General features: G+C 48.5%; 2 protein-coding genes across 6 annotated transcripts; both read right to left on the bottom strand.

The window, feature by feature from the left end:
* Positions 1-7,507: 7,507 nt before the first annotated feature.
* Positions 7,508-18,542, bottom strand: Scarf2 (scavenger receptor class F member 2). Of its 3 annotated transcripts, none has more exons than XM_085832211.1 (11): positions 18,250-18,542; positions 13,419-13,477; positions 13,227-13,328; positions 12,546-13,065; positions 12,245-12,463; positions 11,977-12,105; positions 11,432-11,535; positions 11,238-11,355; positions 10,917-11,047; positions 9,299-9,451; positions 7,508-9,048 (listed from the first exon to the last, which is right to left on the bottom strand). In XM_085832211.1, exons 1-11 carry the CDS (start codon positions 18,396-18,398, stop codon positions 8,213-8,215), a joined length of 2,520 nt encoding a protein of 839 aa, XP_085688337.1. In that variant the 5' UTR covers positions 18,399-18,542; the 3' UTR covers positions 7,508-8,212. The 3 variants fall into 3 exon arrangements, with proteins under 3 accessions (XP_085688337.1, XP_085688338.1, XP_021040713.1); XM_085832212.1 differs by having other exon boundaries at positions 7,508-8,979; XM_021185054.2 differs by having other exon boundaries at positions 10,917-11,032.
* A 4,040-nt stretch (positions 18,543-22,582) lies between these two features.
* Klhl22 (kelch like family member 22) lies at positions 22,583-57,263 on the bottom strand. Of its 3 annotated transcripts, none has more exons than XM_021184725.3 (7): positions 57,194-57,263; positions 52,230-52,492; positions 44,898-45,063; positions 39,818-40,536; positions 32,515-32,707; positions 26,500-26,733; positions 22,583-23,536 (listed from the first exon to the last, which is right to left on the bottom strand). In XM_021184725.3, the coding sequence occupies exons 2-7, from the start codon at positions 52,454-52,456 to the stop codon at positions 23,171-23,173; spliced, it is 1,905 nt and encodes a 634-aa protein (XP_021040384.1). In that variant the 5' UTR covers positions 52,457-52,492; positions 57,194-57,263; the 3' UTR covers positions 22,583-23,170. The 3 variants fall into 3 exon arrangements, with proteins under 3 accessions (XP_021040384.1, XP_021040385.1, XP_029326510.1); XM_021184726.2 differs by having other exon boundaries at positions 57,182-57,250; XM_029470650.2 differs by lacking the exon at positions 57,194-57,263 and adding an exon at positions 56,634-57,114.
* Between the last annotated feature and the right edge of the window lie 1,175 nt (positions 57,264-58,438).

Raw genomic sequence — 58,438 nt, 5'->3', positions numbered from 1 at the left:
GTGTGGGTGTGTCTGTCTGTCTGAGGATGGGTGTGTATGTCTATGTGTGAGGGTGCACCTGTGTGTGTGTGTGTGTGTGTCTATGTGTGAGGATGTACTTGTATTTGTCTATGTGTGAGAGTGCACCTGTGTGTGTCTATGTGTGAGGGTTCACATGTGTGTATGTGTCTATGTGTGAGGATGCATACATATGTATGTGTAGATGTGAGGGTGCACCTGAGTGTGTCTATGTGTGATCATGTGTGCTTGCATCTATGGTAGATAGTTGGCTTTCAATGTCTTTTTCACTTGATCTCTACCTTAGTTTTGGAGACAGGTCTTTCACTGAGCCTGGAGCACATTTGTTGGCTCCCTTGCAAGCTCTCGACTCTTCCTGTCTCCTCTACCCTGGCACTGGGAACACAGGCAAGCACTATAATGCTTGGCTTTTTTGTTTTGTTTTGCTTCATTTGGTTTTGTTTTTTAAAGACAGGATTCTTTGTGTGGTCTTGGCTGTCCTGGAACTCCCTTGGTAGATCAAGCTGGCCTCAAACTCACAGACATCTGCCTGCCCCTGCCTCCCCGAGTGCGGGGATTAGAGAGAGGCACCACCATGCCTTGCCAAGGCTTTTCTTTTTAATTACGTGTATGTGTGTGTGTGCTTCTATGTTTGTGCACACACGTGGCTGTGAGTACAGGCAGCTGTAGAGGTCATCAGAGGGAGCTGGCCCTGCAGCTGGGCGTGAAGTGCCCAGCGTGGATGCTTCTCAAGACCAGCAAGCATTCTAGCCATGGAGGGATCCCCCAGACTCGGGGGTTATTTTTATCACACTTCTTTTTTGAAAATTGTTTGGATCTGCCTCTTGTTCCTTTGTCCTGTGAAGTCTTCCTGTATTCTTAAATCTGTTTTTAACCAGTCCCTCCTCCCACACTGAAGAAAAAAATATGTATACTGAAGAAATTTAAGAAAAAAAAATCAAAATTATAAGAACAAAAAATAGTGCTCAGCATCAGCTCCTGGGTCAATGGCTGAAGATTTGGGGTGGTGAACATCCACATAATTTAATTCCCTTCTAGCTTTTTTTTTTTTTTTTTTTTTTTTTGCAACTAGACACAGGCATTTTTTCTTCTCTCTCTCTCTCTCTCTCTCTCTCTCTCTCTCTCTCTCTCTCTCTCTCTCTCTCTCTCTCCCTCTCTCCTCTCTCTCTTCCTTCCTTCCTTCCTTCCTTTCTTTCTTTTTAAAAATTGTTTTATTTATTTATTTATTTGTTTGTTTGTTTGTTTGTTTATGAAATAGAGTTTCTCTGGGTAGCCCTGGTTATCCTGGAACTCTTTCCACAGATCAGGCTGGCCTTGGGCTACCAAGCGCTGGAATTAAAGGTGTGCATCACCTCCTCCCAGCTGGCATTTTCTTTTAAAAGAAAATAAGGGCTGTGCAGATGTGTAAGCGGGTAAAATACTTTTTGCCATGCAAGTACAAAGGCCTGAGTTTGCAGATCCATAACCTGTGTAAAGCCAGGTGTAGTGGGCAGGTGGAAGCCCACCTCTGAGCAGAGCAGGAAACAGCAGGCTCTTGAAGCTTTCCGGCCAGTCAGTCTAGCTGAACTAGTGAGACCCTGACATTTTCCCATGAATTTTTAATTGTTATGTATGTGTTTAGGTATATGTATGCTAGTGCATTGCCTGGGTGCCTGGTACCCACAGAGGCCAGAAAAGTAGATTAGATCCCCTAGGACTGGAGTAAACCCATATCCTCTGGAAGAGCAGAGCACTTTCTACCAAGCCATCTCTCCATCCACAGAAACCTGGCTTGAAAAAAAAAAAAAGTAGATCCACATGCCTTTAATATCAGCACTTGGGAGGCAGAGGCAGGAGAATCTCTGTGAGTTTGATGCCAGACTGGTCTACAGAGAGAGAGAGTTCTGGGCCAGCCAGAGCTCTAGAGTGAGACCATCTCAAAATAAACAACTAATGTAGAAAGCCATAAAGGAAGGCACCTGGTGTCTCCCCACAAGCATGCACACACAGATACACACACAAATTAAAAGCTCTGGAGAAATGTCACAGAGGTGCCAACATAAAAACCTGAGTTCTAATCCCCAGAGCACACATACCCTCCCAATACTGAATCAAGGAGGGACAGGAGGATCTCTGAGCTTTGTTGGCTGCCATCCTAGCTCCTGTCTTGAAGGAAAAAGTCAGAGAGTGATAGAACAAGACACTGGATGTCCTCTTCTGGCCTCTGCAAATGAACACATGGGTGCACACACTCATGCATACACATATGCCAAACACACGCAGCAAAACCGACTAGAAGTTAAGATTAGTGGCACATGCCTATGTTCAGATCCCAAGCACCTACATGGGAAGCCAGGATTGGTAACATGCTTTTAATCCCAGGGCTGGGGAAGCAGAGACAGAAGGACTCCTAGGGCTAGCTGAATTAGGAAGCGAAGGGATCTTTCTTCAAGAACCATTTGTCAGCATCTTTCTCTAGGATCTAGGGCTCAGTGATGAAGCTATGCTGAGTGGTAAATCCCAGGACTCTGCCTGTCCCCCACCTCGTCAGTGCTGGAATCTCAAGCATGCCTATTACAAGCATCCTTGTGTGTGTGCACTGAGCATGAAGCACAGGCCTTCTTTTTGATACAGTAAGTGATTTACCAACTGGCCTATTTCCTCAACTCCTAAAGCTGGATAAACAAGCAGAGGGCAAAGACAGTGGGCAAAGATGATCTACATCTTAGAGTTCCTCATGTTTTACTTCCTCCTGGTCCCAGGTCACAGGAGTAGAAATTTGGAAACTCACTTGATGAAGCCAAGAAATTATCCCAAGCCCAATTCTGATGCTGGGAAGAGTTCCAGAAAGGTCCTCAAAGGGTCACTGGTTTCCAGGTCACTGTCAGGAGCCCCAGGCTCTCAGTAGAAATTTCTCTCAACTTTCCAGAAGTGTAAACCTTGAAAAACCAGGAGTTGTGTGTATACAGGTGGATCTCTAAATTGAGGCAAAGCCTGGTCTACATAGCTAGTTCCAGGACAGTCAGGGCTACAGAGTAAGAAAACCTTGATGGATGGGTGGCCTGGGACGTGCTCCAGCAGTATCAAGCCACTCTGGCTCACCAGGCAGATACAATTACTTCCTAAGCCTGACTGGTTCTCTCCACACTGAAAGGAAAGTGCTGCCTCTCCAAAGCTGCCTCTGACTGCCACAGCACACGATGGCATCTTGTGCCTGAACTGAGATGTGCACACACATCACATAACACTATAATTATCTTTAAGTTTAAAAATCATAGATAGGCCTAGCAGAAGGTCTGGGAGTCTGGGAGGTGCCCTCAAAGTGGGCAGTGCAATCCTCACCCCAGCTCACCTCTCTTGCCTCACTTCCCTGTGTCTTCCTGTTCTTTCCACTCTCGTATCCCATCAGACCATCAGCATCATGTTACAGCGTTCTTCGAGCTTCTCCTCTAGCTGGCTGTAGCCAACTTTGGTGAAAAACCTGAACCTGGGGCCCCCACCTCAGTGTCCTCTCCTAGCAATACAAACTGCTGGGTTATTTTTCTGCTAGGACTGTTGCACACTCCTTTCTGCTCCAGATGTTTCTGCGGTTCACCACTAGATGGCAACATCAGAATACATCTACCTTGCTAACAATGAATGGACTTCAATGTTTTCAAAAAGGTCCCATCTCTAGCCCTAAAATAGCAATGGTGTCCTGTCACACAAGGGACAGCAGTGTGATTGGAATGCCAAATGTCGTGCCTCTAGAATGGATGCTTTAAACACTTGTGTTTTGAAGTGTACAGAAAAGCAGTAATAAAAAGCTACTATAAACTGGATGTTGTGGTACACACTTTTAATCCCAGGAGGCAGAGGCAGGTGAAGCTCTGTGAGTTCAAGACAAGCCTAGACTACACAGAGTTCCAGGACAGTCAGGGCTACATAGTAAGACCCTGTCTTTAAAAATACTGGGGGGTGCTGGGCGTTGGTGGCGCACGCCTTTAATCCCAGCACTTGGGAGGCAGAGGCAGAGGCAGGCGGATTTCTGAGTTTGAGGCCAGCCTGGGCTACAGAGTGAATTTCAGGCCAGCCAGGGCTATACAGGGAAAGCCCTGTCTTGAAAAACAAAAAATAAAAATAAAATGGGAATTATAAAGCCACTGAACACAGCTTAGGGATATGTTCCTTAGGAACATGGCTTAGTTGGTAGAGTGCTTGCCTGGCTTGAACAAAGTCCTGAGTTCAATCCCTAATAACTGTATAAACCAGGCATGGTAAATGCCATGAATCTTAGCAGCTTGAGGGGTAGGGTATCAGAGGCACAAGTTATCTTCAGCTACAAAGCTAGTTCAAGGCTATCCTGGGCTATGTGAAACACCATCTTGGGGGAGGGGGGGAGCCACTGGGGTCCCGTGTTGCTGTGTGCAGTAAGCAGCTCTGGACCACTGTGTTCACTGATCCTTCTGTACCCACCCACTCCTAGTCACCACACTCCAGAGGTTTCTGGAGCTTCGATGGCTAAGAAGCAGCAAGTCGTCAGCAAATCTTTGCAAAGATTCAGCCCAAGTCTTTGCAAAGATAAGAAGACCTGTTACCTTATCCTGATCAACTTTCTCTTCCCTCTGTCCCCCTTGTTTTGTCACTGTTGCTTGCTTTGTTGGTTCTGGGTGATGCTGGGGATTGAACCAGGACACCGTGCATGCTACACTCCCTGCTCTTCTGGATCACAGAACTCAGATAACTTCCAACACATTTGGCTGTGTTTCAGGGGTGTGCACACCTCCAGGCTCAGCTGGGTACTGTGTGGCCGTGCTGCACATGTGTGTTTATTATGGACTGAATATGCTTTTCTGAGCCTTTTCCGTGTGTTTGCATATCAGGCGTGTGTTAGTGTCTTCGTATCAAGTTGGCTTTGGTAGAAGGTGTCCCTGTTACAGGTCATGTCACTGTGTCTTTGTCAGCTGTGAGTGTGTTTCACTAACGGAGCTGTAATGGTGGCAGAGGGGTGTCTCTCAATGTTTTTGTCGGGTGACAGTGGTGTGGATGTTGCAAGTTTAGACACAGTCTCCTGAGCGTGGTGAAGTGCTGGGTGTGTGCTGGCATTTTGTCTAGTACAATGGTATGTGTTACAGAGGACATGTTTGTCTCGTGTTTCTATGTGTAATGGCTGTGTGTGGGATCAGAACTTGCCTCTTTTTTCATTGCACCATGAATTGTGTGTATGCATGCTTCAAGGGATTTGGTTTCCATGTGCCAGGTAGCACATGTGATTCATATGATATGATATGACATATGATTCTTTCACCATGCCTGAAGTGCATGTGTTGTAGGGTGTGTTAGGTTTGCTGTGTATCCCCTGCCCTTCGTTTATGTGTTCTGAGGGCTGAAAGTCCTCTTTGCATTGCAGTGACTGTCTCGACATGTGTGTGGCAGGGTATATGTCCCTTGGTTTCCATGTGCAGTGCCGTAGTACATCTGTGTTAGACATGAAGGCCCATTTCTATCTAGCAGATGGTGTGTCCAGGCGCCTCTGTGTGTCCCAGGGAATTATGGAGCCATATGAGTATTTGACCCTTTTAATTTGGATGCAGTTATATGTAGGGTGTTTGTTCTGTGTTTCTGGGCCACTCTGATTTGTCACACGTGTGTGTTTTGCATTGTGTTGTATTTCTGTGCATCTAGTGGCAAAGGTATGTGTGCCACAAGACAGCAACTGCTGGTGTGTGCACATGTATAAGCTGTCTGGCACAGCCTGGCCTCTCTGAGTGATGTGTGCTACATCCTGCTGGAAACCAGACGGAGCCCAGGCCCCTCTCCAGTCCCCACATTCCTTTGTGCTCTGTGTTACAAAAAAATATTTGCGTTTTCCACGACTCATAATTTTTCCTCCTCAATCACTACCAGATGTGAGCTCTGTGGTCCCCGTCCCCATGGCAACAGAGGTTCCAGCAGTCGTGGTTCTCTTTTGTGGCGCCTGCCCTGGGAGCTGGCATTAGTGCAAGCCCAGAGGGGGTGGGGAATACTGGGTGGTGAAAGACATTTAAGGGGAACTCTCCTGGGGGACAGGCGGCAGGGCTGGTTGATGATGAGCAACACTGGTCTCTGTCCAGGAGGGGTCTACAGAGAGGCTCCTGCAGGTCAAGCTTCCTAGACAGTGGGAGGAGAGGCCCCAGGCCAGCACTGAGATATTCCTGAACTGCCCAGATCATACCAATCTAGACTAGGGAGATGGAGGACTAGCGTAAGGAATTGAGTGAGCGGCCATTGGGGCAGGATGGCTTGGTAGGGGCACAGAGTGGGCAAGAGTGGGGCCTAACAATGTTCAGTGTCTACACTGATTGTCCTGCCTTGGCCTCTGTCGCTTTCTGCCTGACACTGAGCCTGACTTCCACCCCAGCAGCTAGTATGACTTGGTGCCTCAATGGATCAGAGGCCAATCAAACCACAAGACCACAGCAGGATGGTGCCTTGCTGGCCAAGGGAAAGCATCTGGCACAGAGACAACAGGGCTGCCAACCACATGTTGCCCAGCCAGGCCAGCTTGAGGCACTGTGTCCATCAGCTGCTCCGGATGCCAACACCACTCTGGTGGCTGAATCCCTGTATGGGACCAAAGCTGTCCTCGAAGTAGTACTTGTCCAGAGAATAAGACCCTGGGCTGCCAACACTGGAGATACTTGAAGCTAGGAGGATGTTGACAGAGTGAAATTTTAAGCTGGGCATAAGCAGATAGGAGAAAGAGCTGGAGAGCTGGCTCTGCAGCTAACAGCATATATATATATATATATATATATATATATATATATATATATATATATATATGATATCCAGCATCCTCATGGCTTCACACATGGAAAACCAGGGCAGAAGTTCAAGATCATACCAGGCTGCAATATGAAGCCCTGTCTCAACAACCAAAAGAGACTAGAGACAGGAAGAGAGTCTGCTAGAGGCAGGGAACTAGAAGGAACCAAAACAGATGGCTTTCAAAAACTAAGGTCAGTAGGAACCCTAAGGTTCAGGCTCAGAAGGGTCAGTTAGGAGCCTTCCAGGAGAGGTGAAGGTGCTAGGATGGGGTGGGACAGACACAAATGGCTCCAGAGAAGGCCAGGCAGGCTGTCTTCCCTCTGTTCCCCTCCTGCAGCATGTGGAGATGAGATAGGAAGGGTTTCATTCAGGACATGGTACCTAAGGGAGCAAGCAGGCTCTGTGCAGTGACAGGCTGCTTTGTGAGGCCTGGCTGGAGTCTGGGCCCATTGACCGGTGTCCCTTGCCCTCACCTCTGTCTCACCAGAAACAGTTCTGACCTCTGGGTCCCCCCCCCCCCCAGCTCAGATCCCCACTTCTTACAAGTGATAGTTCAGGACTGGTGGGTTAGGCACACTTTTTACTTCGTTCCTGGAAACCCACACCGGGAACTTCAAGGTTCCATTTAGCTGGAGGAGCCCAGAGGATGTTGCATATAGGTTCCATAAGAGGTCATCTTTGCTCCACAACCTCCTGCAGGAAGTAATTAGAGCGCTGGAAGTGGGGAGAAGCATTTTATTAAAGAAAGCTTTGGCCTGCTATGAGGAGCCCATCCAGAAGGTCCCAGATGGGATGAGAGAAGCCCTGCCCAGGGCCTATAAATACATCTAAGGCCACCAGAGTAGGCCCTGGGGTTCCCTCGTGGAGTGATAGGAGGCCATCAAAACCAGCTTGATGGCTGAGGGACCAGGGCTGGCGTGGGTGGGAAGGGGACAAGCCAACATTGGCTGAGCCCCCTGCGAAGTAGAGACCAGCTCTTCTCCCCAGGTTCGGGCCAACCAGATACTCAGGAGAGCCCAGTTTATGGACGCAACCTCTTTTTGTCTTCAGAGAAAAAGACCCTTCAGCCATAGGCACCAGGCCTTGGCAAATGAGAGGCAGCCAAGAGGCAGAAGCGCTGCTGGCATCGGCCAGTGACAAGGTAGCCCAGCCAAGAACACTCTTCTTGGCCAGTAAGAAGTCTGTAGGCTCTCCAAGCCATGGCCAATGAGACAGAGATTACTAGAAAAGCTCCACTGCTAGTGGGAGCGGGTAGCCAGCTAAGTGTCTGCGAGGCCCGAGAGCAGATCCAACCAGGCCGCGGCTGCTTGAGCCTGGGCCAACCAGACACGGACTCGGGCGGGCGCTGGGTTTTGGGGCCAATGAAATGCCTTCGCTGCGGCCGCGCGGGGAAACGGTGGTGAGAAAGCCTCCCGGGGCTGCTAGCTTAGGAAGCTCCGGGGGCCGTGCCTGCCCTACTCGGCTCCCCGGCTGCCTCCCTGCTCTTCTTCCGAGGCGGTTTCTGGATGGGGGTCTTCTTCCGAGGGGTCTCGGGCGCAGGTGCGCTGGCCGCCGCCTTCTCGGACCCCGAGGCCTCGGACGCCGAGGCCGCGCGGACCGTCGAGGCGGGGAGCACGGAGCGCTTGGCCTTCTGCGGCGGTGGCGGTTTCTCGGCGCGGCCTAGGCTGCGAGTCTTGTCGCGCAGCTCGGCTGCCAGCATAGAGGCGGCCTCAGGCGCGCTGCGCGGGGGACCTCCCGCGTCCGTTGGCTCCGAGAGCCCCAGGCCGCGGCCGCGCGCTCGGGCGCGGGGCGGCGTGGGTGAAGCCGGGCCGGGGGCCTCCTCGGTCAGGCCCGGGGGCTGCACCGACGACGAATTGCTGGGGGTCCGTTTCCTCCCGCTAGGGCTCGGCGCAGCCTTGCGGCCTGCGGGCGGCGGCGACGGTGCAGCGGCAGCGGCGCTGTGCTTGCCATGGATCCAGGACACCTTAGGCTTGGTGGCAGGGTCTGGTGGTGGCGGCTTCCTGCGCTCGGGCGATGGGGACAGTGACAAGCCCCCAGCCTCATTTCGGGTCCGGGCCGGCCGGGCCTCACGCCGGGCCACACGCGCGTACAGCGCCCCGCTCGGCCCCTCCACGCTTGACGCCGAGCGCTCGCTGTCCGAGGATGCAGGGAGGCCCGCTGCCTCCTCCCCGGGCGTCGAGGTGCCCGTGGGCGCTAAGGACACAGCGGCCACCTCAGTGAGAGCGGCAGTCGCTTCCAGGTCTCGGCTGTCGGCAGTCGCCTCTAACAAGGGAATGACAAGCTAATCACAGCATTCAATAGCGCTGGAGGAGCCATCCCCCACGAGTGACCCCATCTCCTCTGCCAGAGGACCAGCTGTCTCTGTACAGAACCTCAGCTTTGTAGCTGCAGGACTGTGGCCAACAAATCCTAGTTCTCAGCTTCTTGGTGCCCTCATCCCCATGGACCTCCAACATAGATAGCAAGGGCATTTCATTGTGCTAGAGGGCCGTCCATGCAGGGCCACACTCACCCTCGTGGGGCACACAGTACACAGGGCCTTCATCTGTGGTGTCGAATGATGAGAAGGAGGCCCTGGAGGACCATGATGGAGAGGGCTGCTCCAGCCCTGAGGGTGGGTCCAGAAAACTGCAGTTGAGTGTGTTGTCTAGGTCATGATGGGCCACTGGGGGTGGGGGGAGAAAGTGAGGCAGGGTGCCAGGAACCCCCTCCTCTTCCCAGTCTGTACCCTTAATTAGCTAACCATGAACCAAGCGGTCATGACACGCCCCTACAAAAAAACTGCAGGGGGGACATGACATTCAGCAGAGTCACATTAGATCAGAGCAGAAGAATGAGTAGCAGGCAAACACAAGAAAGGGAACCGTGAAGAAAGCTGGAGACAGAAGTTTATTCCTGTATCCAAGCGCTTGAAAGCCTAAGGAAGGAGCCTCACTGTGAGCTTGAGGCTAGCCTAGGCTACTCAGCTGAGTTCATGACAACCTGGCTTACAGTATGAGATCCTGGCTCAAAAACAAACAAAATTGGGCTGGGGAAATGGCTAAGGGCACTGGCTGTTCTTCCAGAAGTTCTGGATTTGATTCCCAGAACCCTCATGGTAGCTCACAACTATCTGTAACTCTAATTCCAGAGGATCTCATGCCTTCTTCTGACCTCCACAGACACCAGGCATACAAGTGGTGCACACATACATGAAGGCAGCCTTCTTCTGACCTCCACAAACCCAGGCATACAAGTGGTGCACACATACGTGAAGGCAAAACACCCACACACTCAAAACGAGTAAATGGGGTTGTAAAGATATTTTTAAAACAAGGAAAAAGTGCAAGCCAAATGCGGTCAGCTAGGGAGCAGAAAGAGTAGACTACGTGTTAAGGAAAGACATAAACTCTAGCACACGTGGCCTGGGAAGGCCACCATGTTCTCCAGCCAACTCTGGCCTCTGCCTGGTGGGACTTGGGGAACCCTGGAGCACTTCTGAATTCAAATGTTCAGGGGAGGACTGCTGCTGGGCTCAGGCTCTCCCAGCAGCCTTTGCACCAAGGTTCAGCCCTGACACTTATGCTCCTAGGAGTCATGCGGCTTATATGGACCAGAGCTTTTCCAGCTGTCTCCTTTACCTCCTGAGACTGAACGGACCCCACCAATCTTCAGAAAGAACTTACCTAAAGGGAGGGACCGCCCCCTTGCCTGTCATCACATTGAACGTCTACTAGAGACTCTGAAGTGGGATGGGGACCATCCTGCCCTTTTCTAGGAAGGGCTCTAGTAACAGCTGGGAACCAATCAAACTGCTGGTGTGCTACACACACACACTAGTTCCCCTCAGGATCTGCATCGCAATGTAGAGAGATCTACAGGTCAGGTGACCTGCCAGGCAAATGACTCGTGTGTCCCTACGTCTCCTGCATACACCTAACATCTTCCCGCACCTAGGACTCCTTCCTTTCCCTACAGCCTCACCCCTAGCAACAGCCTCCCTTTCTTCTTCCAGGCGCACCTCTCCACTCCCACACACATTAAAACTCTAAGTCCCCTACTTCTGCATTGAGCCTTTGCACCCCGTTATACCATTTTCTAGAAGCCTCTTGTAGTGTGTTTTCCCTGAGTCCCAGGGCCTACATTCTTACCTACGACTTTGGGCAGCTTCTGCCTGCGAAGCGGGATTCGGGGCAGCTTCATGCTGATGCGGCTGAAGCTTCCACAAAAGCGTTGAGGCGCCTTCTTCCTTCCAAGGGTGAGCTCCCTGCAGGGGCGGGGCCTGAGCGAAGGGGCGGGGCGGGACTGGGAGGGACGGTTCAAATTCGATGGGAACAGAAGGGGGAGGCCCTGAGGAAATAAAGGGCTGGGCCCTGCCTCAGGAGTGGGGTCTGGGTTCGAGAAGCACAGTCGGTCACACAAAGCGGGCTACCTAAACCAAGCGGTGGGTGGGGGCTGGCTTAGGGCCTCACCGGCGCGCCGAGTCCTTGCCCCGGCAGGCGCAGCAACAACCGAGCAGCGAGAGCAGCAGGCCGAGGAGCAGCGTGAGCAGCGCGCCCGCGCCCATCACACCTTTGCGCTGATTGGTCTCTGTGGGGAGCAGCGGCTCAGCGCAGGATCACGCACCCCACTCCATTCCCTGGCCCGACGTTCTTCACCCACTCACCCAGGTGGCAGGCACCGGTGACCGGGTCGCATGATTCCTCGTGACAGCTGCAGGCCTGGGCGCAGTCCACGCCGTGGAGCCCGGCCGGGCAAGTTATATTACAGCTGCAAAGTTTGGGAGTCCAGAATGCCTCCTTTCCTTGCACGGGCCGCCATTGCCGGCTGGTCCCGGGCGCCTTAACCAAGGCACTGACTCCATCCTCTAGAGACTGAAGCCCACCCCCACCTGCGGGCGGGCACTTACTTGATAATCACAGTTAAGAAGTGAATGTGTGTGATTTCTACAGGAGGGGTCTGAAGGAATGAAGCGTGATTACTAGGGGCTGATTATTGAATGAGTGGAAAACGGAGAGCCCAGTCCAAACTACTGACTCGCTCTGTACACATAAGGATGCCACGTGATTAGATTACAGTCCAATGGCAGGCTCCAAATCAGATACCGCTCCAAAGTGCTTGCTGAACTCCCTACTGCAGTGTCCCTGAGGTCTATATGGAGGCCCCAGTGTCAGGTATATATTCCCTGTCCCGCTCCAGGTCCCCACTCACTGAGGTCCGTGAACACCAGGGCTGCAAAGGCAGCGCCCGGACTGGAAGTCACAGTGGCCGCTGCCGCAGTCAGAGCACACGAAGGCACAGTCCTCACCGTAAGTGCCGTTACTGCACTTAGTCTCGCACCTTGGTATCAAGAGAGGAGTCATGAACTGAAATGTAAGCCAAAGACCACGAGGCCTACAGAGCCCACCGTGCAGAGATTGCAAAGGAGCCAGGCCTAGAGAGGCGGCGGCCTAGGCCGAAGCAGGCACGGGCTGCTCACCGGTCGCCGATCCAGCCCGCATTGCAGTGCGTACACTTGCCGGTGACATGGTTGCAGGCATGCCCGTCGCGGCAGGGTGGACAGCGGTGGCCACAACCTTCGCCGTAGAAACCGGTGGCGCAGGGTTGGTCACATTTGGTTCCGTTCCAGCCGGGCTCGCACGTCAGACAGCGGCCTTCGACTACTGTGCACGGCTGCTGGCCTTTGCATTGGCCACACCTATGGAAGGGTCAGGAAGCTGGGCCGGATGGAGCTCCACTTCACCCTTCCGCCTTCCCGCCACCAGGCCCGCAACACTTACCGACGGCGACAGCCCGGGCCGTAGAATCCAGCGGGGCATGGCTCACGACAATACTTGCCCCGGTAGCCAGGATCGCAGGCACACGTGCCGTCCACCGGATGGCAGCGACCGTGAGAGCACTGGCAATAGCGATCACAGCGGGCGCCGAACATGCGCTCGCGACACTGGCAGCGGCCACTCTGCTGCTCGCAGGGCGATGAGTTGCAGGCGCACTGGTTGTTGCAGCTGCGGCCCCACCAGCCTACGTGGCACAGGCAGGCGCCTGTCTGTGGATCGCACCGCGAAGTAGCGCTGCAGTAGCAAGCGCTAGCGCATTGCGCACCCCACCAGCCCGGCTCGCACCGGCACGCGCCGCTCCGCGGGTGGCACGTGCCATGCTGGCACTGGCAAGCATGCTCGCAGCGCGCACCCCAGCGGCGCGCGTGACACGTACACTGTCCGGTCACGTCCTCGCACTGTCCGTGCGGGTGGCAACTGCACCTCTCCTTGCAGTCAGGGCCCCAGAACTGGCGCGGGCACTCTGCAAGAACCAGGTTGAGTCGTTAGCCTGATACACCCCATCCTCAGCTCCACCATACCCAGTTCCCAAGCCTACCCAGTCCAATCTGCCTCCCTGCCTAATTTCTCTATTTCTTCCCGCCAAACTGTCCAACACCCAACCTCAACTCGCCCCACGCTCACTAGTGTCGCAGTTGGCACCGAAGTAACCATGTCGGCAGCGGCATTCGCCTGGCCGCACGCACACCTCGTTTTCTGAGCACGTGGAATTGCCTTCGCACACCGCTGTAAAGGAGATGGGCTGAGCTGCAGCACATGATCTTCCCACCTCTGAACTGGACCCGCCTGCCCAGGACCCCAAAATGCCCCACTCACCTATCCCACACTCATCCCCCAGCTGCCTCCAGCCAGCGCAACACGTGAGCACCTGGGAACTTCAAACAGAGGAGGGATGTCTGAGCCTGACGCCCTCCCCCCACCCGATTCCTTCCCCAGCCTTCAGGGTGTCCAGCCTGAGGGAGGTGGAGGTGGTGGATACCCAAGCCTGAAGCCTGCCAGACAAAGTGAGGGGCCTAACTGTGAGTGAGAAAGGCTCCGGTCTCTGCCGCCAGAAGTGCATACCTCCTGGTCTGCATACCTGGCAAAGAGCCAGCCTCCAAGAATTGTCATCTACAGGGACTCCAGCTCCCCGATCCCATCAGCCACAGGTTAAGAAATAGGAAGGGGCAACAGTGAACCCGGAGCATGGAGCCACATGACTCTCATGACCTCTGAGATAGGTCTAACACGTCTTTTAGGACTAGCAGCCTAGCAAGGGTGTCAGGGATCCAAATGTGACATAGCTGTGACAGCACCACTGCCAGGCAGTCCCAAGGGGCACCTGGATACCCATGGTGGGAGTGTCTAAAACCCAGGGTGGAAGAGCATCTGAGAGGGATGGGATGGAGCCAAGTGTAGACCCTGCATAGTTCCTCTGGAGGCAGGCACCTGGGACCCTTGTTGTAGGCTAGCGGAACCACATATGGGAGCCTTCCCGGGACATAAAGAAAATAAACTGAGGCCCAGTGCTTTCCAGGGGCAGGGAGGGTGGAGTACCTACTGGTATTTAATGTTTTACTTATGTTTCTTTGACCTTACAATATACATGAAATGTCAGTTTTTTCAGAGGACTCTGCTGGGGAGGAAACCTGGACTGGACTTCAGGGGTAATTTCTCACTGCAGCATCTCAGAGGGCAGATACAGCTTGAGAAGTCCTTGGGTGTGAAGCCTGGGGATTGAGGGAGAGTGGGCAGCAGGGGTGGGGTGGGGTGGGGTGTGTGTGCAGTGTCCATGGTGAAGGCAGACGAAGCTGAAAGGGGACAAGTCACAGAAGCTTCATAAGGCCCAAATTTTTGCCTCAGTGCTACAGGGATGTAGCATCTATTTACATTTTAGAGGAAATGAGTGTGCTTTTTCTGAGGCTTCTGAACTTAGAACCCAGAGAGGGGTGGGAGGCAGGCTGAACCCAGACCAGTTTGGGGTGATGGTCATACTGTATGCATAGGAGCCAGTGCCTCCCCAGCCCAAGAGTTTGGTTCTCCCTCAGACCACAGTTGGGACCTGGTGTACAGAGCCCATACAACTTTATAAACTAAGGGAACAGGCTTTGCATATTTTCCACAATTAAAACTAGAAACCACCGGGCGTGGTGGCGCACACCTTTAATCCCAGCACTCGGAAGGCAGAGGCAGGTGGATTTCTGAGTTCGACCAGAGGCAGCCTGGTCTACAAAGTGAGCTCCAGGACAGCCAGGGCTATACAGAGAAACCCTGCCTCGGAAAACAAAAAAACCAAAAACCAAACAACAACAACAAAACAAAACAAAACAAACAAAAACAAACAAAAAAAAAACTAGAAACCACAGAAAGAAAGAAAGGTCTGTTTTTGCTGCCGCCACTGACCCACCCACCTTGTCCCAGGGATACCTTCTGAGAGACCTAAGTTCATCCCGCCCACCTCCCATGGTCTGGACTCTTTCATAGCTGCTTTCCTTGCCTGGTGGCCTGCTGAGAGCCCCAGGACACCGGTTCTGGGCTCCCTGGCTGCCCTAGGACAAGGGTTCTGAGGTTGGGTGTCTGATCCTAGGGCCACACTCAACCGTGTTTGATAGGTGGGTCAGCAGAGGTTGGGAAGCCAACTGTGCAGAAATCGTGTGCACCTTAGCTCTTTGCCCATTCTTTAAACAAGCAAACACGTATTTATCGCCCCCCCCGTGTGTGTGTGTGTGTGTGTGTGTGTGTGTGTGTGTGTGTGTGTGTGTGTGAGAGAGAGAGAGAGAGAGAGAGAGAGAGAGAGAGAAACAAGCCACTCTATGCAAGTGGAGTTCAGCCCTCCTCTTCTGCCATGAGGGCTCTGGCAATTGAACGCAGATCTTCAGGTTCTGTGGCAAGTTCCTTGATCCACTGAGTCAGCTCAGCAGCCTCAGGTCCTACTCTTTAGCGAAGGAACCTGCTGCTCAGAGAAGTTAAGATCCTTGCCTGTACAGGGCGATTTACAGCAAGGGAGCAAGCTACAGGATGCCTCTGAGAGCAGCTGACACTACAAGCAGATGCAAGCCCATTTGGGTTCACTGAGAACAAGTCTTGCAGTCTTTCAAGGACTGATCACCCAATCATGGCAAGCCAGGAAGGCCTGGTGAACTCATTTAAGATATTACAAAACAAACACAAAAACAAAACAAAAACTTAAAAAGTTACAAAGGCAGGTCCTTGCTCTCTGAGTGAGTGCTACCTTGGGTAATCAGACTCCAACCATCAGTGTGTGCTGCTATAGCTTGATGCTCTGGGAGCCACAATCACTGCTGTGTGGCAAGCAGTTCATTTTTTTCCATCTTAGAGCCCAATCACTAGATCTATGTGTCCCTGGTCACTATCCCCAGTCACCCTCAGATCCAACCAAGGAGGCTTCTGTGCCTTGTGGGTCCCCATCCATCTCTCCTCTTGCCCCCAGACATGGTTCTTCTCTACCCTAACCATGCCAGTTTCTTCACCATGCCCCACCAGGTAAACAATGCCATCTGACTTGTTCCTTCACTACTAGACTTGCTACAGCAGCTGCCCCCTGGATGACATCACAACTCTGAATGCTCAGGAGTGTCAAAAAACCAACCTTTGTATTCCTCCTCAGGCTGCCCCTGTCCTTCCATGCTGGGAAGCTGAGACCATGCTCACACTACATTTACTGAGAAAAAGAACTGCTTTCTCTTCCAGAGTCTATTAAATTTGGGCTCCAGCCTCCAGAGGCCACTTTCCACCTCCTAGCTATTCCATCTTCTGCAGGTGTCCGTCCCCTCTATGAAAAACAGCCTCATTTTCAGAGCAGTAGGCACATCTCTTGTGGCCCTGGCATCTCTTCAGTATGCCCTCAACCCCACACCTGCAGGGCTTCCAAGATATCCTCTAGAAGGGGGGAGGGGTGTAGGATGAGCTGTGCCCCAATACCTGCAGATCTATCTCCTTTTCTCCTGTAGGTCTGTGTTCACCATGGCATGTGACCCCTAAAGGAAAAGGCATTTCCAATTCCATAACTACTTGTGAGACAGGGCACTGGTCTCTGCAGCAGAGACCTTGCACTAACAGGCCTGGAGGCAGTGGGTGCATGGCCTCGTAAACGGGTTGAGCTGGCACCTCTCTCTGCTGGACCTCTCATGCATTGTAACCAAAAGGATGGCCCAGACTTCGGGTGAGCACAGTCCAGAGATCTTTCTTCTCACAAACTCTCCACCCACAGTCAGGGCATCCACCCTCATCTCCAGCACCAAGAGCTGAGGTCCATTGCAACCCCATTTTACAGAGATAGAGACAGACCCGAAAATCTAAGTATTTGCTCAGATCCAGACAGCTGGGGCAGAGTATAATGGCAAACATCGCGGCTATAGGTTACAGAGGCAGATATCCTCCTGAGAGGTCGGCCAGCGGAAATATTGGAGACCAAGGGTTCCCCAACTCCAGCTCGGAATAGCTTGACCCACCACTGGAGTCCCGTCCCCCAGCCAGCCGGTCGGAGGAGGAGAAGGCCTGGTGCGGGCTGACCGCCCTCCCTAGGCACCGCCCCGCCTGCCTCAGCCGCTGCATTCCTGGGGCCGGGGAGGCCCGGGACGAGGAGGCGGCGGCGGCGATGCGAAGCAGATGGCTAGTCAGGCGGGCCCCCCGCCTCCGAGGCGGGGCTCGCGGCCGGGAGTGGTCTCTGCCGTCTCGACCCGCTTTCGGAAACCGCGCGGTCAGCTAGCAGCCCTTGTCTACTTTGACCCTCCAAAACCCTAGCTGATGTTTCGCACCCCGGGGAGCCGTTTGACCCAGGGTGCCCCCCGCCCCGGGACCCTAGCCTGGAGTCCCAAAACAGCCTCCCCAGCACTGGCAGAGGCGCCCCACCGCGGGTTCCTCGCCTCTGCAGAGATGCCTTGACTGCGTCGTGGCTCCGACCAGCAGACAGGTCCCTCGGCTTCTGCGCCTACTCAGCGGGCGTCGCTCTTCACCCTCCACGCAAGCTCCGAGCTCCACTGCTTTCTGGCTGGGCCTGTCCCACACCGGCTTTCCCAGCAAGATCCTCTCAGAGACCCACCTCCGTACACCCAGTGGCCGCCCCAAGGAGCCAACAGGGGTTCCCACGTCCTCCCCATCGCGCGTCCATCATTGTCCTCAAGCACTCTGGTTTCTGGTCCACCGTGAGCGTAGCCTGGTCCGTGCTCACTTTCACCACCATCTTCCTCCCACCCCGCGCCCGCTCTACCAAGACAAATCTGTCCTTCCAAGTCTCGACTGTCCCAGTGCCCAGCTCGCCCAAGGTTGCTCCTTCGCCCTTCTAACCCCTACTCCAGGCTCAAGCCACTGGCTCCTGAAGCCTATGCACATGCTGTCCCCTCCGAGTGTCCTTGCTTGGCTTTGGGAGTAGCTTCTTTCTCTTCTTCCCTGACAGTTTGGACACCACATAGTACCCCTCGGGGCTCCCCACAGCACTCCGTTACCCCTCAGGTGATTTCTGGTCCAGCCGGCCCTCGGATGCAGCCTAGGGGCCCAGGCTCGGCCTGGAACCGAGCCCAAGACTCGAGGCAGGCCCGAGGGGCTCGCGTGACCAGTTTAGGGAGGTCCTAGATGGCCCGGACCGAAATGGGGCGCCGCTACCCCCAGCCCGCTTCGCGCCCACGTCTCGGACAGGCCCAGTTCCTACCCGGGCGTGCGGCACACGTTGCGGCCTCGCGGGTTCAAGTCCTGGGGCGCCGCGAGACCGGGCAGCAGCCAGAGCAGCAGCAGCAGTCCCAGCTCTCGGGCTCCCTGGCGCCGCGCCGGCCCGGCCCCCCGGGACCCTGCGCCCTCCATGAGGCGCGGGGCAGGCGCGGGTGGGCGCGGGTGCGGCCGCGGCAAGGGCGGCCGGAAGCGGAGTGCGAGGCCGGGCGGGGGGCGGCAGGAGGGGCGCCGGGCCGGGCAGGAAATTCCACATCGGCTCCCTGATCCTGGGCCAGCGCGGCCGGCCAGGCGGCAGCGCCCGCCCCGCGCGCCAGACCCCACCCTCCGGTCGCGCCTCCGCCCCTTCTTTGCTCGGCCCCCGCCCCCACCTGGCCATGCACGAACTCGGGGGTGAACTTGGTGGAAACCCGCGAAGCACTGCGGGAAGAAGGAACTGCGGGATCCCGCGAAAGAGTCCTGGTCCGCGCCTTTTCTCCCCCTTGTCAGAAGCCCTGGAACCGCCAGGCCCGGGAGCAAAGGGGTCCTGGAGAAGGCCCCGGATCACACACTGGCCTTCTGCTGGAGCCAAGAACCCCTAGTTGTTCTATGGTGTGCCATCAGCATCTCTTGATCTCGTGCAGCATGCAAGATGTAGACAAAGACCTGTGGGAATGAACTGGAGACCTAGGGAAAGGAGCTCTCTGAGGAAAAAGCCTGGAGCAGAAGGAAGCAGTGATGGTCTTTGATATAACGAGGAGGTAAAGACAGGGAAGGGGACACGAGATGAAAACTGAAACTCAGAAGTCCTCTCAAGAGGTAGGAAGGAACTGGGTGCCCAGGGCATGTATTCAGCTTGAGAAGGCTATTGGCTCCTAAGAGGGAGAAGTTCAGAGAGTGAGATCAAGGCTTAGAATGGAGACCCCGACTACATAAGGACAACCAGGGCCACTAAGTAGATTGCTCTGTCTCTACCAAACCCACTTTTGTCTCCTGATCTCCTGAGCACCTCTCTCCCTAAACAGCTGTCAAAGTGAGCTTTGTCATGTAAGCAGATCCAGAAGTCTTTGGAATCAGAAAGCTTTCTTTACCGGGAACCTCCAGCGTGACCTTAGTATGACATCAGCAAGCCTGTCAAAGGAGCTGCAGAATCGGTGTCCATCCTAGGGACAACTTGGACTTGGCTAAAGATATTCTTCCTCCAAGTCTCTACACAAGCTTAAGGATAAGACCCCTGGGCCAGAAGGCAGCTTAGACAGGGGCCCTCTGTTAACCCTTTACTGTTCTCACCAGTAAAGCTCTTCTCTCATCCCTGCCTTGAATCACTGGCTTCACCCAGGCAGAGCAGAACACAGTACTTGTGGTTACCACAGCCTAGGTCAGACAGGAGATGGTTGGAGCTGTATGGGTCCAGAAAAGACAAAGCAGGAGAGACCCTGAGGCAGACTGCTCCAGACTCTGAGCAGGAGTTCACACACCTTTGTTGGCAGCCTGGTCCCACCAAGGAGTATGTGCTTCTGACTTGAGGGAAAGGTTAGACAATATCTTCCTGGGCAGCCGGCAGAAGGCACCTTTGAGTATGAGGGACAGGTGGTGTAGACAGGGAGCCTGAAGGACTGAGCTGGAACCAGAGCAGTGGGCAGGCCCAAGGCCATAGACGTTAGCAGGCTGGCGGGGAGGGGAGGACCTCAGGCCTCTCCTCAGCCCTCTCAGCCTGGCTAGGCTGGTGGCACAGGGGTGAGGTGGAGTGGGTAAAAGGAACAGTCTTCCCATGTGGTCACAAATGCAAATACTTCTCAGCAACAAGTAAATAAGCCAACCACTTCTGGGAAGCGGAGGGTGAGCACAACCCTGCCCTCAGCAGTGGCCTCCCCAAGGAGGCTCCCCAGGCTGTTAGCAGCAGAGGTTCCTGTTGTTGCCTGGATCAGCTGGGGCTTTCTAAGTCCTGACCTGAGGGGAAGCCTCCGCTGGGCCACGTCCCAGTGGCATCAGCCTATCCTCTTCCCATAGACCAATTCCCATGCTTGATGGCTCTGAAGGGTACAACCTAAATGCAACCTAACTTCATGTTCATTACATGAGTTCCCCAGTGTCACCCACACACCCCATTTACCCGCTCCCTAAGCTAGGGTAAACTCCTGCCTGGGACCTGAACATACAAGCTGAATTTTCCAGGTTCAACTCTTGAGACAAGTGTGGGTGGCCACTTTGAATGCTGTCCACTTTTCCTGTTGCTGTGGCAGTTGCTGAGAAGAGCAACATAAGGAAACAAGAGTGCAGCTGGCAAAGACAGGAGGAACTTTGTGAGGCCAGCCTGTTTTTCCTACCTATAAGCAAGTTCTAATACACCCAGGGCTACATAAAGCCCTGAGTATCTTTGTTTATTGTCTCAAAAGTTTGTTTTTTTTTAGATTTTATTTGATGTATATGAGTACACTGTAGCTGTACTGATGATTGTGAGCCATCATGTGGTTGCTGGGAATCTGAATTCAGGACCTCTGCTCACTCTGGTCAACCCCACTCTCTCCAGCTTAAAGATTTAATTATTATAAGTACCAGAAGAGGGTGTCAGACCTCATTACAGATGGTTGTGAGCAACCATGTGGTTGCTGGGATTTGAACTCAGGATCTTCGGAGGAGCAGTCAGTGCTCTTAACTACTGAGCCATCTCTCCAGCCCCTCAAAAGTATTTTTTAAAAAAAGGAAATGGAAAGAAAGGTTCACAGTTTGAGATTTGGGAGATTTGGGACACTAGGCACTAGGGGATATCAGAGACTTTATACCCTTATAGGTTGCTGGCAGGAGGCTTGGGACTATGATGTGGCCAGAGACAGTTGTCCTGAGAGTGCAGTGCAAACACTGCCGGTGTACAAGACCAGAAAACCCCATATGACCGCTTAGGGATCCCCCTACCCCTTGGTCAAGCAGAATCCTTCCGTAAACCTGGGCCACATTTGGCTTGGGTGGCAGCAGTGCCAGCAGACTGGCACATGAAGCAAGCACTCTGAGACCTGGAAAATGGCATTCTTACTAGGAACAGATAACAATGGAAGATGTGGCCATCCACCCTTAAAGGAAGTGACTCACTTCAAGCAGGTGTCAACACTTAGGAAGGGATTGTCACTCTGAGGTATCTGTGTGTGATGTCCTGTCTCTCCAGGGGCCACAGATCCTGAGATAGCGAGGCTAGACATGCTGGTGGACATCACCTCCAAGTCTCCAGCCTCTTGTGTTCACTATCCAGCGTGACTGGATACCTTTCCTTAGCCATCCTCCAGTACACCACTATGTACTCTCGCCTTCTTTGAAAGGGCACCAGTTGGAAGACTGGGCGGTCACTCTGCCAGCTGCTCACTCTTGGCAGGAGGCCTGTGGTAGGCTTCTGTAACTGAAGACCTGGTAGCAAGCAGCAGGGAAGGTGGTCTGGATGCTGGGACCCTGAGTCCATTCATGTTGGGCACAGGCCAAAGGGTGGGAGAGGTGCAGTAAAGGTGACTAGAGGGCTCACCTGCTATACTAACACAGCCCCCAAGACAATCAAGTCAGTCGCCTGACAACCTTTTGGGAAATCTGGAGGTGGGAAGATGTCCTGTAAAGGTAACCACAATTAGGCCTGTGCCTTGGTTTCTAGTGACACACTGCCACCCCTCCCCTGGTACCTGAAATCTATTTCTTGACACAGACCAGGACACTACTGTCCTGTTCCATATTCTTTCCATTCTCATAAATGGATATTCTAAGCAAGTTCTCTAGTGCTGAGTTACACCCCAGTCCTCAGAGCTTTCTGCCTTAGACATGCAGTGAGGTGAACAATTTTGAGCTCCCCAAGGAGGATGGGACTAGGTCAGCACCACAGCTAGAGGCAGGCTGCCCAGGGGCTAGAGTGGATTGATGGATGGTATTCTTACTAGGAACAGATAACACTGGAAGATGTGGCCATCCACCCTTAAAGGAAGTGGCTCACTTCAAGCAGGTGTTAACATTTAGGAAGGGATTGTCACTCTGAGGTATCTGTGTGTGATGTCATGTCTCTCCAGGGACCACAGATCCTGAGATCTGTGGAGCTGGTGAGCCTCAGGGCAGACATTCGAGATGCTCCGACTGAGAGACAGGCAACTACTTGCCACCTCAGTAGCTCAGGTCCTGGTCTCTGTGTGACCAACATTCTTTCTGCTTGTGGAGCTTATCATATGTTGGAAGTAAGGTAGTGACCCCCTGGCTTTAGTGCAGAGCCTCAATTCCCATGCCAAGTCCATCCCCCAGGAAGGCTGGCCTGTACCACCCTAGATGCCACTCAGAGGCAGTAACTAGAGAGAAAAGAAACTCAGACTGTAGCCACATTAGGTGTAACACCTTTTGCATAATGCTTTATTTCATTTTTCAACAATATTGGGTCAGACACAGAGCAATGAGGGTATCTCTTCATCTCCAGGTCCAGTTACAGGCATACAGTTACTCTAACAGTATACCTTGAGAGCTCCCCAGTGCTCAAGGCCCTGGCTGCAGGAAGCTGGCGCTGCTCACCAGACTGACCAGTTCACAGAAAGGGAGCCACAAACTTTGGCTACGGCTAGGAGTGCTCTCCCCAGGATCTCTTGCAAGAAGGACCTTACTTAACCCATCAGGGGCCAGACTAGGGAGAAGAGAGGCCAAATAGATCCCATTCTTTCAGAGTTTATAGAGGATGGGTCATTCCCTCAGATGATAGCAGCCTTTCCCCCAGCACTTTTCTTTGTAATGTAATTCACAGCCACAGAGTTTACAAATGCTGGCAGCTGGCTGGTTGAAGAAAGAGAGTGAAAGGGGCAGCTGGTGAACCAGGATGGCTTAAGGAAGGGCCTCTCCCCTAGAGCCTGGTGTTCTAACCCAGGCTCTACGGCCTTCACTGCCCATTACTGTTCCTGAACACCCAAACACTGGGGAGAGCCCTAGTCCTCGCTAGAGTTGTCAAACTCTTCCCAGTCAGACACACTCATCACCTCAGAAGCAAAGTCTGCATCTGCCTGGCTACGGTTGGGGGTCCCTCGGGGTTGCTCATGGAGCAGGGAGCGGGGCAGGGTGAGCACACAGGCTGCCAGGCCTGAGATGGAATTATTCAGCTGGGGTCCCTCTTCCCAGCAGTCTTTCTCCATGTCGTAGATGTGCACGTAGCCTGTACGGCTGCCTCGGTTGTGAGAGCGGCCACCCAGCACATATATCCTGCTGTCTAGCACAGCAATGCCAGGCTCACCATGCCCAGCTGGGAGTGGGCAGACCGATGACCACTGACGAGATGTACAACTGTAGCAAGCCACCTGCAAAGCCAAGACCAGGGTCAACCCAGGCAGCTTCTGGGACAGGTTGCCAGCCCACCCCAGGTCACTTCTGTCCATGGTCAGGTGTATAGCAGGCCCACTGGAGGATGCTCACCTGGGTGGTCTAGCCTTCCCATCCTTTAGCTCCTAAGAGTCCAGATGCCTTCCCCTCATCATGTCTAGATCCACTCCCGCTTCTCTCCCTTTGAAAGGCTGGAGCGGAGGCCATGGACCCACCTGACATTTCTTCTTTCACAGCAAGCACCCTTACTCATACTCATGAGGAGTGTGTGGAGCCGCTACTTGCTGACCACCAAAGCAAAATAAATAGCCAAAGCAGTAAACAAAGACTTGAGAAAAAATGCTCAATCTATTACTAATCCAAGAAGCGTAACACCAAAATGTTAAGCAGTAACCATGGAGGGAAGGAACTCATAAAACCCAGTGCAAGTGAGGGTGTGGCAAAGCTGGTGCGCGTGTCTCACATGTCAGAAAAGGAAATAAGTAGCATTCAGTAAGAGACACTTGACCCTCTTCTTCAAGCCTGGCAGTGGTGGCACACGTCACCCAGAACTTGGGAGGCAGAGGCAGGAGATCTCTGTGAGTTCAGAGCCAGCCTGGTCTACAGAGTGAGTTCCAGGACAGCCAAGGCTACACAGAGAAACCCTGTCTCAAAAAACCAAACGCTAAACAAAAACTGACAGGCAGAAGCAGGTGGCTTGCTACTTGTGAACTCAAGGCTAGCCTGGTCTCCTATTTGCTCCCAAGTACTGAGGCTGTATGTTTGGGTAACAATGCTCAAAATCTTATATGCTTCATTAAGCAATCAAATCAAGGTTCTCGCTACAATAGGCAAAATAATACTCCTTGCCCTAGAATCCTATCCTTTGGAACCTATGAACGTGTTATGTTACATGGCAAAACTGACTTTACAGATGGGATTAAGGGTTGGAAGTGTATTTCCTGGGTGGACCACTCCATAGTTTTGGTTTGGGACAGGATCTAGATGCATAACATTAGCTGGCCTAAATCTCTGTAGACCAGGTTGGCTTCGAACTTGCTCTGCTCTGAGCACAGGAGTGAGCAACTGTGGCCAGTCAACAGAGAGTTCTGACTTAGGAAGGTTTCACTTAGTTTTTCAGCTTTAACATTGATGTAAACTTTGTTAGACAACATGGTTCCATTGAACTTGTCCTTTTCAGGTGTTAGTTAACTCAGTACAGCTACTCTCTCTTGAGAGTTCCTACAGCACTCCATGTGCTAAGTGATGACAGCTGTTGGATCAAGGGTGGTTAAATGCATTTGTATGTGTGCGGAGGTCAAAGGTCAATGCCATATGATGTTCCTCAGGAATTACTTTTTTTTTTGATACAAGATCTCTCACTGAGACCTAGGCTCAGCATTTGGGTTAGGCCAGCAAACCTCAGGTCCTGTCTTCAAGCCTAAGTACTGCGGTTACAAGCAGCCATCACGGTGCTTAGTTTTCTATGTGGGTTGTAGGGGAATCAAACTCTGGTCCTCATGCTCATATAAAAAGCATTTTATGGACTAGCTCTGTCCATGGCCTGGTTAAAGGGACATCTGAGCTAGGCTGTTTGTAGCTTGTTGTAAGACTATAGATAGACAGTCCTATCATGAATGGAGAAACATCTTTAATTATGTAAGTACTCAAAATAAGAAATGGAAAGGCAGACAAGGAGTAGGATGGAAGACTCACTCCACCTGCCCTTGCTGCTTGAAGATGAAGTGGTTACCAGCAGGGAAGGCAGCCAAGAAAGGCTGTTCACAGTTATCCAGTACACCAGGGCATCTGTCAGCCTGCTGCACTTAGGACTGTGAGAATAAGTTGGAGATATTTAGGCTTCTGGAGATCAGTGATAGAAACAATAAGAACATTATACACCAGGTCACGGTCTTGCCATGGGAGGAAATGTTATCCAGGTGGCCAAGGCCCACTCTCAAGAGCTTCCAAATCAATGGTCTAGAGTCTGGGCTGAAATTCTTGAACCTGAGAGAATCCAAAAACCCCTGCCAAGCTCTTCAGAGCCAATTATCACTCATAATGTAATGTGAAGTAAAGTTAGAACAACCCAAACAAAGCCCTGTCCAGCTACTGGAGTAGGGGCATGCAGCAGTTATGAAGGTGGCACACAGGCATGAACCTGTATTTCCAGCTTAAGAGAGTGAAGAAGGATTGCCAGATTAAAAGAGTTCTGAGTAGGCTACGAAGTGAGTTCGAGGCCAGCCTGGGCAACTTAATGAAGCTCTACCTCAAAATAAAAAATAAAAAGACATTTGTAGATTTTGTAGATTAACTCTGTGGTAGAAAGCTTCTTTAGCATATGTGAGATCCTGGGTTTAATTAATTTTTCAATGTATACCAGTGTGGCATTTGCGTATGTGCATGCACACACACACACATATACACAGAGAGAAAAGAGAAGAGAGAAAAGAAAAGAGAGAAGAGAGAGGAGAGAGGAGAGAGGAGAGAGGAGAGAGAGAGAGCGAGAGCGAGCTAGCTAGCTCATATTTTGTTCAGTCTCATTTCACTGCATATCCCAGGCTGGTCTCAAACTTGCAACCCTCCAGCCCCAGACTGTGAGTGCTAGAGTTACAGGAATGGACACCACATTTGGTTTGGGATGCTCTTTGACTACAAATAGCTATAAGTAAGTCACCGACAGACTAACAACCAAGAATACAAGTAGAGGATATGAGTGCTTCTCATTCTTCTCCATGCTTTGTTAGGGTCTACAATGTGGGTTTGGTAAGTTGACTTTTTGATACAAACATAACAACTAAAGGCACAAGGGAAACTTCTATGGAGGGCATACGTATGCATCATATGGAATGTGCAAGGATATGCATAGTGGTGAAACTATGCATGCATGGAACCAGAGGGTACAAGGGAACGTCTTGGACTTCTGCTCGATTCTAAAGTGGGCAGTCTGGGCCCAGCTCACCTGGTGCACATCTCTTCTGTAGCCAGCATCATTGTTGCTGCCTCCAATCACAAACAGCTTGTCGAGGAGGGCAGCCATGCCATGCCAGGCCCGTCGCACAGGCCCGTCAGCCAGAGTATGCCACGTGTTGCTTCCTGGGTCATAGCATTGTGTCTCTTTCAGGTAGTCCTCTCCTCTGCGACCACAGGTAATATACATCTTCCCCTGCAGTGTGGTGCCTGCATGGGCATATACCTGTTTGGAGACACCAAGAGAGCCAGGAAAGGTAAGGGATGGGCAAGAAGGCAGTGAGGAAGGTAGTCAGGCAGAATGTACTGAGGCTGCCAGTACCTTTCTGACCTGCCTGACAATACAGTAGACAAGGCCTCACCACAGCTGATGTGCCATCACGTACTGAGAATGCACGGCACTCTATCTGAATAGACTGCCCTACTTGTTGACCCCTAACCTCTTCCCAAAAGGGAATGTTATCTACAGACCCAGAAACTAAATGTAATCTTTGTGTTTCTCTGCCTCTAAAGGAAACAATCTGGATGGGGAACAAGGAAGTCAAGGCTCACTTTCCAAGTTGCCAGAGAATTATACCAGCAACGAAGACCTGCTCTTGGTGGATCCAATGTTTCACTAGCTAAGCTATCTGTCCGCAGATAGTTCCCACTCATAGGAAGTAGGCTGTAGGGAAGAAAAGATTGGAACAAGGCATCAAATATGATTGGCTCTCCATATCCATGGGTTCATGTCTCTAGATTCAACCAAAACAAGGATAAGAAATATTCAAGTCAGTATACTGGATCTGTACTAACCATGGGCAGAGGTTCACTCTTCTGTATAAAACAGTTTACATGTTTTGTATATTGTACCATGTATTATAATACAGGGTGACTGAACACACAGGCTTGCAAATGAAGACGAATGTCCTACCACTGAGGGCCAGCATTCTTCTTACTACTTTTGTTGTTGTTGTTGTTTGAGACAGAGTTTCCAGAATCCCAGGTTGGTTTATAACCTGCTATGTAGCCAAGGATGTTCCTGCACCTCTTATATTCCTGCCTCCACCTCCCAATACTAGGCACATTACAGGTATGTATGTATGAGTGTGCGTGCGTGTGTGTGTGTGTGACACCTTTGATGTTGAGAGTTTGGCTTCATGGGTGTTAGCCAAACACTCTACCAATTGACCTACATTCCCAGTCCCTCCCTCCCTCCTTCCCTTCCTTTCATTTATTCTTCTCTCATATATCACACCCCAACCCTAATCCCTCCTCTGCTCCCTGCTCCCACCCCACTTTTGGTGATGTTTGAGATTTTTGAGATGGTTTCACTATGTAGTTCTGGATGTATTGGAACTCACAGAGAGTGAGTCCTGGCTCTGCCGGGATTAATGGCGTGCAGCACCATACCAGCAACCCCTACTTGTTTTTTACTTTCAGAAAAGGTCTGGCTTCATATTCCTTAGCCCAGGCTGGCCTTGAACTTTTGATCTTCCTGCCTCTGCCTCCTAAGTATCTAGGATTACATTTGTGCCAGAGTAGTATTGGATGTATAGGTTTTACACAATTACTGTTAAAGTTTTCATTATCCTTCAGGGTGGGGTGGGAGGGCATCGTAAAACTAACCTAGTTTGGGTCACAAAGGACAACTATACAAAGAACACTGCCTCTTCACTGATGGTGTGTATGTTACAGGGGATACTAGGCTACAATGCTCAAGGATTTTCTGCCCCTACTTTGACAGCTGTGTCCCTGTGGGCCACCCATCTAACCATATGTGCACTCACTGGCCCCTCTAAGCCTTACTGACTCACATTCAATGGCCAAAAAAAGGCTCTAATTGTGTGAGGAGAAGGGAGCTCTGTATGATGCTGGAGACTCCATGGTAGTGTCACAGGACTGGTTACAAAAGGAGCTGAAGAAGCAAACACACAGCAGCAACAGAGCAGGCATACAGTCTGCATCTTCTCCTGCCATAGGTAGCAGTCTGCAGAGGCTAATTATCTTTTCCAATTAATAATTTTGAGATTAGAAGGTCCCCCGCTTCCTTCCAGGAGTTTCTCTAAATAGTGATGGTTTGTATAACTGTACTACATCGTCCTAACCAGGATGAAATGGATGTCATCCCACAACACTCCTGCCAACACTAGCACCCCCCCAGGTGCTCTGTAAGAGTTGAACCAAAAGAGAAACACTTATGTCAAACCCAAAGGGTCCTCATGTACCTGTGCTGACAGTAAGATCCATTGTAAGGAATCACTAAAACCAGAAACTCCAGAAAGTCATTCCTAAAAGGAGACCTCTCCACCCACAGTCACAACTCCTGCAGTGAGTAGCTGAAGCCTAAGGGGTTTATTCTCAAACAGTGTGTCTGTATCTTGTCTTGTCTGTATCAGTGTGTGTGTGTGTGTGTGTGTGTGTGTGCGCGCGTGTGTGTGTGTGTTTAGAAGTAAAAGAAGTAAATTCTCTCTTCCTCTGTGAGATCCAGGGATAAAACTTAGGTTTTCAACATCTTTATCAAAGATGAGCAAACCTACCAGCCCTGGACTTCTGTCTTTAAAGATTTTCCTCGCCCACTTTGGATACCTGCCTATGGTTCACCATAGCACAACTTGGTGACAGCAGTGGGCAGGGGGTGGGGTGGGGTGGGAGGTATCTTTGCTGACTTTGAATAAACAAACACTTGGCTTTGGAGAATTCATCTCTCTGTTCAGTTTAAGTGGACATTAATCACAACCTCTTCTCTCCTGGCCCTAACTCCTATACAACCACCAACCTCTTCTGTTTGAACAACACTGTCTTTTTAAGAACATCATACACGAGCCAGGTAGTGGTTGTGCACACCTTTAATCCCAGCACTTGGGAAGCAGAGGCAGGTGGCTTTCTGTGAGTTCTAAGGCAGCCTGGTCTATACAGTGAGTTCTAGGCCAGCCAGAGCTACACAGAGATACCCTGTCTCAAAAAGCAAAAACAAACAAAATGAACAAAAAAGAACATCATACAAATAAAATAGAGTAGGTTTTGTTTTGAAATAGGGTCTTTCTATCCTGGAATTCTCTACGTAGACTACACGGGCCTCAAACTCAAATAGATTCCCTGCCTCTGCCTCCCAGGCGTGCACCACCTCACCTGGTCTGAAAGTAAAACTGTTTACACCCTGCTTTCTGTCCCTGTCCAGGTTCCCCAATATCCCCAGTTAGTTCTTTTCCTTGCTGGGACTCTACTGCAGCTTATTTAGCCATTCACCTATTAGAGGACCTCTCATTTATTCAAAGTTTCTGACTATTATCCAAAAAAGTAGCTATTAGTGTTTGTGGCAAAGTCTTCATTTCTCCAGGATCAATCTCCAGGATGGGAAGCACTGAGTTACATAGCAGCTGGAAGATGCCATGCTCTTCTAGAAAGCACACTATTTTACCTTCTCATGGACAAAGCATAAGTGACACAAGTGCCCCTCGTGGCATGGTCAACAGCATTTGGCAGAGTGGCCACTTCCTATGCTATGCCCTGACAGGCAGCACTCACCGTGGCTTTGTGCATTTCCTGTGATAAACAATGCTATTTCCCTTTGTATTCATCTATCATCTGTGTTCTCAGAGAAACCTCTTTACCCTTTTGTTCCCTCCCACTTCCTTCTTTCTTGTTTCCACCCCGCCTCCCTCACTCTCTCTATACAGTAGCTTCAAAGGTGTGATTAAAGGTGCACACCCAACCCTTGTCTTGCCTTCTTCAATGCTATGGCTCGGGTGCTTTGCATCTCTTTCCTACTCAGTAACTTCTTTCACAAATTTCTTTCTTAAAAATTGGGGCTGGGGCTTGTGAGCTGGCTCTATGCCTAAAAGCACTTGCTGCCCACCCCTAGGACACATTTGATCCCTAGGATCCACATGGTGAAATGAGAGAATGCCTGAGCTGTCCTCTGACATTGACAGATACCTCTGCTACAAAAACAAATAAATAAGTGCACTTTCATCAAAGAGGTCTTTTGCCAGCACAGTTTCTGATTTTGAAACAATCCAGCTTATCGGTTTTTCCTTTTCATGTCTGATGTGTTTGACATCAAGTCTAAAAACTCACCTAGTCTGTATTCTGATCATTTTCTTCTGTTTTTATTTTTGTTTTGTCCTTTTGGTTAAGAGAAAGCCTTGCTATGTAGTCCTGGAAGTCACCATGTAGACCAGGCCGACCTAAAATCTGCTGTGACCTCCTCCATTCTCCTAATGCTGAGATTACAGGCACGATCACCACATTAGGCTCCTGTCTAGGTTCATTTTTCTAAAAGGTCTAGTTTTACATTTCAGTCTATAGACCACTTTGAGTGACCTCCAAACCATTCTCAGCTTTCCATTTCCCTCTCCATTGGTCTGGCCCAACCCTACACTAACACAGGTCTCAGCACAGCCCTCTTTATTCCTTTTCAGGCTCTATAGCCTTTTGGCTCTTCACAAAGGGCCTTCAAGTCTGTCTCTCTCAAAACAGAATACTGACCCCCTGGGATGCCCTTTGTCCAGTGAAAATGGCTAGCTCTCTTTTTTCAGGCCTTGCTCTCACCCTTACTCAGGTAGTCCCCAAATCATACATCTCCACTTAATCCTTCAAGAGTCCTGGTTCCTCCAGAACGGTTCAGCTTTCATTTCCTTCATCTACTTATTGGAACTGTAACTAATTAGTGTTTCCTGGGTGGTTAATAAGTCACTGAAGCCCACCTGGTGGAGGAGGACAGTTTGTCATTTGTCACCACTGCATGGTGGGTGGCATGGTAGCACTAATCTCCACGATTAGTACACAGTAGCTGGTTAATAGTGGAGGCGATGACCACATGCATGAAGGAAGGAAGGAAGGTAGGTAACTACTAGTTGCCAAAGTGAGTTGAGTGAGGTTCAAGACTGCTCCTCTGTGGCCAAGAGGAAGAACTGCAGCTTTGTCCACAGCCTCAGACAGAGTCAAGTTTGCCCTTCCCCCAGGAACCTTTCTCAAACTCCTGGAATAGAATCTATTAGATCTCAAGAGATCTCAGATATTTGCCATGCAAAATCTCTTCCTTTTTCCAGAACTAGAGCAGAGCTTCTTTCCTGCAAAGAAGCTAAAGACCAAGGCTTTGACATGGCTAGAGGCCTGTAGAAAGGCATCTGCTGTCTGTGACTTGTGCAGAGGATCCCGATCCCAATCCATTGAGGACAGTCTTCATCATCCCCAAGGTCAGAGCTGCTACCCAGGCCCCTGGCAAGGGCAGAGTTTATATGTATGCCCACTCCACCATCCTGATTATGGAGGGCCTGGGGAACCCTAAGGTGTCAGCTTGGAGCAAGAACATCAAACAGCCCCACATACATTCCCTCAGAGGCTGAGGCTTCAGAGCTGATGCCAACAAGTCCTACTTCTCACCATGAGATCCCACATGGCAAGTGGTTTGGGGGCGAGGCCAAAGTACCTCAGAACCACAAAAAGAAGAAGCACTCCCATAAAGCATTACCTTTGCATAATCTATATAATTTTAAACATCTCTGAACTGGACTAACCTAAGGTACTATGCTATATGTACACGATTATTATTGTCTTTAATAAAAATAGAACTGCCAAAGTATGTTGTGGCTTCTGGAAGGCCCTATGGCTGTTTTCCTGTAGGAGAGGAGTCTGGGTAAAAACCTGTGAGTCAGGCTGCCCTTCAGTCTCTCAGAGTCCCTCTATTTTGACATATTTAGAAATCTTCCAGCTTGTGTCAGCAAGAATAGGTAAGAGAAAAATTTCCATCTATACAGAAGTATAGAGACAAAGTGAATAGCAGTCTCAACACAGGGAACTCCCAAGGGGCCCTGGTCTGAAGAATGAGTCTGAATGCTTAATGCAAGGCCTCCTGACAGGCCCACCAACACACCCCATACAGAATCCCGGGATAGACAAGGCCTCTGCTTACTACGCTTAATTTCCCTGACCCGAGACCAGGACCAGCCTTGACATCTGGGCCTCTGAATATGGCCCATGGAAAGAAATTGGGAAGGCTTCTATGGGAGGGCTTCCATCTTACCTCCTTCTTGAGTGGGGCCACATAGTCCCAGGAGTTGGTGGCAGGGTCATACCGCTCCACAGCACTCAGGTCATTGTGGTAGTCACGGCCTGCCACAGCGTAGATGTACTTGCCCACTACACACACACACAGGTCTGCATGTTCTTGCTGCAAGGACTGGATCTGGAACCAGCGATTGTGCCTTGGGTCATACCTTTGGAGGACATAAGGACAGTAAGTAACTTACTTGGAAAGTGACCTCCCCATTTCTTTGCTGCAGCCTAGTCTGAACATCCTCTAGCCTAGCTGTTAAAACTTGTTGACTCAGAGCCATGACTGCAGACTCATGAAACACAGTGTACTCACAAGATGGCCTGGAAATGTAGGAAGGAATCTCCCTGTCAGGTACAGCCTCTCTAGGGTTTGGATCTACCCAAATGTCCACCACAGGCTGCCCACAGGTGTTTCTAGAGCAATTTTCCCCTCACCTGTGTATAGGAAGGCCAAAATTACAGCATCTCATCCCAGTCTCCCCTAACACTGTGTCATGTGATGTCTACAAAGGACATGCTGTGCAGCATCATATCCTTATTCTTACTGATAGTCATAGGTTCCCCTAAGCCCTCTCATACATCTGAAATAACTAGACTGTGCCCTAGTTGATGGCTTTCCTGACTTGCCCAGCTAGGGAAGTTGTCTCTACCCCATCCCCTCAGGGTATCCTTGCCAAAGTGGACATGTCAACTCTCACCTTGAACTCTGGTCACCAGAGATCAGAATCCTGAGATTCCAGGGACCCCACTAAAGAAAGTGCAACCCACTAAAGGGAAGATATGAGGCTGACTATATGAAAGCAAAGGTCTCTGCGGGATCAGGAAGGCTGCTCGGCTGAGGCTAAGCTGGGAGTAATCACGATGATGAGCAGTCCAGGCAAGAGGAGTGTGGGAAAGAGAAGAGTATGAGGCAGGAAAGAAGAGACATTCACCTTGGTACCCCTCGCTGAGAGTGGAACTTTCAAGCACTGTTACTATAGCTTACTTTTTTGATAGCAGGTCACTCCCCAAGACACAGCTGTTTCCCTGACAACTGTTTAAAAAAAAAATCTAATTTCAAGTAACAAGAATCATCTAGCCTTGCATAGAGCCAGTCCTGTCACTGCTGCCAACCTCATTCAGCCCAGGATGTCCCTCCCTCTCTTTTCCCATGTCTCTTACCCACTGAACAATCCTCACCCAGGCGCTCTCAGCTACCCAGCATACCAACCATCACCTATTGGCCTCTATGGTATTTTAGATCAGTGTGGCTGTTCACTTAACTATCCTCAATAGAGTCCTGTATTTCCCCATGTCTTTTTGTTCCCATCAAAACCCACCAACAAAACCCACGCACTCTTATATTCTGATGCCCAAACATCTGAGCCCACATATGACTACCTCTACAACCTGTGACCATCCTCACTCCTTTTCCCTTTGCCACTCTAGGGACTGAAACATGGCCACTGGATGCTAGCCAAGGGCTCTACTAACAAGTTACATCCCCAGCCTTTCCTTTGACCTTAAGATTTATAAAAATATTTATTTATGTATTTTATGTATATGAGTGTTCTATTTGCTTGTGTGTCTGCATGACAGAGAAAAGCATGAGACAGAAGAGTGCATCAGATCCCATTAGAGAAGGTTATGAGCCAATATATTGGTGCTGGAAACCAACCCTGGGGCCTTTGGAAGAACAGTAAGTTCTCCTAACAGCTGTGTCATCTCTCTAGTCCTACCTTTCCAAACTTTTGAAACAGGGTCTCATGAAATTACCCTGGCAGACTGAGACCCCTGCCACCTGGTTAAGCGAGGACACTTGCCGCCTTTCCTGCACACTGACCTTCTTTAAGTATGGAATCCCCTCCTCCCTGTCCTCAGCTCAGCCACTCCACAAACTCCTTCCCTGTCAGTGGCACAGACTCTGGAGCTGTCCACTGATTCGCTGTCTCAGGCTGAAATTCTTTGGACCTTGTGGCTTCAGGCTTAAGGAAACACACACAATTATTACCTAGAATAATTTGATGATAGGTTTATAGATTTTATTCTGTCTTATCTATCTGTATATGACCGCTTCCTCCCCGCCCCTCACAAGGTCTTACTACGTAACTAAGGCTGGCCTTAAACTTACTAAGTAGACCACAGGCCTTTAGCTCCCAATCCTCCTCCTGCCTTCGTCTTCCTTCCAAGCACTAGAACCACAGGTATCTATGACCATATTTAGCTAACCAAGCTCCTCTTTACTACAATCATTTTCTAGTTTGTTTTTGTTTGTATTAGAGTGTGTGTGTGTGTGTGTGTTCATGGGTTGGGAGAGAAAGAGACAACACAAGATACCACCACATGCATGTAAGGTCAGAGGTCATCTTTGTGAAGTCTATTCTAAACCTTTGTATAGGTTCCAGGGATCAATTACAAATTGCCAATATTATGAGGCAAATGCCTTTACCTACTGAGCCTTAACACTGGCCTCTTGGGGGGTTTGTTTCTTTGTTTTTATACAGGGTCTCATGAAACCCAGGCTGGCCTTGCATTCTCCATGTAGCCTGACCCTCCTGCCTCCTCCTTCCAAATGCAGGGATTATAGGTGTGTACCTCACAGGTCTGATAAAATGGTTCCGTGAATAAGGGTGCTTTCTGCCAAGCCTGATGACTTGAATTCTATCCCTGGCACCACCATGGTGAAGGTAGAGAACAAACTTTTTACAAGTTGTTCTCTGATCTCATGTGCTACGGCACATGCTCACACTAAATAGATGTTTTAATAATGTTTTGTATGTTCCTGTATGTGCCTGTAGACGACAAAGGTTAAGTTAAGTGTCTTCTACCTTGTATTTTGAAATAGTCTCTTGCCAAACCTGGAGCTCAGTTTTGGCTTCACTGGGTGGCCAGCAGGCCCTCAGGATCCTTCCGCTTCTACCCCTGCCACATACTGGAGTACAGATGAGCACCACCTCATCTGGCTTTTACATTGGCACCAGAGATGTGAATGATCCTCATGGCTGGAAAGCAAGCTCTTTTCAGACTAAGCCATCTCTCAAGCACAAAATTCAGTATTACGTGTAATTCATCTAACACTGCTATGAACAGAATGCCTGTGTTCTAAAAGCCACCCCTGTGAAACCCCTGACATCACCCTGACAGTGCTCAGGTCCTGAGGTTGAAGCCCAAGATAGAATTAGAGTCTATCAAGAAAAACAGACAAAAGCCAGACAGTGGTAGCACACGCCTTTAATCCCAGCACTTAGGAGGCAGAGGTAGGCAGATCTCTGAGTTCAAGATCAGCCTGGTATACAGAGTGAGTTCCAGGACAGCCAAGGGCTCACAGAGAAACTCTGTCTTGAAAAGTACTAGAAAAAAGGAAGAAGGGGAAGAGAGGAAGAGATGAGACAGTCTGTCTACTATGTGAGGTCACAGCAAGAAAGGGTCCTTACCAGACTCAATCAGCTGACATTCCAAATCCAAGATTATGAGAAACAGGTGTTTGATAGTTAAGCCACCTACTCTGTAGTATTTGTTATAGCAGTCAAAGCTTCCTAAGATAATTATTTTGATTCACCTATTTGAATTGCCAAACTATTTTTTTTAACTAAGATTTGTTTACTTATTATATTCAGTACACTGTAGCTGACTTTAGACACACCAGAAGAGAGCGTCAGATCTCATTACAGGTGGTTGTGAGCCACCATATGGTTGCTGGGATTTGAACTCAGGACCTTCGGAAGAGCAGTCAGTGCTCTTACCTGCTAAGCCATCTCTCCAGCCCCTGAACTGCAAACTATTATAAATTGATATTATAAATATCAAACATGTTCTAGGTCTTTGTCAAGTTTAGCAAGTTGTTTTTTTTTCTTCAGTATTTCCGTTACGGTTAGTGGTGTGATGGGTATACACGGAAGAACCAGGGATTAAACCTAGAGCTCTGTGCATGCTACCAGAGTTCTATTATTGAGCTTTATCATCCCCAGCCCAGCATTCTCCTTTTATTTGAAATAAGGTCTCACTGCATAGCCCTGACTGGTCTGGAACTCACAGATATCTGCCTGTCTCTGTCTCCCAGGACTGTGATTAAAGGAAGAACCACACTGGGCTTCCAGCCTTCTTTTCACTATTTTGTGACAGTATCTGACTAAGTTGCCCAGGCTGGACCTTAACTCATTCATTCAGTAGCCCAGGCAGAATCTTCCTGCCTCAGCCTCTTAAACGGCAGGGATGATAGACCCAACTATTACTGTTTTAAAGTCACTAGAATTTTAAAGGTACATGGAAATGCTTAGGAGAAAACCCCAAAATACTACTTTAATTTATCCAGCTACAGCTATGAAAAAAGTACAAAGAATGGCATGGGTAACTGCTATGGCTTGGAAGAATGTCCTCTAAAGGTCTGTATATAAAGGCTTTGTGCTGCCTAGTTTTATGTCACTGACACAAGGTGAGTCATCAGAGAAGAAGCCCAGCTTGAAAAAGAGGCCTTCATAGGATCAGGCTGTAGGCAAGCCCATAGGGCATTTTCCTAATTAGTGATTGATGTGAGAGGACCCAGCTCACCATGCATGGGGTTGCCCGGGGCTGGATGTCCTGGTTTCTGTAAATCAGGCTGAGAAAACTGTAGAAGACAAGCTAGTAAGCAGCACCCCTCCACAGCTGCTAAATCACTGCCTGCCTCCAGGTTCCTGCACTCATTGCTTTTGATGATGAACTGTGAATGATATGGAACTATGAGTGAAATAAGCCCTGTCTTCCCCAATGTGCTTTTGTATATGGTGTTTCATCACAGCAATAGTAACCCTAAGAGAGGCCTGATCCTCAGGGTGACCATCTGGGGAGGACCACTGGGAACCACACGAAGGACAGTGAGACCTACTGTAACTGCACATACTTCCTATTGTAGCACTAGGGAAGCAGAGGCAGAGCATCACTCCAAGTTCAAAGCCAACCTGGTCCATGTAGAGTTCTGGGCCGGCCAGGACTATACAATAAGACAATCAACACCCTACCACCCACCACCCACCCCTCACTTTTGATTTCTCGGGACAGGAATTCTTAGTGTAAGCCTGGCTGTTCTGGAACTCACTCTGCAGACCAGGCTGGCCTCAAACTCAGAGATCTACCTGCCATTGCCTCTTGAATGCTGGGATTAAAGGAGTGTACCACGATCACACCACCACTACTTCGCTTTTTCTCCTTTTTTCTTTCTTTTCTTTTGTAAGATCCTGTCTTTAAACAACACCATGTAACTCGGGTCCCTGCTCCCCCTCCTGTGTCCTGGAGCACAGTGTAACAACAGGTTCAGTGGTCCCTCCGCTACCATCCACCCTCACAGGGAACAAACCAGTGGGCATACCCCAAAGTATGCAGTAAATAAATATCTTCTCTTTATCAACTAATTACTTTAGATATTTTATAGTAGTGATATAAAGCAAATACACTTGTATATATGAATTCAAAGAAAGAAAATAAAAGAACCAATGGAAACAAAGACAAAATTAATTTGTTTCACAAGGCAATTTCTTACAGTTTCAACATCAGAGTTCTAGTACACACCTGCTAAACACTGTCCTCAGATTGCAAAACTTTATTTACTGTAAAATATTGTTTTCTTATATTCTAAGAGCTTATAGATTTCAATCTGTTAAACTATGAATAGAAAGAAAGAAAGAAACTCAGAAAAATCTATTTCAGGGATTCAGCCACTGTGATTTTCCGGCAGAATGGCCATGGATTTAAGGTCATCCTCACTACTCAGCTAGTGCAAGTTTGACCAAAAACAAAACGAAAACCACACAAGTGCTGGGGTGGAGATGGAATCCAGGGCCTTGTGCATGCTAGGGAAACATTTGATGCTGAGCTGCACCCTCAGCGTTGTAAGGTTTGAGATGACTGGAAAGTAAATGAAGCTTCCATTCGACAGAGATGACAGACACGCTAGTCAACTGGCAGTCAGGACCCAGCCCTACTTGCCACAGCAAACTTGTAAATTCCTGTTCCTTTGATCCCACCTGCCATGATCCAAGTTCAGCTCCCAGCTGTCAGTGCTCTGGAGAGATCTGCTTTGCAGCTCTGAATAGCTAAGGCAGGGTAGTCTGGCCTTAATCCCACAGCTAGAAGCAGAGCCCTGCAAGAAAGAAGCTTGCAGGTTTGACCTGAGGGGAGCCAAATTCAGCCATGCTCACCGGAGACAGTATTCAGTTTGAAAGGAAGTGAGTCATTTCCTTCTTCCTGAACTCTGCCATTCCAACCATCTAATCATTATAGGTAAGTTTAAGTCTCATCAGTTTACCAAAGGTGACTGCTTCCTAGGGCCAGGGAATAATAATGACCAAGAAATCCCTGTTTTCTTCTTGGTGAGTATCACTGTGCTTGCTCAATTCATGTGGCAGGAACAGAGCAGAATCCAGCCTCACCCTTATAGCCAAAAATCAGAACTTGTGTATCAAAGTGAACTGCACCAGCACCCACTCCAGAGCTGCTCTCTAAAATATCATCTTAGCTTGTAGCAGGCACCAGGGATGGCAGGGGTTCCCACATACACCAAAGTATGATGAAGATATCCCTTAAAATCCATTGCTAGCTGGAGACTTAAACTAATGTCTCTTGTTCTGTCCAAAGAAATGGATCTCTGGGATCACAGCTAGAAGCAACCTTCACCAAAGCCGTCCACAAACCCTCAGGAAAAACTGCCTCCTCACAGAGTAGCTATTGAGTACATACTCATCTGACTACAGGCCCAAGCGGGGATTTAGTGAAGGCTCAATGATGCTTACTGGTCCTTCCTACTCCTCTGTACTGAGATGTGGGCTCCAGCAGCAGCATCTGGAAGACATCCTGGCTGGTAATTTGGAGAGAAAGAGTGGAGACCAGCACGGAAATTGAAAAAAGATACTGAAGAGGTAGACTGAAGATAGCAGGAGCAGCTGCCCCAGCCCCTTACTGAGTAACAACGCATGCTCCCTGAGCACTGGCAGCCAGAGTGACCTTCTGCAGACAACGAGGCTGTGCTTCAGGGTGACTGAGTTTCTGGATAGCAGGGTCAAAGGGCAAGAAAGCAATTCTGATGCCCTTTTTCTTATTTCACTGTGGTCCACTTTGTCTGGATTCATCTGGACTTCACTACACGACACAGGTATACCCCAGAAAAGCTGTACCATTCATATAAAAGGCATGTGCAGGAACCAGGTCTGTAGTGATGTGCCCTTGATAACGTGTACCCTGAACAGCCCACATAACCCACAATTCCTGCACCATGGAGTTGTCTAACAATAAAGGCAATGATGATAAGTGCCCTTTCGTACCTCCAGCATCGGGACTCAGCTCGAAATCCTTGGACATTATTGTCCCCTCCAATTAAGTACACGAAGTTGTTGAGCACTGCAATGCCCTGATTGGACATTCGGGGCGCCAGAGAGGCAGTGAAGTGTTTCCACTCTCCCAGTAGAGGATTCAGGTACTTGGCCTGGTCACTGAGGATTGTAGACGGTGTGGAGTGAATGCCCCCAAAGCCCACAACACACTGGAAGTCCGAGCGAAGCTCTGTCTGTGGGCCCTGAAGGCTGGGCTGCAGGATCTCATTCCGGTGGTACATAAGAGCACTGGCCACTGTGTCCCTCAGTGGGCTAGGACCAAGCTTGTCATGCAGCCGCTGAAGGACCTCAGCTTCCATCAGGGGAAAACGCACAGTCTCTAGGAGCTTGGGGGGCTCATGCAGTGAGATCTGGTCAGCCTGCACCTGCTCTAGGGAGTAATGGTAGAGCAGGGCCCCTTCATACACTTCAGTCTCACAGGAAACCTCCAGACGATTGCTGCTGAGGAGAGAGTAGACCTTCTCCAAGGGAAGCTGGCGGTACTTGTCAGTTCTTGAGAAGGCCACAAAGTTTTTGAGGATGTAGGTATCTAGCTGTTGGGTCAGATGGTTCAAGTCAAAGAGGTCTGCCAGCCGGTAGACATCAAGGATATTCTCCTCATCTACCCATGACATGAGGAAATCACAGCAGAAGTGGATAATTTCTGGTATCTGTAAAAAGAAGGATACCCACTCAAGTCTGAGCTGGAGGACTGCATCTGAGTATTAAAGACAGGATGACAGCAGAAGTAAGGCATACAGAGCTGGCTGTCCCTGTAGCTGGCTTTCTGGGACTGGGAGAAGCAAAGTGGAATCTTTCCTCAACCGACCCCAACCTCTTCTGACGGAAAACTGAAACTTTCTGCAGGCTTAGTTTAAAACTTGCTGTGGTAACACAGGGCATGTTCCTTACCCTTCAGAGCCTCCATCCCCACTTACAAACAAGGGTAAAGTAGTAACAAACAGCCTGACGACAAGCACAAACACCACTCGGCACACAGGATTTCTGACATACATCACCTACTTTTAGGTTAAAAGTCTGAGTGCAAAGGAAGCAGGAGCTGCCACAGACTAGAAGGAACCTGTGGCCACTCCCTGCCACTGGCACACTAGAAGAGCCAAGGTCCTGTGACCAATAGTATACCTGGCTCTTTTCTTCTGTTAAAATTCTCTGAACAAGCACATCAGCTGGAACTGCAGAGCAGGCCCCGCCACTGCCACCACACACAGAACTGTCAGCAAGGTATCTCCGGACATTCACCAGCACCAATGCCAAGACCCAGAGTCAGAATTCTTGAAAAGCTGTGAAACTATCCTGGGGCTTCAGCCTGAGCTGAGAAACCCACTCTACTCCTCGGTACAAGATTCCCAGGTGGCAGAATTACCTGTCCCTAGCAGCACAGCACTGGAAGGAGGGAAGGCAGGCCATAGAGGACTGAGGAAGGAGGAAGCTAAGAATCAGGCAACAGAGCCCTGAAGGCTCTTCAAAGACACCTCAGACTTGACAGGCAAAGCAGGACAAAACAAAGACAAAAGGAAAGCTTCCTGCATAGCAAACTAGGTACAGCTAAAGTCTTTTAGTTTTAAATAAGATCTTACTAAGTAGTTCAGGCTGGCTTCAAACTCACAGTAGCTTGTCTCAGCCTCCCAAGTGCTGAGATTAAACACACCACTACTTCTAATATAGTTTTTAGGAAAACAAGATTTTGGATTCTCACCAAAAATAGAAATACAGGTGGTGGCTCTCTTTACAGGTTCTACTTTGGAGGTAAAACTGCCTACACATTATATATATATATTTTTTTTTTTTTGTTTGAGATAAAGTCTTGCTATGTAGAGTTCAAGCTGTCCTCAAACCCACTGTATGTATCAACCTAGCCCCAGATTATGCAGACGATTTCTCCTGCCTCCAAGTATCCATTACCACACCAGTTTTTGTTGTTGTTTTTGATTTTTTGTAGTTCTGTCTGTCCTGAAACTTATTCTGCAGACTGAGTTCATAGATCCCGCCTGTCTCTGCCTCCCAAGTGCTAAGATTAAAGGTGTATTCCTCCATACCCAGCTTTACCACATCCATTTATACAGGACTGTATAACAACTATTTCTGTAACACTTAACTGATTTGGTATTATAGCAATCTTGAGATGATCTAAGGCATACAAGAAGCATGTAGGTAAGTTACACACCAACTGATACTCCACTTTACGAAGGCCTATAGACCTTTGGACTCTGATATCCACAGTAAGCCCTAGAACCAGTTCTCTAAGGGAACCACAAGATAACTATCTGATTCAACTAGTATCACCAACAAATTAACAACTATACACAGAGAAATTCTGCTATTATTTGAAGTCTATTGACATATGTTTAGAATTAAAAAAAAAAAAAAGACAACTCATACTAACTTGCCAGATAATATAATACAGGCTGAATAGATACCTACAAACAAGCAGAGAAATGCATACCCGATTTTTGGATTCTCCAGGTTCTCTGTGGTGCCTGGACATATTCATTTGCCATTGTTTAATTCCCTAGCCAGCTCTTCTAGTCCTCCATTTTCCCTAAAATACTACTTCCAAATAAAGGGCCTGAGCTTTGAAGACAAGGCAGAATGTGAGAGTCAATGGCCTTGACTGGGAATGAGCAGTGCCACCCTAGAAATAACCCATGCCCTTGCACCAAGATCCCTTGCAGTGAGGAATCCCAAACAGACACAGCTGAGGGTCATCTAGTATAGGATCCCCAACCAGACACACTCAGAATGGAACATACTTTCCTAGAGCAAGCCGAAAAGGCTGATTCTGCTAGGATTCAGATCCATGTCTCTAGGGTCTATTGCAGGATGTAGCAAAGGGGGCAAACCACCAGCTGCAGTGGTCAAACTTGATTAGCAGATTCCACCAAGTTCTACCAACTAAAACTTGATACACAGCAATATTGCACATGTTCAGACTGTTACAGAAATGCCCTCGCTCCCCTCCCCTCCTTCCTGATCAGCCTATCATTGCAATTGATGGTAGGGGGCCATCCTCCCTCACCATGCTGGTTTGATATTAGCTTATTATCCAATGGGACCCAGCCTCACCTTCCCACTCACAGGCCTTCTGTGGGACTGAGTACAGTGTCCTCCCCTGAAGAAGCAGTTGGGATCCTGCTGAATTCTCTAACCTCTTTGCTGAATTCAGGTGGGGAGATTGGAGTTTCTTCATTAGCCGCTCTCTACCCCTTCAGCTCTAGAGTAGCTGAGCCTATGCACTAGGCAGCTTCCTGGGGCTACCTCCCCTGCCCTGCTGCTCCCATAGACCTCCTGGCTCTTTAGTTGGAGGGAACCACCAGGGTTCTTCTTTCTCCTTGTCTTTCCTACTCCTTACAGCTGCTTTCCCTAAAAGTTAGTTTTTAGTTTTGAACTTTTTATTTAAGGGGAAAAAAATGAAAGAAACCTCTAAGTAAAGTATATATTTTATATATTAAAAAAATTTTTTTGAAGATTTTATTTGTATGAGTGTCTGCCTGCAAGAGAACCTAGGTTCAGTTCCCAGGACCCACATGGGCTCACAACCACATGGGTTGCCAACTCTAGGCAATCTATCTGATGCCTTTTCCTGATATCTTTAGGAACGAGGCACACACGTGGTACAGGCAAAACACTCATACACATAAAATAAACCTAAAAAACCTTTTTTATTTGGTTTTAAAAAGATTAGTTACTGTTCTTACAAAGGACTTGGGCTTGGCTTTTACCACCCACATGGAAGCTAACAACATTTGCAACCCCAGTTCCAGAATCATATTCTTCTTGTCTCTGCCACAACCAGACATGCATGTTCACATACACACATACAAGCAAAGCATAAAACATACAAAAGATAAAAATAAAGAAGAGAGAAAAGGGACCATGCACTATGGTATGTGTGTATGGTACCAGGTACTCAGCTGGCTGAGGCCAGATTGTGAATGTAAGGCCTGTGTATAATACTTTAAGACTGTTTATAAAAATAAAATAAGAGAGAAGAGTGGACAAACACAGCTGATGGGCAGGAAAAGTTTGTGTGTACTGCAGGAAATGGGATTTTCAAAGTCACTAGACATCACAGAACATAGGCCATCACAAACACGATCCTCCAGTTGGACAGCTTGTGGTTTTGTTTTGTTTTGTTTTTTTCCATACAGGAAAACCAGGCCAGAGGAAGGAAGCAGCAAAGAAGGAAAGGACAAGCTAGGAATGTTTGTTTATGCCTGCAATCCCAGCACTCTGGAGGCTGAGGCAGGACTGCCATGAGATTAGGCATCCTAAGCTACATATACTCTAGGCCAGACTGGGCAATCGTGAGCTTATCTCAAAAACGGAAAGAAAAGATGGGGCTAGAGAGGTGGCTCAGGGATAACACCGCCGGCTGCTGCAGAAGACTCTGGGTTTGGTTCCCAACCACTACCCAGCAGATCATAACCATCTGTAACTCCTGTTTCAGGGCCCGGCATCTTCTTCTGGCCTCCACAGGCACTATACGCATGTGACACATGGACAGACATATAGGCAAAACACCCCTACACGTAAAATAAAATAAATAAAATAAATAAAAAAAAGAATCTTAAACCAGGGGGTGGGGATGATGAGATGGTTGCACAGTTAAAAGTACATGTTACTCCTGAAGAAGACCTACTTCAAACCCCAGCACCCACATGGTGACTCACAACCATCCCTATCTCTAGTACTATCAGACCCGATGCCCTCTTTTGATATGGCACACATACATACATACATGCAGGCAAAAGACTTATACACATAAATAAACAAATCATTTTTTTAATCAGAAAAGAGTCAAGAGCAGAAGAAGGGGGCGAGCCAGGGAATTTGGGGTCACTCTGCTTTAGTTCCCAAGGCTCAACAGCAAGGTGCCCTACCCTGTTCCATAATGTTCCTCATTACTTGGCATTCCTGCCCTCTTCACCTACCTCATACCAGCAGTCATCACAGGTGTCTGGGGAAGCCCCCCATAGGTCTCAGGCTTCTTGATCAACAAAGCAACTCTCACCTGAAGTTGGCAGGCAGCAACCAGGGTCTCCTGCACATTGCTCAGGCTGAGCTCTAGTTCAGAAGTGTATATAAAGTGCAGGATTTGGCACATGGCATTGTAAGACACACCGTGGATCAAGACCTCTTCCTGCTCCATCTCCTTTAATCCCCCAGCAAACATTCCTCTGTAAGGCAAAGAGACAAGGCACTAAGAGTTACTCAGTCCAGAACTTGAATGTGAGCCACAAGAAACATTCAGAAGGAACCAAGAGTCAGTGGTGGGGTTGCATGTGGGAACATTGATTGCTCTGTGCTCTGAATCAACAGTCTGAAAGGCGGAATGAGTCTATGGCAGGAGCCTGATCAAGCTGGGCATTCCTCCTGGAAATCACTTGGCTCCCTTCCCACGGTCCCAGGAACCCTATACTCACTTTCTGGGAGCAGGCCAGCACCTAGTTTGCATGTTGCATCATCTACTGGTACTGTTCTCAGGTCAGACAGCAATAATTAAAGTTCATTCCCAACAACTGCACAGTGGCTCACAATCATCTATAGTGTAATCTAATGCCCTCTTCTGGCATGCAGGTGTACATGCGGATAGAGCACTCATACATTAAGAACAAACAAACAATAAATGAATTATGTACACTTAAGACCAGATTATTTGAAACCTTGAGTTTACCAGCTAAAGGCTTGCTGACAGACTGATTCTAGGAGGACATAAGGCCCTATGCTGGGCAAAGCAGTTAGGCAGATAAAGAGAACTTCAATAGGAACTGGTTTAAACAAAACAGTTGAGGGTCCTGCCATGTCACATTAAGATACTCAAGTAGAGACACTGATCAGGTATTACAAGGTAAGAGGCAAATGACCAAGACCAAACATGTTTTTATTACTGTACGCTATAAGTTCTGAGTCTACTTACAGGTTTAAAAATCTACTAAAACCCCACCACCCCTGAGCCCCTAAACCCACCAATCCCCGAGCACAATGTTCCACCAATCCCCAGGCTTTGCTTGAAATAACACCAGTCCTCACCCTAGAAACTTCTCATCCCTCAAACACTATATAAACCTGTCTTCTGCTCAGTTCCCTGCTGCTTCTCCCCTTAGCAGAGGCAGCCACCATTTTGTGTCTCTTTCAATGAATCTCTTGTGAGGTTTGTTGAACAGCGTGACTTTGTGGTGTGACTTGGTTCAGGACTGTCAGGATACTTTTCCATTCAGAGCCTTGACACTTAGAATTACTATCACCATCATTATATTGTTTTGTGTTGCTAGAGTAGGACAGAAGTTTCCTACTACTGAGCTACACCTCCAGCCCTAAAATGGAAGACTAAATATCTCAACCAGCATTTTTGAGAACTACTTTGACCTTTCACCTATATTTTAACAATGTAACAAACAGACTTAAAGCTACAGACTTAAAGATTTAAGACCTGATATTACACTGCTACAATGTGTTTCCAACTAGAAACAGTCAAAGACAGAAGTTTGAGATTGCCTGGGTGTGGTGGTGCACACGTTTAATCTCAGCACTTGGCAGAAGAGGCATATGGTTCTCTCAATTGGAAGCAGCCTAGTCTCCAATTCAGAGCTACAATTCAGCCAGGGCTACAAAGAGAAACCCTGTCTTAGAAAAACAAACAGAACAAAACCCAAAACTGAGAAGCTGAGATGGCAATGATATATTTTTTTAAAGGTATCTTTTGCACATTAGTGGTGGTAGAGGAGTCAGGGCACATCTTTAGTCCCAGGACTTGGAAGGCAGAGGCAGGAGGATCTCTGAGTTTGAAGCCGGCCTGGTCCAAGATTAATGACATCCAGACAACGAAACCCTGTCTCTTAAGGAAAAACTGCAACAAAAACAAACAAAAAAGGTATCTTCAGGTCCTGCGGTGGTGGTGTGCGCCTTTAATTCCAGCACTTGGGAGGCAGAGGCAGGCAGATTTCTGAGTTCAAGGTCAGCCTGGTCTACAGAGTGAGTTCCAGGACAGCCATGGCTACACGGAGAAACAGTCTCAAAAAACTTAAAAAAAAAAAAAAAAAAGTATCTTCTGCTGGTGGGTAGTCTGAAATATTTATTAATATTGTTTTGTGGCCCTTGGGTTATTATAATCATGTGACAATAAAGTCTGAATTTTTTTTTTTTTTTTTTTTTTTTAAGATCTGAGCCAAGTATGGCAGTGCATACCTTCCATCCCAGTACTTGGGAGGCAGTCTAGTCTACATTCCACTTATAGGCTGGGCAAATGACTCAGTGAGACCCAGTTCCCCAAAATTAACTAGTTAATTAATTAATTAATTAATTAATTAAAATCTATAAAAGTTGTGCTGAAATCTCTCTAGCACTTGTCTTCTAACCTAAGGCTGGCTTGTACTTCCAAACCCACAAGGTAATCTTAGGGGCAGGAGAACTCTGCATTTTACTTTGCTTTTATTCAGACACATCTGTGCAAGCTTAGCTTTTTCAAATCCTACTTTTAATGTGGGTTCTGAAATGCTTTAACCTCCCTTCTACCCCATCACCCACCAGAACTAGTGGAAAAGAAAGATTATTAGGATATGGGGGAAGTGAACCTGTTTAGAAATTGTTCTTTGGAGCAAATCAGTCTGCTTTGTCAGGAAATCAGTTCAGCTAACAGGATTTAGCAGCAGCAGCTCGATCCACTCACAAATACTTCACGAATATACCAGCAGTCCAGCTCAGTAGAGTCAGGATAGCCAACATGAATCAGCAGCAGTAGCATGACCTAGCAGAAACAGCTAGGCTGCCAAATTGGCACCAGTCAGCAGAAGCAACCAGGACCAATAGGGACACCAGGAGAAGTTCTCTTCTGTGCCTCTCTCAATGAAGCAAGATTAGCAAAAATGAGTTGCAAAGCCAGCTATGCAAGCCAGCCTCCATCACTGTCTGTTGAGTCCCATTTATATACCCTCCAAATACCACATGTCCTTCTGGGTCTTGCCTCAGCACGTGAGTCTGCATCAGCTGACATCTCTCTGCCAACTGGCCCGAGTCTGAGGAAGCCACCAGAACACTACAAGAAGTTTTGTGGTGTGTTTTTCTCTGTGAAGTCACTGCAAATGGAGCTCAGCTACAAAATGTAAGGTGAACCAATACATGTGTATAGCTATCGAAGAGAAGAATCCCTCTTCACATGTCCTTTCACCTGCTTGCTTTAGCAAATCATCCTTTCACCTGTGTGTGCTTCAGGAAAACACCCTTTCATATGTTTGCGCCAGCAAAACACCATCTGACAGAACTGAGTTTCCAAAGAAACCATAAGTTTCCACTTCACATCTGGGAAATCAATTCTTACATATCACTGTCTAGCAAAGTGGTTCCTTCCTAATGTTACGTGTGACCCTTTAATACAGTTCCTTGTGTTGTGGTAACCTGCAACCATAAAATTATTTTCATTGCTACTTTATACTGTAATTTTGCTACTATTTGCAATCATAATGTAAGTGTCAGATATGCAGGGTGGTCTTAGGTGGTCCCTATAAAAGGGTTGTTTGACTCCAAGGAGTTTGGGACCCACAGGTTGAGAATGGTCTAGCAGGATAGACCCAGTCTTTCCAGGAGGGAGGGAATCTTGCTCTTGCAAGATTCTCCACTGCCCCTCCCCCAGCTTTTAGAAGCAGTAAACACGGGCTTCCCAAGGAGATTCTGACAGATTGACCTTTAAGAGAGGATGCTGTTGGACTACTGGAGCAGCCTGAAAAGTTGTTCAGAGTCCAGAACTACAGCTTTGGGAGCAATCACCCATGCTAGGGTGGGCTTTTCAGTGATACAGCAGCATTTGAGTCACCTTCACTCTTGTAAAGTCTGCCAAATGTCCTTAAGTCCATTTACGTTTAATTCACACAAAGGATATGGCTCCATTCCTATGTTACACTGTATCTGACAGGTTTAATTTCCACAAATGTGGATGCTGGGCCCAAAAGTTAACATACATCCCAACTGAATAGTCCCATCCACCTGATCTTCTTACATCACCCTCATACTGGAGTCAGGAGCCTTGCCCCCAACACCATCCACAAGTATACTAAGAGCTAGGAAATACTTGCTCTAACTCTACCACCAGGAGAAGAAATGTTTTTATAAATGGAATAGAAAAATCTTATCACATTGATAAAGCCATTCCAATAGTCATTTTTTTGTTGTTGTTGTTTTTTTTTTTTTTTTTTTTTTTTTGGTTTTTTCTAGACAGGGTTTCTCTGTGTAGCCCTGGCTGTCCTGGAACTCACTTTGTAGACCAGGCTGGCCTCGAACTCAGAAATCCGCCTGCCTCTGCCTCCCGAGTGCTGGGATTAAAGGCGTGCGCCACCACGCCCGGCACCAATAGTCATTTTGAACCTAGAATTATGCTACTTTTCTACTATAAACTCTTACCTGAGAAGAGACAGGTCCTTTCAGAGATGAGTTAAACTTTCTCCCAGCCTTTAATGAAGATCTGAACATGCAGAAATTTGGCAGATTTTTGTTTTGTTTTGTTGGTTGGCCTTTGTTTTGTTTTAGTCAAGATCTCTTTATGTAGCTCTGGCAATGCTGGAATTCACTCTGTAAACCAAACCATGCTGTCCTTGAAGTCACAGAGATCTGCCTGCCTCTGCCTCCTGAGTGCTGTGTTTAAAGGCGTGTACCACTATGCTTGGCTGTGAAAATTTGTCGGGGGTTTTTTGTTTTGTTTTGTTTTGTTTGTGTATGCCAACTTAAACTATATAGTCCAGGTAAATGCTGGGACTACAAGTTGTGCAGTACCATGTCTAGCTGTCTAAATGTAATCAAATGTATCAATTTCAATTCTTGTCTCAGTATTTAGTGTCAAACTTAGAATGACTTTTTCCTTCTGAGTTTATATTAGAAAATACTTCTCTGTATTTGCCTCTAGTTTGCTATTTAATGTTAAAAACCTCAGGTTTGAAGGCTAAAGAGATGATGTAGTGGGTAGTGAGCTTGCTACATTACACTGGCTTCAAAACACCTGTCATCCCAGCAATACAAAACAGAGCCAGAAGAACCCCTGAGACTCACTGGTCAGGTAGTTTGACCTGCCAGTGAGTTTTAGGTTCAGTTAAGAGACTATTTCAAAAATGGAAATAAGATAAAGAGCAATGAAAAAAATGGCCATGGGCCTCTCTACATGGGTGGTAGACTAACATACATGGGTGGTAGACCAACACACACTAACACACTAACACACACACACACACACACACTATATCAGTCTGGTGGTGTAGCCTCTAACAGAGCACCTGTCTAGCATGTGCCAAGACGGCTGGGTATGATTTTTAGCACTGCAACACAAAAACTGTTCATCATTTGGCATTAATGATTGTATGAGGTACAGAGCAAGGGTCTAACATTGTTCTTCCAGTGGCAATGGTGATATCTATTGCCCCTCCCATATCAAATTTGATATGATTTACCATATCATTTTTGTCACATGCAGAGTTCCTGGTACACTTATGATGTTTCTAAATCTGGCTTTTTCTATGTTTCCATCTCTTTCACCAACACAAAGTTTCAAATCTTGCACATTCTTATTACAGCAAACATAGGGCAGGCCTATTACTTGCATTACTGTTGTTGTCTACAATTTCTTTACCATTGCTTGCTTTTTTTTATTACATATTTTCCTCAATTACATTTCCAATGCTATCCCAAAAGTCCCCCACACCCTCCCCGCATTGCTTGCTTTTTTATTTCCAAGTTTACAACCAGTTTGTGCAATTTACCGCCAAATCATCTCGCATGGATGCTACGGTGTATCACAGTGTGTCCCACAGTACACCCTTTTGCCCACACATCTTCCAATAAAGCTTCCTGGAAATATAGTAAACATTCAGATTAATACAGAGAGAACTAGCTCTTTGCAAGGAACACAATGACCTTCTTTATGTCTAGCTCTGCTTGGGTTCTCTTTAGAGGCCTGGCAAGCTTCCAGAGTCCTACAGACTAAGCATGAGTTAAACTTATTTCTAGATACTCCACATTTAGCCAGCCTTTTTCCATCTCTCTTTGCATCTTGAACTCTGGACTTTCCAGGGCTGCTGCTATTCAGCCTTCCCTTGTTGACTTCTCTGCCCAGACCTCCAAGGTGCTGGTAAGAGCATAACTCACTGGTTCCCCAGAGTGAAGTTTGGTGGAATTATGCTCTGATTTGCTGTTGGGACCTTAGGAGGAGGGGTGCACATTGTTCACATCTTCTGGAAGGAATTTTTAGGAACAGGAGTTATAAGGCAGATAGTAGTTAATCAGGGGAAGGTGTAGATCATGTAGATGTGTGAATAATCTCTATGCAGTCATAATTTTCTAGCTTTGGGCCTTAGCTTTCAGAGGTTATCAGAGGAGTGAATGTGGCTTGTGCAAACTTCTTAAATGGCCTTATAACTGGGTGAGAGTAAAGTGTCATAACATCTTGAAAGCAGGTATGTGTGTAAAAGCAAGGTAGCAAAATGTTGGCAATTACTATATTCATTACACACTAACTTTTGACCACCTGTGGGTTTTAAATCCACAATAAGAAAAATTTCACCAAATATTGCATTTGCAGTTGAATACTCATTTATAAAACACAACATTGTAAAGTAAGCCAGTCATAATCCAGTTTTGAAAATGACAACATGGCCAACAGAGAGACAAACTGAAAGATAAAATCTTAAAACCTCTTCTGTGCCAGGCTGGTTGATGGAGCCTCTACAGCAGACTGTGGGAGAGACTAGGTAAGAGAAGACCCAGCCACCTTCAGTGCCAGTACCCCAACATGGTAAAGTCAGGACTAACTGTTATTAGCCCTATAGAAACAGTTACAGAAAAGAACCTTTCCTCCTTGAGAGAGGGTAAGACATTTTCCTAAGTAACATAGCCACTGGAAAGGTACTCTACTCACTAAATAAATCTCTCATTCAACTTTCCTATTAAAGACTCTAATATATTTAGTGGATCACCAAAAAAAAAAAAAAAAAAAAAACACCTAACAAAACCAAAAAAAACATAGAAGGAGAGTTAGCAGGGAAAAAGAAAGGAGTCTTTGGGAGTGTAAAAAAGAGTATTAAGGTAAATATGATCAAAACACATTATATGCATGTATCAGAATGCCCTAATGAAACCCATTATCACATATAGTTAATATATGCCAATAAAAACACTGAAAACATGAACATAAGCTGGGCATGGTAGTGACCGCCTCTTATCCCAGCACTTGGGAGACAGAGGCAGGCACTCTTTGTTTCATGCCAGCGTGGTCTGCAAAGTAAGTTCCAGGATAGCCAAAGCTACATAGAAAAATCTTTTCTTGAAAAAAACAAACACAAAAAAGAAAAGGTAACTGTAGGTAGCTTACCTGAAGTAATCACATGATGCAGCTAGCAGAATCCGATGGGCCTCAATGTGCTTCCCCTCTACCACCAGGACAACGTCAAAGAGGATCCCACTGTCTCGCAAAGCCAGCAGGCCCCGGAGCAGGGCCTGGGAGTGCTGTGTGCTTCGATAGGTATTGTTGATGCAGTGGGAGTGGGAGGGCTGTGTGGGCAGCCTGCACAGCTGGGCAAAGTCCTGCTCCTCAGCCATCCTGACAGCCACACCAGCCCTCACTACTGTGGTCAGCTGCAAGACAGAGGGAGCAAGGAGTGAACAGGTAGGTAGGTGGCACAGTGCCACACACACAGGCTGACAGTACTGCATCTGTGGCACCTGTTACAGTGACTTCAGTGTGACCCTGTTTCCCACCACCCTGGTCCCACTTGGCCTTCTGTCTTATAACCTGGTCTCTTTATCTTATTGTGTCACCTTCAGCACTACAGTAAGACAGAGTGTCTGAGGCTGCCATGATGACTCATGAATGTTATCTCAACTACCTGGAAGGCTGAGACTGCAAGATCACAACTCAGGAGCAGCCCAGAAACTTAAGAGACCCTGTCTCAAAATAGAATAAAAAAAGAGGATAGAGCTGGGCAGTGGTGGCACATGCCTTTAATCCCAGCACTTGGGAGGCAGAGGCAGGCGGCGAGGCCAGCCTGGTCTACAGAGTGAGTTCCAGGACAGCCAAGACTGCACAGAGAAACTGTCTTGAAAAACCAAAAAAAAAAAAAAGAGGATGGGGTGTGCTTCAGTAAATCACTTTTCAAGCAAGTGTGAGGTCTAACACTTGATCCCCAGCATTGGGCAAAGAAAAGAGTTTGGAAGACTTGAGGCAGGACAAAAAGACAGGGAAAATTAAAGAGAATATGTGCATGCTGGGTATGGTAGAGCACGCTTTTAATCCCAGCACTCAGGAGGTAGAGACAAGTGGATCTCTATAAATTGGGAGTCCAGCCTGGTCTACAAAGGGAGTTCTAGAAAAGCCAGGGCTGCTCCCCAAACCCAACCCTCCTCTGTGTGTATCTGCGCGCATGTGTGCATGTGTGTGTGTGTGTGTAGGGGGTGGAGGTGGGCGGCTAAAGTGATGGATCAATGTTTAAGAGCATGTGCTGTTTTACAGGACCAGAGTTCTGTTCAATTCCCATCACTTATGTCGACAATCTCATAGTCGCCTGTAATTCTAGCTCTAGAGGGATCTGATGTCTCTAGTTTCTTTGGGTACATGCACTAACATGCACAGAGATATAAACATGCACACATACAACTAACACACATTTTAAAAAATTCAAGGCCACCTTATCTACAGTGGGAGTTTGAGGCAAGTCTGAGCTATATGAGACCCTATGTACTAGAACAAACAAACAAAAAACTAAAGATTATCTTCTAATAATTTGGTCATTATGCTTAAAAACTGCAAAAAAACATGATTTTTAAAAGGAGCCATAAAAACTCAACCAAGAAAACAAACCTACTACAAATATTCCTTTGCCAACACACACACACACACACACACACACACACACACACACATATGAATGAACCATAAACAACTGTTTATAGTCAGTTGCTAGAGGCCTGTGGCCAGTGGCTAACCATATGTTCTTTTAGCACAGGTCAGCCATTTAGAAGGCCATGGACCCTCTCCACTTCATGCTACTCTACTTACACTTTAGAGTTCCCTGCCATCTCTTTAAAAGTAAAAAATGATAACCAGACTCGCCGGGCAGTGGTGGCGAATGCCTTCAATCCCAGCACTTGGGAGGCAGAGGCAAGTGGATTTCTGAGTTCAAGACCAACCTGGTCTACAGAGTGAGTTCCAGGACAGCCAGGGATACACAGAGAAACCCTGTCTCAAAAAGTCAAAAAACAAAACAAAACAACAAAAAAAAAACAGACTCAGTGGGTAAAGACATTTGCCCTGTAAGTCTAGCAACCCGAATGCAATGCCTGAAACCCACACAGATGGAAGGAAAGACTGAACTCCACAAAATTGCCTTCTGACCTCCCCTCATAACCTGTGGTACACACATGCACACATAAAGTAACAATAAAGATTAATTTTACTTATGTAGGAGCCCTCAGTGGCCAAAAGAGAGTGTCAGATCCTCTGGAATACAATTGTGAGCCATCAACCAAAGTGCTGGGAACAAAACCCAAGTCCTCTGCAAGAGCAGTAAGCACTCTTAAACTACTGAACCATTTCACCAGCCCCCAAGTATGTACACTTTAAAATGAAAATTAGATGCTGAGGGAAAACTAGCCTAAAGGCCTTCTTATTACTGAAGGAGCACATTTGTCCCCAACCCCATCTCCTCTTCGGGACCTATGCACTCTCAAGCCTCTACTGCTCCCATCACATGTGCTCCCTTCTCTTCCATCTGTCTCCTGGATGTAGGGCCTCTATTGGCTTACCCACACCTTCCTTCTACCTAAACCAGATGCCTTCTCACAAGGCCCTGGAGATGGTTATAGTATGTCTTGCCAACTATTTCTGGGTTAGGATCTCTCCAGCCTGGAACTCTACCTTAGAATAATTCCTCCTCTCCTGACCTCTTTCTTCCCTTCCTTCAATTCACCCTGTCCCCAGGGCACGTATTCTCAATGGCATCTCCAGCCAGAATCCCTTCTAACTAGTCTGTTTTTGTCAGTTACATACTACATTTCTATCTGAAACCTCCTAGTCTCAGTGATCTCTTTTCCTTCTTAAGGCTATGTTTTATATGATCCTTTGTTCTTGATTCTTCTCCTATATCTTGAATAGTCATCCCCTTATTTTTTCCAGTGGCCACTGTTTGGAGTCCCAGCATAGGACTGTTGTTTCAAAGGATTTCCCTAACTCTCGTCTCGCTTCAACATCAACATCCCCAGTTTCCTCTGAACAGGGGAACAAAAATACTCCTGTGATCATACTATGGTTACTTACCAAGTGCTATCTCCCTGCTTCATACTATGGTTACTTACCAAGTGCTATCTCCCTGCTTCATACTTGGGGCTCCATGTGGCTTAGCTCAAAACCTTACTTCCTTCTCCTGCCTGCCCCATTGCCAGTTCTTAGACCCATAGGGACACCTGTAGTCCTCTGAAGAGGACCACGTTTGTTTCTCATAGTCCTATTCTGGCCGTGACTCAAGCTGATCACATCTGCTTAGCACCTTCATATAATCTCAAAAAAAAAAAAAAAAACAAACATGCTCTGATAGTGAACCTGTCTTCTCTACCCTTGACAATTTGTCTCACAAGCATCTCAGGGTTAGTTTCTATAGCAGTATCTGCTATCCAAACTCTGGCTGCTACCTCCAAACCTCAGCTACCTTCCTCCTGCAAGGCTTCCCCATCTGTGGGTGACTAATTGTCCTAACAGACACTGACCCTCCCCCACTACGCACATGTGGAGGTGGTCCTCACAGTTGTCAGCTGAGCAGCCTGTCTGCCCTCTTGGAAGGGGATGGATATCATCTGCTCTCTAAACGGCCACCACAAAAACAAGTACAGTAAAACAGGATGGCTACTCCTTTGGACAGGCAGAGCACAAGAAAAGTTCAAGAAAAGCAACTTAGTACAATCAAGAATGCAACAATATCCAGGATCTCTGGTATTGCCAGACAGGATGGTAAAAGATCAGTAACTCCACCACTCTGGAGTGCTGATACAAAAAGATCACAAAGTTGCCTATAAGGAAAAGGTGGGGTTAGAGTACTCAGTGCACTTAATGCAAAACTATTCTTGCCCAGAACTGGAGCTCCCAGCGCTGACATCGGGTGGAGGCGCCCTCTGCTGGTCTCTAGAGCACCTTCACCCAGGTGCACATACAGACCACTTGTTTCTAACAGCCTTCGCTGTCATGGAACTCTTTGGTGATCAGGCTGGCCTCAAACTCACAGAACTCTACCTCCAGAGTGCTGGGATTAAAGGCAGGGGCCACCACACCTGGCTTCACTCTTTTTTTTTTTTTTTTTTTTTTTTTTACGACAAAACATTAAGGAGACTATGGTGACTGCAGATCTACGATATTCCTCTATACATTCCATTAGCTTCTGCTTATAACTTCATGCCCCTCTCACACATATAAACTAGGTTCTCTACCATTGTTTGCTACTACAAACAGCTGTGCACTGAAACAAATTTTAGAGGAATCTTCAACGAATCATATACTGGAAAGGCATCCTCAACCTTCTGTGGGGGCTCCCATTCCGTATCTGTCCTCAACGCATCCGAATCACAAAGTAAGTTGTGCAACAAAAGGAAAAACAGCAGCTTGGAAAGAGCAGAAGAGGGAGCGGGTCCTTATTACCACGGGGGTGGGAGGGAGCATCCAAGAGGTGTTGACGTGCTCTGTGGCTTGTTCCCCAAAGCACGGACGAGGAGCATCTCGGAGATCAGGCCTTACCCTAGGAAGCAGCCGCGGGCAGAAGGTGGCCCCGTTGAGCCCGGACAGGTCCGTTCGTTCGGCCTGTACAGGATCTAAACTAGTACAATCCGGGGATTTTGCACTGACAGCGCTGGCTCTCCGGCTTCTCTCAACAACCGCAGCCGCGGCTGAAGAGCTTGAGGTCACGCCGGGAGAGGCAGCCAGGCCCGCCCGCTGCCTGTTGCAATCACTGCTCGAATAGCTTCGAGGGACGGGGACAAGCCAGAGGCCACACTCGGACCCACGGCTGGCGACAGAACCTGACCAACCGGGCTGCGAGGGCCACGGTCCGCTTCAGCCACGCGCAGGCCTAAGCGGGCCCGCGCCACAGCGCCAGGCCCGCGCCGGACGCCCGGGGGTCGCCCGGCCAAGCCCCCGCCACGTCAGGCAGTCGCCCGCGCCCGCCCCAGGCGCCCGCGGTACTTGGCCCAGATCTCCGCGCCCGCCGCCATCCCCGCTCCCTCTCCCATCCCCGCGTGCAGCGCAAGCTCGGCGACGAAGGGCTGCCGGGCCCGCACGGTACATGCCTCGCAGCTGACCTGGTGCTGCCGCAAGCTGAGGCCGCTCTCGCAGCAGGCGGGAGGCGGGAGGCTGGAGGTGGGGGCGGAGCCTCGCCGTCACGTGGGATGGCGCGCAGGCGCAAGGGGACTCTAGGGAGTGGGTCGCTGTTGGGCGGGGCGGGGAGAGGATGAAGGGTCAGACCCGGGCTGCTCTTCCGAAGGATGGGATCCGCTGTCCGGAAGCTCCACCCTCGAGGTGCCTATTGAAGGTGCAAACCTAGGCCCTCCTTCTTTCCCTTTCTCCTGGCCTCATTCTTACCCTCACTCATAGCTTCTTCACTGGCTTGTCTCTTCACACCCTTTCACTCACCATCTCCCTCATTGCCTTCTTCCTTCCCTCACTTTCCCGTTTCCTCCCTGATTCATTTCTTCGTTTCTCCCTGCATTACTTCCTTCCCTCTTCATCGTGCGTCCATTACTTCACTCATCGCCTCACTTGTCCCCTCCTTCTTGCTTCTTCCTTGCTCCCTCTCTAGGTCGCTCCCACCCTCTCTATCTTTTTCTGTCTTCCTTTCCCTCACAGCCCTATTTATTGTCTGAGGTCTTCCTTCTGCCTCTTATTTCCTCCTTGCGGAGTTCACTCCCTGAGTGAGTTCTTCTCTCATTGTACTTTAGACTTTGGAAGGGTCCTCGCCGGGTGCTTGCTGTGGAGAGTGAAAACAAGCGAAGGCTTTATGTACGGACAAGTGTTGATTTTCCTCTTTTCTGAGACTCCAGAGTAAATCTGGTTCCCAGTCCCAATACTCACCTGCCCCTAGCTGTCCTGGGGACACCCACTTTTCTCTGCCTCACCTCCAAGAGGACCACACTCTGAGAGGCGCATACCTATAGCAGAATCCAAGAGTGGAGCTGGAGGGCCTTCTTACAGATAGATGGGAGGAAATTGTAGTTTCAATATGGTGGAGAATGAAAGAGAAAAGATGTCGCCGAAGAAGCCTCCTCATGAAAAGGGGGAGAAAAAAAGGAAGAAAATGAATAAAAGAAAGGCTGTTTTAGGGGAGCCCTAATTCTGTCCAGAAGCCTAGCTATGGATCCAGATGAAAAGACCCAGCCTCTAGAAAAGGAGGCACCCAATGCAGGTGGACTTCTACCTGTCAGGGCTCCCTGGACCAAATAACTCCAGCTGTGTTGCTGGAGACTTTTAGACCATGATAAAAGTATTCTAGCAAGGGATACCACCAGCAAATATATGAGATCCAACAAAAAGTAGAAGACAACACTCCC

Source organism: Mus caroli, unplaced genomic scaffold (genome assembly GCF_978045245.1).
Source record: "Mus caroli unplaced genomic scaffold, Mus_caroli_1 scaffold_17, whole genome shotgun sequence".
NCBI classification, from domain to species: Eukaryota; Metazoa; Chordata; class Mammalia; order Rodentia; family Muridae; genus Mus; species Mus caroli.
The sequence above is the reverse complement of the archived record's forward strand: the minus strand, read 5'-3'. Positions and strand labels throughout refer to the sequence as shown.

What these genes read in the sequence shown, in the direction of transcription:
- Klhl22 (XM_021184725.3), bottom strand. Translation starts at nt 52,456, where the DNA reads ATGGCTGAGGAGCAGGACTTTGCCCAGCTGTGCAGGCTGCCCACACAG. An exon ending in GCATCATGTGATTACTTCAG is followed by an intron (nt 45,064 to 52,229) that starts GTAAGCTACCTA and finishes TTTGCCTTACAG; the next exon opens with AGGAATGTTTGCTGGGGGAT. An exon ending in GCTGAGTCCCGATGCTGGAG is followed by an intron (nt 32,708 to 39,817) that starts GTACGAAAGGGC and finishes TGTCCTCCAAAG; the next exon opens with GTATGACCCAAGGCACAATC.
- Scarf2 (XM_085832211.1), bottom strand. Translation starts at nt 18,398, where the DNA reads ATGGAGGGCGCAGGGTCCCGGGGGGCCGGGCCGGCGCGGCGCCAGGGA. An exon ending in CGGTGCCAACTGCGACACTA is followed by an intron (nt 13,066 to 13,226) that starts GTGAGCGTGGGG and finishes TGGTTCTTGCAG; the next exon opens with AGTGCCCGCGCCAGTTCTGG. An exon ending in GAAGCTGCCCAAAGTCGTAG is followed by an intron (nt 9,452 to 10,916) that starts GTAAGAATGTAG and finishes CCCCACCCCCAG; the next exon opens with TGGCCCATCATGACCTAGAC.